The sequence below is a fragment of the Erythrolamprus reginae genome, chromosome Z (assembly GCF_031021105.1).
Source record: "Erythrolamprus reginae isolate rEryReg1 chromosome Z, rEryReg1.hap1, whole genome shotgun sequence".
NCBI classification, from domain to species: domain Eukaryota; kingdom Metazoa; phylum Chordata; class Lepidosauria; order Squamata; family Dipsadidae; genus Erythrolamprus; species Erythrolamprus reginae.
This window is the reverse complement of record NC_091963.1, coordinates 124,209,322-124,270,269: the sequence shown is the minus strand read 5'-3', so window position 1 is coordinate 124,270,269 and position 60,948 is coordinate 124,209,322. Positions and strand designations below refer to the sequence as shown.

Below are 60,948 nucleotides of genomic sequence, written 5' to 3'. Positions count from 1 at the left end.
AACTATTACTGCCAACAACCTCGCCCCTTAGGAATCAGGATAGGTCAATGATAGATAATCTAAGGGTAAAGTATTGGGGGTCTGGGGATGACACTATGGAGTCCGGTAATGAGTTCCATGCTTCAACAACTCGGTTACTGAAGTCATATTTTTTACAGTCAAGTTTGGAGTGGTTAATATTAAGTTTAAATCTGTTGTGTGCTCTTGTGTTGTTGTGGTTGAAGCTGAAGTAGTCGCCGACGGGCAGGACGTTGCAGCATATGATCTTGTGGGCAACACTTAGATCTTGTTTAAGGCATCTTAGTTCTAGGCTTTCTAGGCCCAGGATTGAAAGTCTAGTCTTGTAGGGTATTCTATTTTGAGTGGAGGAATGAAGGGCCCTTCTGGTGAAGTATGTTTGGACATTTTCAAGGGTGTTAATGTCTGAGATGTGATATGGGTTCCAAACAGATGAGCTGTATTCAAGGATAGGTCTGGCAAAAGTTTTGTAAGCTCTTGTAAGCAGTGTGAGATTGCCAGAGCAGAAGCTACGTAGGCTTAGGTTTACAACTTTTGAAGCTTTCTTGGCTATGTTGTTGCAGTGGGCTTTGGCACTTAAATCTTTTGTTATTAGTATACCGAGGTCTTTAACCAAGTGGGGATTATCTGTGATAATTTGATTATTCAGTTCATATTTGAAGTTCAAATTCTTCTTCCCAATGTGTAGGACAGAGCATTTGCTAGTTGAGATTTGGAGTTGCCATGTGTTAGACCACTCAGAAACAGAATTCAGGTCTTTTTGGAGAGTAGTTGTGTTATCGGTGGTGTTGAAGAATTTTACATCATCGGCGAAGAGGACATAGTTGCTTGTGATGTAATTGCAAAGGTCTTGATGTAGAGAATGAAGAGCATTGGTTCCAGTACACTACCTTCGGGAACACCGCTTTTCACTGGGATGGGGGTGGATATTGTGCTTCCTAATTTGACCACTTGTTGTCTCTTTGACAGGAATGCTATAATCCAGCTATGGAGGGATCCTGAGATGCCATAAGATTTGAGTTTTAGGAGTAGTTTGTCATGGACCACTGAATCAAAGGCTTTGCAGAAGTCGATATAAATTGCATCTATAGATTTCCCTTGATCTAGATGAGTTGTCCATATATTTTTTGCAGTGGAGGAGCTGCAGGATGCAGGATAGTTTTTTTCTGAAACCAAATTGTTTGTTAGAGAACAAATTATTAGTTTCTAGATGGAGAGTAATTGATTTATTTATAATTGATTCCATGACTTTCCATGGGACGCAGCATAGTGAAATTGGTCTGTAGTTATTGACAAGAGAGGGGTCTCCTTTTTTGAAGATGGGGATGACCATTGCTTTTGACAATAGCTTAGGAAGTGTGCCGGTTCTGAAGGATTTTCGAAAATTATGCTTAGTGGTTCAGTTATGGCAGAAGAGAGCTTTTTTAGGAAGTAAGCACATAGACCATCTGGTCCGACTGGTAGAGAAGGTTTAAGGTCACATAATGCTTTTTCAACTCAGTCTTCAGTGAAGTCTACTTGGGTTAGGTCATTGAGGGAGTTCGAGGTGCGATTGATGAAATTGGGGGGATGAGCCATTGCTGTTAACAAAGACTGAGCCAAAGAAAGAGTTGAGGAGGTTGGCTTTGGATGAATCATCGTGGTATTCTTTGTTGTTGGGTCCTTTGAGAGGTGGGATGGGTTTATTGAGTTTATTGTTGACAAAGTTGTAGAAAGCTCTATTAGATTTGGTGCGTAGGAGATTTTCCTCTTGTTTGCTGTAGTAGTTAAGGCATTCTGCTTTTATTTGATTGCAAATGCTTTTATATCGGCTTTTGAAGTTGGACACGTGTTCTTTTTTGTTTTTCCTCCAGAGAGATTTTTTTTCTTGTTTCTAATTTTCTTATTGAGATGGGGAGGTTATTTTTTTTTGTTTATGGTACATGTTAGAGGTACATGAAGTGTGATGATAATTTTCATTTCGAGTAGGAATGTGTTGCAGAGGTCATCAGTAGTGTAGCATTCAGAGAATAGAGTTTTCCAATTTAATGCTGAGAGCTGGGCTTCAATGAGTTCGTAGTTCGGTTTTTTGAAATTGAATTTTGGTGTTGTATTATTTTGGTGGATCATAGTGTGGCTTAGGTTGAGACTGAAGTTTATCATGCTGTGGTCGCTGTTGGAAAATGGTTCTGTTATTTGTAAGCCATATATTGCACTTTTGCTGTTGCAGAACATGAGATCCAGACAGTTATCAAGTCTGGTATTGTTAGTTACTAGTTGGTCGAGTCCCAGATAGGTGACAGTATTATATATAGTAGAATGGATAGTTTCCATGCTGCATTCATTTAAGGACGAGTTAATGTTGGTAGTTTGAGGTCTCCGAGGAAAAAAATGGGATATGGGCAGTTGGTTGCCCATGTTAGTAATGTGGATAATTTGTTAGCATGTTTGATGTCATAGTCCGGGGCTCTATAGCAGAGTAAGAAGCGAACTGTGGTATTTAGGGATAAATCACAGACAATAGTTTCAGGTACCGATAAATCCTGTGTAACTTTGAGGATTTTTGGGTTCAGCGATTTTTTGTAGAATATAGCTACTCTGCCTCCTCTGCGGGATTCAAGGTCTGAGCAGAAAACATGGTAGTTTTTTGATGTGATAATGGAGTCTGGGTAGGAAGCATTTAGCCATGTTTCGCATATAAAAATTACATCAAAGTTGGAGGTGTCAAGTAGAAGGAGGAATTCAGATATCTTGTTGACTAAACTTCTAGCATTTAATAGTTTACATTTGAGATTTGTCTTGTGTTGGGGATTGGTTTTGGGGTGGTTAGAGGAAGTAAGGGGCACGCTTTCCTATTCTTGGTTTGAGGTGGTAGGGTTGTCCATTTGTTGTTGTGGGATGGTGGTATGGCAGCTGTCAGTTTGATGTTGTGAGATGGTAGGTTGAAAGTTAGACCAGAAGATGTAGGGAGGATTATTGGTTTTGGGTTTGATGCTTTCCGTGTGGTAATCTATGTAAAGGTTTGTTTCACCAAGTTCATAGCGTCTCTTGAGTTCTGACCGTAGTTCGTGAGAGCAAATACATTGGAGGAGAGAAAGATCTGGTCTGGATCTGAGTTTGTTGAAGGACTTGTTATTTCTGGCAATGTGGTTAATGGTCTTGATGAATTGCTGTTTTATTTGTTCATTTTTGCATACTACTTTCAGAAGCGGGGGGGGGGGGGCTATCAAGCCATCGTTATACTTGTGCTCAGGTCCAACTAATTTAACAAACCTCTTTGTTCCCCTGTTTGCTCTTTGTTCGCTCTTGCTCTGTCCCTCTCCTCCAATCTTAATTCCACTTACAGGACTTTGAAACAACTTTAACAATCAACCACTGTGGCTCCTTTTCCAAATCAAGGTGTGTGTGTGTGTTGCAAATTGTAATTTCTTTTGATGGGGACACAAAAACTACCTTTCCAACAAACCAGATCTAGTGACTATAGAACAAGTCTTTTAGGGTTCACTCCCTCCCCCCTCTCTCTCACATACACCACACACACACACACACACACACAAACACAGTTACTTTGGATAGGAAAGCTTCTGCAAGGGAAAGAATCAGGCAGGGATTGATGCCCATAAACCCTGCTCCGAGCCCCATGGCCTCCCTTATCAATGTTCTGGCTTCCTGCTTTGCAAAACTACCGAGCAACTCAGAGGGAGGAAGCCTAAGCAGTCTCTGAAAATACATATCATAAGCATGCAGAGAGTTGGATTTGCTTTTAGTTCATATCTCCTGAATTGCTTTATCCCAGGACCTCTGGAGACCTATTTATTTTTCTCCTGCCTTGATTTCCAGTCAGGTCAAGACCATATACAGTAGAGTCTGGATTATCTAACATTTTGGGCTATCTGACTATCAGCCCACCCATTTATGTTGGATAATCAAGACTCTACTGTACTTGCTAAACAAATAATTTCTTCACTGTCAAACTATTCACTAAGGCTGCATTACTATATTAGTTTTTCTCATCATTCCTATCATCCATCTCCTTCTACTTGTGACTGTATGACTATAACTTGTTGTTTATATTCTTACCAATTGTATTAATACTGTTTCCTGATTGCTTATTTGAACCCTATGACAATCTTTAAGTGTTGTACCTCATGATTCTTGACAAATGTATATTTTCTTTTATGTACACAGACAGCATATGCACCAAAGACAAATTCCTTGTGTTTCCAATCACACTCAGCCAATAAAGAATTCTATCTATCTATCATCTGTCTATCTATCTATCTATCTATCTATCTATCTATCTATCTATCTATCTATCTATCGCTCTGTTTGGCTCCAAATTGAACAAAATTGAGGTCCTCTAATGCATACCGAGTCTGCCACTAAAAACTTCCTCAAATTCCCTCAGAACATTTTTTGCAGTACTGTCAGTTACTGTAAATTCCAGTCATCCCCATGCCAAGGGCCTTGAACCAAGATGAACAGGCTTGAAAGGGAGCTGCTGATCACTGTCAGCATGAGGTGGCCATTGAAATTCTTGAATTGCACCCAGAAGGTGCTGCAGCTGATGACTGGAATGCAGTTTCCCTGGTAGTCAGTCAGCCTCAGCTCTTGATGCTGCAGTTGTTTCTTCTGGGATTGGTTGTTGTAGTATGGCCCAGCATATGATAGTGAGAGGTGACAGGTATCGATCTTCATGCTGCAGGATTATTATTATTATTATTAGTAGTAGTATTATTAGTATTATTATTATTATTTAGATTTGTATGCCGCCCCTCTCCGAAGGATGACTCTTGAGCAGGATGGTGACTCACAGCTTTTTTCAGTGTGGCATGGTTGCTTGCCAGCTTGTTTAGGTTGATTGATGTAGCCAGGCTTGCTCAGTCCTGAAGGCAGCTTGGCATGATAGATTTTTGCTAGGTGAGTACAATAGTTAAATAATTGACAGATAGCCTCATGGTATCAGCAGTGGGTGTGGAAATGGTGCCCCCTGCAGCTGGCACATGGTGGAAGTCTATCATTGGGTATGTTTGTCACTTAATGCTTTTTCAATCGAAGGTGGAAAACTTCCTCATCACTGTCAGGTGAAAAGTCTCATGGTAAACTTTTGCGATGCATGCCAACTGTCTTTTACACACTGTTTGCTGTAGCGCCTCACTCAGCCTAGTGGATGCCCTGGCTCCCCTGGTCTCATCCAGTGCAATCTGGAGAGTGAGGTGTTCTTTGAAAGTAACCTCTATTGGAGATTAATGTCCCAAATTCTGCAGATCATTCAATTGAGTAGTAGCTCATCTAGATTGTGGAACTCACAATGGGCAGCAGCCTTGCACAGCATGGCAACATATTCATTAATGGACTACCCCTTCTTCTGGTTCTGCAGATTGAAGGCACACATATTTAGAGGATTTGGGGGCATAATGGGTCTTGAGCATTGTCTGTATGGCAGACTAAGTGACCATCTGGACCATCATTGGTTTGGCGAGTGCCTGGGCCATCTTGATCACATCTGCAGTGGCTCAAGAAAAGTGCTTGTTTGCAGTTGTCTGATAGCCCAAGGAGGTAGTTTGCCTCCACGAAGCATTCAGAGCAAGTCATATAGTTGTCAAAGTGCTTCGATGCTAGGTTGAAGTGACTCAGTGGGGCATGCGTCAGCTGGTTTGGTCCTTTATAAAGGCTGTTTGTCAAAGACTTATTGCCCCAGGCTGGATTGTGAGGTTGTGAGCGCTTTTCAGGCCTATTTGCCTTTCAATCCCATCTTCATCAACACTATTAGGGTGAATGGAAGAGGCAGGCAGAAATGGCTTCAAAACAACAGCTCTTATTTGGTAGATATTTACAACCCAGCAAAGGCTCTGTCTGACATCCAGCCCTTTTATAGGGGGCTTTCAGCCAATCAGCTGTCAGTATTTTCTCTCCAGACTGACTGAATACTATGTGCTTAAAAAAACAACATTTCCAGTGCTGGAGCATTCACAACTGCTAGAGACAAGCTGTTCCATTGATTAATTGTTCTAATTGTTAGGAAATTTTTCCTTAGTTCTAGATTGTTTCTTTCTTTGGTTAATTTCCTTCCACTGCTTCTTGTCCTGCCTTAAGGAGCTTTGGAGAATAGATTGACTTTCTCTTCTTTGTGGAGGGTCCTGAGATATTGGAACACTGCTATCACGTCATCCATAATCCCTCTTTTCATTAAACTAGATGTCCAATTCCAGCAACCATTTACTGTATATGTGTTTTAGCTTCCAGTCCTCTAATAATCTTTGTTGCTCTTTTCTGCACTCTGTAATTTTCAGAGTCTTAACGTCTTTTTAAATTGTGGTGATATCATGGCAACATTTTTTTAAAGTTATTAGGACACCTTCATTTCTCTCTCTTCATAAAAACAAAAGTATAATAGCATAAATAAGGAAAACGGAGAAAAAGAATACAAACCCATTTTTTCTTGATGTATTTTCCCTTTTTAGTTAACTAACAAGTACAATTTGAAATAATAGAAAATATTCCTTCTCAATTCAGTGGAATACATTTATATGTGTGTATATTGGCTAATTTAGATTTGCAGTTGAAATTGGAGGGCTGAAACTACTAGTAGTTATTGGATGGGAGATATTTATATACCAAAAGCAATGGGTTTTTTCCCCCAGATTAGAGCCTCATCCATATTAAGACAATTACATTCTTAGCTTATGGTCTAAAAAAACCATATGTTTATACATAATAAACAGAAACGGTAATAATATATCTTCCTCTATTTTTTCTCTTCCTCCAAACTGACAAAATAATGCCTTGCTGAACATCTGCCTGTTATAGCAAAGAAACCATAAGGGAGGAAATAATGAAGAAGTAAAAAACATAATTTTGCCGCAACCCCCTTCCCCACTGTTATATTCTCAGATTTAAGTGAGTGGACAGCCCTTTGTCTGAAACGGTAAGGTTTCCTGCCTGAACAGGGGTTGGACTTGAAGATCTCCCTTCCAACTCTATTATTCTGTTAAATTATATTATTCTGTTAGCAATGAAAGCTATATTTAGCTCTTAAGTTTCAGAGCAAAGTAAGTCAATAAAAAGAATTACCACTGTCTCTCCTTCCCAGAAAGCCAGTCTCATCTTTTGGTCCCTCACCTTGTTGACAAAATGACTAATTTTGTGAGAAAATGTTGGAAATATATTCTGCTTTTTCTCCCCCAATATATGTAATATATTAGAAATGTCCACTATGTCTCTTTATTGTCATGCTCCATAGGGGTCATTGTAAGTTACATGATTGGGTGGAGCCTTTTCTTCTTATGTACATTTTTGAATTATACAAAGAACAAGCAGGCATAGTATTCTATATGTCACATTTTACAAGATTATATACAGATCTGTACAGTAAGAATCTGGTGCCTTTTTCAGGACATCAGTTTTGCTTTAAAGCACAAATGGTGGCACAAGATTGTGTAAATTACGGCCCTAAATATCTGCAGATTACCTATTAACTACTGTTGTAATTGAACAATTCAAGACTAGTATATATATTATGTTGAACTATCATTTACTTACCTATGGGTTAAATAAGCTGCATTGTCTAGCTTCATACAACATACTGAGCCAGAATCAAATAAACTACATTACAGCATCAATAAGACGTAAATTGGGCCAGCATTTTTGGTACCTTGAATATAGCAAACTGAAAATGGAGTACAATTACAAGAAATTTTACTTGTTTGTAGATCTGCAATCTGCATACTCTTATTTAGGAGTGTATTACTACAAAATCAATGCAATTGACTGTAGAATAAGGATTCTGATTCATCCTCATGGCAGTACCAGGGACTAGCTGAAGTGACTAAATAAGACTTCACTTGAACCACAGAGCTGGTAACCAGGAGAGTCCTCTGAAAGAGACTATAGAGAGTTAAATAAATGGAACTTTCTGGGTCCTAAAGCAGGCAACTGCTTTCTTTTAGAGAAAGAGAGAAAACTGGAGGAGGGCGAGGGGGACAGTTGGACAGAATTCAGTAGTGAGCTTCCTCTCTTTCAGGGGCAGTTCTGGTTGCACTCATTTGTGCCCCCAGCAACACCAAAAATCAGAGATCTGGTAATAGAATTCTTCAAGATGAGTTAATAGGTGAGTCAGCAATTGGTTTGCAGGTGCATCAGTGCAATTTGAGGGGAGTTCTGGAGGTGTGTTTTGTTAACAAAAGGGAAAATGAATCCAAGAATAAGACAAGTCTATTATGATGACATAATTATGCACATGCTTGTGGTAATCCTCTTTGAGAATATGAAAGTATTAGCAAGTAAGCAAACACTATCCCCAACCTGCTGAATTTGCTTAGAATAATATCATGACCAGGCACTTTCATCAGGGGAACATTAGATTATTCATGGCCACATGTCCTGTTGTCACATTGCTTGTGGGAAGATACCAGACTACGTGCAGATCAGCACTGCAACAGTTTGTCTTTAAAGTTGTGAAGAAACCCTAAAAGCACATGAGCAGCATTAGAGAACAGAAGGAACATCAAGTCATGTTTTCATATCTGAGAGAATACCAAAGCCAACCCTCTCACCCTACAACAAATAGAAACATAGATGGCTTATGGACTTACATAGTAGTTCTCAACTTACAACTATAACTGGGACCAGAATTTCCATTCTAAGCAAGGTGGTTGTTAAGACAAATGTACCTGATTTTACGATTTACATTACTTATTAAGCAAATCATTGCTGTTGTTAAATAAATCATGTCATTAAATGTATCCAGATTCCTCTTTTGATTTTGCTTGTTGGAAGCTAGCTGGCAAGGTTGTAAATGATGATCTTATGACCCAGGTATGCTCTCATGATTTTTGAAAATACATGCCAGGTGCCAAGCATTCAAGTTTTAATCATGTGACAATGGGAATGATGGTCATGAGTTTGAGGACCAGTTCTAAATCACTTTTTTCAGTAACATAATGATGACAACAATGGTGATACTGCACTAGTGGGATGTTTGGGCTTCCCCCCCCCCAAAAAAAAAAGTTTATCAAATAATTACTGTAGATAGTAAAAGAGTAAAAAGAGGCTGGGTTCCCTGAACTGTTTTTAATGCTTTTTAAAGTTACATTGAATCTTGCTGTTTCTGAATTCCATTTTGACCCCTGATTTTTTTTCTTATTAATATTGTGCATGAAATGCTACTTAAATCAAAGTGGAAAGTAGTCACTGATGATATGAAAAAGCCTGAGAAGTTGGTAATTTATGGTGGGTCAATTATTATTTATATTTACTCAAAATAATGGCTGAAAAAAGATAATTGATACACCCCAGGTCAGAAATCTATGATACAACAGAAATCCAAAAGCAGGAATTCCCAAAATATTAATAATCTATGTAATAATTTATTTGCTCACAATAGTTTTATTTCCTCATTTCCTTAATTCCTATAACAGAAGTAAAAAGTAGAAAGATCTCGTGAATATCCAGAATTCACTACTTTGACTTCCAGCCAGGGGTGGGATGCTATCCAGAACGCTAAATTGGGCTCGCTGCAGCAGCTCATGAGTGCTAGCAGGGCCAGCGCGATTTTGCTTCTGCACCTGTGGAAGTAGCAAAATTGCACACAGAGTTGCAGGTCTGCCCAAGTTTTGGTGAGGTTTTTTTGCTTCCGTGCATGCCAAAACACGGTGCACCTGCAGCTCCATGCGCAATTTTGCTACCTCCACAGGTGCAGAAGCAACATCGCCCTGGTCCTGCTAGCACTCACAAGCCGCGGCAGCGAGTCCAACTTAGCATTCCATTGTTTCAGTCCATTCCAGTAAGACTCAGCAAGAAAGAATATAACTTCAGATTAGGCTTGTTTTCTCAGTTGCATCAATGAAGTCAGTTTGGTAGTTTTCCTGACATATTTATATGGACGAAAAAAGATCTGACAGTTGTAGTTCCTGCTTGTTGGGTTGTTGAATTTACGGAGACTTTCTCCTTAAAAAAAGAAATACCCAAGAATAGTTTATCCAAATTGATTTTGCCTTTAAGTCCTCTTCTTCTTGGGAAGATAGTTGTAACTCTATGTTACCACCTGGTGGTAGCATAGAACTGGTCTATAGTTCCCAACATGTGTAGCTTTAGTTTGTTTTTTAAATCTTCTCATCTACTTGAGAATTGCAGCAGCTGTGTAGTCAGTTACTTAGATTGTACAACAGTTGGGTATTGAAGCAGGACTGATATTCTTTCAAACCTCTTAAGACTGGTAACAGTTTAGAAACGTCAAAGCTGGGTTACATTGAGCAATCTGCACCCTGTCTTTCATTCAAAGAGTAAAATAGAATATAAGCCCAGTACGCTATTCTAAGTTCCTTGAAAGAAGTATGGATTTAGAACTGATACTTATTAAAAAGAACTTTACCAGTTACATTAAATATTTTACAATAAAATGTAGCTAAATTGGTCTAGTTTTCTATTAATTCATGTTTAGGCATCATGTGACTTTGTTGTGTTCTGACTGTAATACTATTTTTAAAATTAACACTAATAATACTCTATGTAACGAATTTTTGAAAAGCTAATATGCACAATTATCATTATCTCACAACAGCCTGGTAAAGAAGTATGCTATTTAGTCCAGATACTATAAATGGAAGGCAATGAAGATGAGACACAGTAGCTTGTCTAATGCTACTAAAATGCTGAGCTGATACTTACATTGAAAATTATTCTATTATCTAAATGGGCAACAGAAAGAAAGCACAGGAGAATCAATATTTCCAGCTGGTGTGAATAGAGTGGGAATATAGAATACAAAAATGCAGCTTTCAGTGAGTATTATTTGAAACCATAGGTTTATCTCTCTCTATGTAAAGTTTAAAACCTTCTGTTCAAAAAGCCAGAGTGTTGATCCCCTTATTATTGTGCCAAGGTAATGGCCAACATAAAGCATACTTGCCAAAGTAAATAGAGTCCACAACTGCAGCTGTTGCCTGACACTTCATTAACGAGGAATATGCTACCACCAACTTCAGGGAAGGAAGCTGAATAGCTATGGAGGCGAACTGTCACAGAATGGAATAATGGGCATCAGAAAGGGACAGAATCTTTGCCAACTCTAGATCAAGGATTGGAAACCCCACTGATGCTTCAATTACAAAACAATGTTAGCTCAGAGTAACAAATACAGGTTTGAAGACATTTGAGAGAGAATAGAATAACAGAGATGAAAGGGACCTTGGAGGTCTTCTAGTCCAACCCCCTGCTTAGGCAGGAAATCCTACACCACTTCAGACAAGTAGGTTATCCAATATCTTCTTAAAATTTTCCAGTGCTGGAACTACTTCTAGAGGCAAGTTGTTCCACTTAATTTCAGTTAATTGTTCTAATTGTCAGGAAATTTTGCCTTAATTCTAAGTTTTTCACCATTTAATTTTTTTTGTTAGATAGCACCCAATGTTCAAATCTATCAACATCCTCCTGTATCTTAAGCTTATCTTCTGGAGTATTCACTATTCCTGCCAGCTTGATATCATATGAAAATTTGATGAGTTCACCATCCATCTCTTCATCCAAGTCATTGATGAAGTACACTGGGCCTAATACAAAGCGTTGGGGTACTCCATACATATTTCCCTCCATGTAGATACAATTCAATTGAGGACTACATGTTGTGTGAAATTGGTCAGTTATGAATCCATCTGTTGGTGATGCTGTCTAACCCACATGCTTCAACTTTACTAGTAGTAGGTTATGGTCTACTTCATCAAATACCTTACTGAAATCCAAGTAAATTATATTGCGGTGGATGCGGAGTAAACACACTGAGTAAAATGGGTCACATTTATTGATTTAATTTAGGACCTGCAGAGGTAAATGAAAGAGGGCGGAAATACCAGTCCAAAACATTCCTGGGTAACTATAGGGCAAAAGCCCCCTGCTGAACCAGGGAGGGTCCCCTTAACCTTGAACTTGGACTTGAACTTGACCCTCCCTTGCTCTATGCCATGCCCATGCATGTGGGGAGGCTCACCCACCCAGGGTGTCATCTCTGGGCATGCAATGGGTGAGCACCAAGGGCATCTCACCTCCATCCCTGGGCCGGCCTACCCTTGTAATCAGGGCCATCACCTTCCAAAAGTTGCCCAAAGGAGATCACACAGTTGCTGCATTTCCCCATTTTTCTGCCCCTTACCGCCACAGCAAGGGGAGGTTGACTTACAAGTGAGCCTGTCCTGCTCCCCCCATGCACCATAGTGCAGGTACTTCTGCAGATCCAAAAGACAGAGTTCCACCCAAGCCCAACAAGAAGGTGCCAATGTTCAACCACAAACCATAGGGTGCTCCCTCTTCGCACTACCCACATTGGGCCAATCTACACCCCGTACATTGGGTGGGTGTTATTCCAAAATGCCTCTCCCCCCTGTATTGCCAGTTTGACTTCATACGTCTTTCTCAAGCTGCCTGCCCGCCTTGGGCCACATGGCATCCTCCCCTGAGGGACGCCAACCTAAGACTTTGCACCTCGGGCATCGTACTCCAAATACTCGGGGAGGGGGACTTAACAGCCAGGTTCTGGTATTATGCCAGAAGACATCCTCCCGCAAGGGCCACCCACGCATGCCCTGAGCCTTGAGGGTGCTAACCAAAACCAGAGGTCCCCCCTATTTCATGTCACCAGTTCCCTACCTCATTCTAGGACTGGGGCCCCCACTTAACAGCCAGGTTCTGGTATTATACAAAAGGATGTCCTACCACGAGGGCCGCCAATGTACCCCAAACTTTGGGGGTATGATCCCTAAACCAGGGGTCCCCCCTACTTCCTGTCACTAGCTTCCTAAATCTTCCACCTTCCCTCACTTAACCGTTGTTCTTGGACAACCCAGTGTACTCCATTGAGGTATGTCGACTTAAGCCCCACGCACCTGGGGGGAGGAATTATTGACCCCCTCAGAGAGGGTTCGCAACTTGGGCGTCCTCCTCAATCCACAGCTAACATTAGAAAACCATCTTTCAGCTGTGGCAAGGGGGGCGTTTGCCCAGGCTCGCCTGGTGCACCAGTTGCAGCCCTATTTGGACCGAGACTCACTGCTCACAGTCACTCATGCCCTCATCACCTTGAGGTTCGACTACTGTAACACTCTCTACATGGGGCTACCTTTGAAGAGTGTTTGGAAACTTCAGATCATGCAGAATGCAGCTGCGAGAGCAATAATGGGCTTTCCTAGGTATGCCCATGTCGCACCAATACTCCGCAGTCTGCATTGGTTGCCGATCAGTTTCCGGTCACAATTCAAAGTGTTGGTCATGACCTATAAAGCCCTTCATGGCATCGGGCCAGAATATCTCCGAGACCGCCTTCTGCCACACGAATCCCAGCGACCGGTTAGGTCCCACAGAGTCGGCCTTCTCCGGGTCATCTGGCGGAACCCAGGGGAAGAGCCTTCTCTGTGGCGGCCCCGACACTCTGGAACCAGCTCCCTCCGGAGATTAGAATTGCCCCCACCCTCCTTGTCTTTCATAAACTTCTTAAAACCCACCTCTGCTGCCAGGCATGGGGGAACTGAGACATCTCCCCCGGGCCTATACAGTTTATGTATGGTATGTTTGTGTGTATGTTTTCTTTTTAATAAGGGTTTTTTAGTGACTTTTTAATTATTAGATTTGTTATATATATTGTGTTATTGTTGTTGTGAGCGACCCCGAGTCTACTGAGAGGGGTGGCATACAAATCTAATAAATAGATAAATCAATAAATAAATCCATACAGCTGATCATCAAAGAAAAGTTATCACCTTTTCCTAACTTATTCCCAGATTTCATTGCACTGCTTGCAATCCTTTCAAAGCTGAAACTCCGTGTACCACTGAACCAATTCCTCTAAGGCTTCCCAAGAGCATTAGGCCATTTTTAGAGAGTGACTCTCCATGGAAACCCAAGTTCAGTGTACAACAAACAGTGTCCTGCCCACCTGCTTGCTTGTCCTCCCATTCTTCCCCTGGGGCAGTCTTCTGTGTCAGACATTCATTAGCAGTACTGGGTGTGAACTATCCACCTGCAATATGAAGGCTGCCAAGGAATATGGAAAGGTCAGAATGCATCTGTCTTCCATCTGAGTGTAAGATGGCATGCCAACAGGCAGGACACTTTGCCTGTGTGAATGATATCTAGTTGTAAAGACAGGTGACTTCATGGAAACAGATTTGCAGAAAAGAAACATCATCAAGTGATATAGTAAGCAGCTATTCTCCTGTTTCCCCCAATAGAATAGAATATAATTCTATATTGGCCAAGTGTGATTGGACACACAAGGAATTTGTCTTTGGTGCATATGCTTTGAGTGTACATAAAAGAAAATATATATGTGTCAAGAATCATGAGGTGCAAACTGTTAATTATTGTCATAGTGCTCAAATAAGCAATCAGGAGACAATCAATATTAATAAAAATCTTAAGAATACAAGCAACAAGTTATAGTCATACAGTCATAAGTAGAAGGAGATGGGTGATAGGAATGATGAGAAAAACTAGTAGTAATAGTAGTGTAGTTTAGTAAATAGTTTGAGAGTGTTGAGGGAAATATTTGTTTAGTAGAATGATGGCGTTTGAAGAAAAAACTGTTTGTGTCTAATTGTCTTGGTGTGCAGTGCTTTATAATGACATTTTGAGGATAGGAGTTGAAACAGTTTATGTTCAGGATGTGAGGGGTCATTAAATATTTTCACCGCCCTCTTTTTGACTTGTGCAGTATACAGGTCTTCAATGGAAGGCAGGTTGGCAGCACCTGTTTTTGTGCAGTTCTGATTATCCTCTGAAGTCTGTGTCGGTCTCGTTGGGTTGCAGAATCAAACCAGATAGTGATAGAGGTGCAGATGACAGACTCGATGACCCTCTAAATAAAAGAATAAATAAATAAAATAAATAAATAAGACATCCCCTGATAATAGGCCCAATCGAGCTTTTGAGTGCATGGCAATGGGGCCAAGAGCTTATTTCAGGGTTCAAATTAGGGGAACAGGGTCTTATTTTCAGGGAAACGTGTGTGTGTGTAATCTGTGTGTCTATATAAAATCCACCAATTATGACTACAGTTGGAATTGGAATATATGTCACTAAATAGTGTGATCCTTCTTTAATGGTCTGTGATCCATAGGCATCTTGTACTGCACCAAATTGTATAACCTTTTATTTCCATGGTTATCAAGCAAATATCATTTCTTATTTTGACTTTTTTTATTGTCAGCTGAGAAAGTTGCAAATGGCGATTACATGACCTCAGGATGCTGCCAGCATTATAAATACATATTGGTTATCAAGTTTCCAAATTGTGATCATGTGACTGCAGGGACACTGCAACAGTTGTAAGTGTGCAAGAAGCAGTTGTACACCACTTTTTTCAACCCAGACATAACTCCCAGTGCTCAATAAAATCAATGTATTAAAATCATTTAATAACAATTTGGATAACACATTACTTATTCTCCAAACAAAGAACAGGTTTCTCTACTTTGCTTTTTTGAAAGATTCTAGAATACACCATCTTAAAGGCCATGTCTTCTTCACCTTGTTCTATATGTTTGCATAGGAAAAAGGTGTGCTCAGCATTAACAGAAAATGTTGTGAAACCTTTATAATTGCAAAATCATCATCAACAACAACACTACCACCATCAGGCAACAGACTCCCTCTCAGACATTAGATATCTGTCTGTGTTTGGAGGTGGAGGGGTTTATGCACATATCAGATAAAAGAACAGAGTGGAAATAAAATAAGTGTTTCTAAATCTCTTTATAAGAAAATACAAGAAGCCAAAAAATATAATTAAGATGCTATTTATTTTGTTTCTAATACAATGCTTCTGATATATGAGATACAGATAATATGGTAAAACATGAAAAAATACCTTGGTGGGGTTTTGCAGATTAATGGGAAAATAGCCAAGAATGTCCAAATGTAGGACAGACCAACAAATCAAGAACCCCGTGAAAGACAGTGTCAAATCATTCGTACTATTGCCAAGAAAACTACATAGTTGTTTTCATGAGGAAATGTTTGACACAAAGGAATTTTTACTTTCTAAATCCTTGTTTTTCATGTCTAGATTGTAGCAGAAAGGAAGGAATTGCTTGCACCCAGAAAATAGTGAAGTAAACACAAAATAAAGATATTAGGGGTAAAAAACACCATTCACCATTCTCATTCTTGCCCAAATGGAAAGGCTAAACTTTGCTCTTGTTTTTCAAATACAGCAGTGTAAAAACCCCAAATTATCCACATTTTCACTCCTTAAAACAAACTGGTGTCATCTGGTTTGTACTGCTCAACAAATGCATATGAGAGACTGAGAGTAAAACCAAGGTACGAGACAAGTAGTTTGTGCTTAAGAAGCTTGTGTTGATCTATCAACATGGAAACAGTGAGTTTATATGGGCAGCCCAGTAAAGTTCCCTTTCATTTCGTCTCAAGACTTTCTCTCATCGAAGCTTAACCATTGGTTCTCCGGAGACAGGAGAAGAATTTCTTTCCAGGAACATCTGGTACACATAAGTAAGAAACCATCTGGGTAAGAGCAGTCAGTAAAAATAACCTTGATAAGTGGCTGTTAATCCTGTCTCATGGAACTGCCTGGACTTCCAAAGTCTTGACCTTTTGGAGCAGAGTGGAGAAGAGAGGAGAGGAGTGGTTTGGTACAGTTCCCTATTAATGTGACTGGACAGACTCAGATGGGAAATAGTTACTATAAAAGGTGCTACAGGGATCTGCATGGAACAGGTACTGAATAGGCTGACAAGGCAGGATTGACTGTTTAATCAACAAAATAAGAAGAAATACATGGAAAAAGAGCAGGTGTGCTCCAGAGTTGCTGGTAAGGATCTGCTATAAAGACACATAAATCGTTATTTCTAATTATTGTATCTGCAAAACCTACAAGCTAAATGGTACAACTGATTGAAAGTTCCTATGTTTCCTTTGCTTATTTTCTTGCATCAACTGCATTTGTTGCAAGCTAAACAAGAATGGAAGGGAAACCTTGGAGGGAAAATCGTATTGTCATGTTTTTGGGCTGAATGCAAAAGCCCTTAATTTTATCCTCTCCGTCTGCTGCCGGGGCTTTGAAATGTTCAAAGTGAAATCTCTCTGCCTATAAATCATACTATCTGCCTTAAAAGTATTTTTTCCACTTCTGATAAGATTGGTTGCAGTTGCTTTGTTAGAAAAAGGCACACTGTATCTCAGCAGAAGCATTCAGTACTTGATAATTTAAATGTAGGTGCTCCAGCATTTACCATCACTTTTCTATGCATCAGGGCCAGCATTCTGGGTCTTGTATTATTTTACAACTTATTAAAACTGAAAGGTATCAGGTTGTCCTTCAGTGTGTACACAGTCTAGAATTTGCTTTATCTGCTTATGTAAACACAGGGGTGTAGACATTTCTGAAGTTTTGCCAGAAGGAATCATGTTCTCATTTTGGAATACATATTGCGTCAAAACAAGTTAGGAACGTTGAGAGTAAATAGGAAGTAATGCTATATTTGAAGACAAAACACCCAGGTTCACTATAGGACATGTATGTACAATTACATAATTATTCTCATGCAGTTATTCTATCTGAATCTACATGGATTGGAGAATCAGGTTTAAATCCTCTGGCAGACTTTACATTCACTATAAAATTTTGGGCTAAATTCAGCACAATCTACTTCATAGGGATGGTATGAGAAAGAAATGAAAACAAGGGTTAAAGAATATATCTTTAAAGTGCTGGTGGAAGAAAGATAGAAGTATGCTAAATATAATATGTGGTTTTTCAGAGCTAAAAATCTGATTTATATTATATCTTGCTGAACAATGTAAAGTTCCAAGCACATTAGTTCCCAATATAACATTTAGGGGCATGGCAAAATTATTCCGTGTTTGATACTACAATATTTCCTGATAACTAATAATTTTCATTCATTCTCCATATTTCTGTGTGCGTTGGGGCAGGGGTGAGAATAGCAATGAGATACACATCAATTTAAGATGACAATTATGACTGCAGTTCTTAAGTAATTGTAAAGTGTTACAGTTACATTGGATTGTCATTACATTGTTTGTAATGATATTCCAAGCAGTCCCAGTAGCTGTCATTAACCAAATCCCATGCTTATTCAACAAGGCAACTTCCTGGTGGTTTCACACAACCACCTAAAAAAAAGGTAAGCCAGCAGAAAGTTGTAAGTAAGCCAGCAAGCAGGCAAGGCCTACTGCCAGATGAGAGAATGTTCAAAGCTATGTACAGATGGGTAGGTTTGAGAAAGGCACAGCAAGGGTTGATGAGGCATGCAAGAGTTTACTGGGGTACAAGGAGGTGCAGCAAAGTTGGAGCAAGGTATCTGGAAATGTGTGAATGGCCAGTATAGCACAAGTGCTGAGGGGTGGGAGGGTAATTGAAAGGAGTAGCAAAAATATTGAGACTTATATACCACTTCTGCTTTAGACTGCTTTTCAGCCCTCTCTAAGGAGTTTACAAAGTTAGCATATTGTCCGCCAACAACCTTGGCCCTCATTTTACTGACCTTGGAAGGATGGAAGGCTGAGTCAACCTTGAACTGGTGAGATCTGAATTGCTAAACTGCAGGCAGCCAGTAGTAGCCTTCGGTATTGACCACTGCACCACCAAGAGTAGGGGAAACTTATTCCAACAACTTGTGACTTTCCCTGCTGGCTTTCCCACTAACTTTCTAGAAATAGGAAAAGATTGCAAATGACAATCATGGGGCAAAATAACTGGGGATAAAGGTGAGCCGGCTGCCAAGCACTCACGATCACAGTCATGTAACTACAAAGTTGCTGGGATACTGGAATTCCAAGTATCAGTCAAAACCAGCATTTATTCAGTGCTGTCATACTTTCAAATGATTGAACATATGGTATAAACTGAGGACTGTTCAGCTTTTAAACTTAATCGAAGAGCAGAAGAAGAAGGGAATGATTAAATTATTTTCATTATTTTGCAAGTTCCACCATGGTTCTTTACTTTCCACTAATGCATTCATTCTATTTCTTTTAAAAGTGTATGTTTCCTTTCATTCCTATTTTATAGATTATGTACATGCAGCTTAAAATCTATGAAGGAGTATAGCAGAATTTGACAGCAAGCAATGATTCCTAGGCAGGCTCCCTCCCTCCCTCCCTCCCTCCCTCTTTCTTTTGCCACCCATCTTACCCAGAGATGACTTTAGGTGGTTTACAATAAAGTAAAAACAGTTTATTTAAATAAAAATGATTAACAATAAGACTAAAAGGAAATGAGCAATGGAGTGAAACTATAATCATCCCTCAATCTATTATCCACCTTCAGTACAATACATTTCCATAAGGGCCCAAGCCATTTGGCAAACTCGGGTGCAAAGGCCCCTATGAAAGGCCAAGAGGGCAGGTGAAGATCTATGACCTCATAACAATCCTCTAAAGGGGAAAAACTATCAAGCATCCTATGTAGTTGGCCAATATAATTCAATTTTTGTTTTGTATCCTGCAATTTGGATTGTCAAAATACTTAAATCTTTAAAAGGCAGGCGGTGGCTTCCAAAAGTAATCAGTTGTAAAAGGAAAGGTGTTTCTTTCTTTTGTAAAATTTATCCCATATCCTTTCTCCAAATGAAAACCAGAGAATCAAAGGAATAATAAAATCCTTTTTTGTGTTTAGCAGGACAAACTTCAAAAAAGCCTCATGGAGATTAGTTGCTATTTATTTAATGATGTCTTCTGTGTTCATCTCAAGCTTTTTGTATATGTATCTCTGCAGTCATGAAACTAATTCCCGGTGATATTGGAAAACGACTTGAGGAGATGGTGCAGCTGACAGCTCAGAATCTACCTCATGTGGAGGTGACCACTAGTTACACTATCCTTCAAGAGATGGGCAGTGGTGCCTTTGGCCATGTATTGATGGCAGTTCATCATCGCCAAGGTGGGTCTGGATTCAGAAAGCAAAAGGAGGAATAGGGAAGACTAGGAACCAAAATAATTTGCAAAGGTTCTGTGCATCTGGAGAATGATTTTAAAAGTGCTTTGGATCTTGCAGAAATTCAGCTATTGTTAGTCCTTTGAATCAGTCCAGACTCAGAAACAAGAATATGAATACTAATTTTATCTTTATTGTAAGGCTATATTAACAGAATCCTGCAAGATTGCAACTGTTCTATTAACATCTTGCAAAAATTTGTTGAGACTCTAGAAAGAGTGCAGAAAAGAGCAACAGGGATTATTAGGGAACTGAAGGCTAAAACATATGAAGAATGGTTGCTGGAATTGGTTATGTCCAAGGATATGAAAGCAGAGTTCTGATATCTATGTACTATATTAACTTTATGAATACTTTTTCAACCTATTATCCAAAGCCTCTGAAGGCAAGACAAGAAGCAGTGGATGGAAATTAATCAAGAAAAAAACAACAACCTAGAACTAAGGAGAAATTTTCTGACAATTAGTGCAATTAATTCAGAAGTTGTGGGTGATTCAACACTGCAGATTTTAAAGAAGACATTGGTACTGATTTGTTCAAAATAGTATAGGGCTGAGCAGGGTGTTGCACTAAAAGACCCCCAATATCCCTTCCAATTTAGCTATTATATTAAGACTGAAATAATTTCTCACTTCCTCTTCTTTTACTCTTTAGAAAATTAAGAAGAGTCCCTTCTGAAATGCTTCCCAGTTCTTCTGTGGACTGAGATACCTTTAATATGTCATTTGTCCAGTCTGCAACTGTTCTTCCTGTCTCCCAAGATCATTTCTACTCACTGTACGATTATCATTTTTTCTTAGCCTAGCTAGCCTCTGTTACAGAATTATGAGAATAAAATGAAAGAAGAACATCAAATGCAGACCTACCTGCATGTCAAACTAGTTCAAACTAGAATGAGGAGAAGTTAGAGCACTGGATTTCTTCTTTTCATGAGCCAATCTCTCTTCTTTCAGGAACCCCCATGGCACTGAAATTTGTACATAAAAAAGATACAAAGTTACAGGATTTCCTTAGTGAATATTGCATTGCACTGACTTTGGGGGCACACCCCTGCATTGCCACTGCTCTTGGGATTGCCTTCCAAACCCCCCAACACTATGTATTTGCACAAGAATTGGCAATGTCTCGTGACCTCTTCACTCTCATGGTGCCAAAGGTAAGTAACTACAACAATTGATTTCCACTAGTACAAATAGTAAACATGCAGAAATCATCCTTTATAATCCATTATTTAAAAAAAAATTAAAGGGAAAAGGTTGTTGCCATTTTGCCAACGGTTATAGGGAAAAGCCCACACTCAGCCATTGGAACTCCAGCTGGTATCTGTTCCCAATTTTCTCAGGTGAGGATTTTTTGGGCGGATGAATTATAGTAGTGCCAAGCTCTCCCAGGACTGTGGTTTTGAATCCAAAAGAGAGTGGGATAGGGAAAGAGAGAGAGAGAGAGAGAGCTGTGGTGGAGAGATAGCAGAAGAGAGAGACAGAGAGGGGAGGCAAGAAAGAGAAAGACTGGCAAAGGAGAGGGGGGAGGGAGAGAGAGAGAGAATGAGATGGATTTCCTACTAAAGATGTGGACAATACTTTCATTGTTCTCCTTAACACTGGAATTATTCCTCTTAATTTAGATATTTTATATACTGCTCAAAAAAATAAAGGGAACACTCAAAAACACAATAAAACTCCAAGTAAATCAAACTTCTGTGAAATCAAACTGTCCACTTAAGAAGCAACACTGATTGACAATAAATTTCACATGTTGTCAGCACATTCGACTTTGTACACAACAAAATATTCAATGAGAATATTTCATTCATATCTAGGATGTGTTCTTTGAGTGTTCCCTTTATTTTTTTGTGCAATGTATATTATCTCCCTTTTACTATCTAAGGCTATGTAAACTATATCATGAACTTTCAGCCTATATAAACCATGCTTTTAATGATGAGATTAAACTCAAATTTGCTTTTTGGATTGCAAAATTTAAGATGGTTGATTTATTCCTTATGTGCACATTTATTATATGTAATTGTAGAATAAATATTTTGAGGCAAAAAGCATGTTTTTATCTGTTCCACATATGCCCTTTGTAGCAGACAATTGCTCAGTAAAATATAGTTCTCCCTACTGTGATAGAAAAGAAAGTGCTTCTTTGAAGGTGGTATGTACTCTTTATAATAATAGTTCTAATTATTATATTTTGAAAATATATAACTAGAAAGAGACAGAAACTGTCTGCTATACTAGCTTTTGGATGCCAGACACTCTTTTTGCATTAGGTGATAGACATTGAACATAACTCAAGTTTATGCCGCTTTCCTCTTCTTGGTTATGTTTCAAGTTATTTCTTGGAAAGCTGCCTGAAATATGAGTGCTTTAAAAGACTTTGTGTCCCCTTTGCTGGCCTTACAGATTAGATTGGTAAATCAGCTGTAGCCTGTAAACTGTTAAAAAAACACTACATAGTACTAAGTACTAAGATCATGAAGAATCCAATTTTAATTATTTTAATTAATTATTATTTTAATTATTATTAAGAGTCCAAAAGGACCAGATAGTAGATTCAGATATTTCTCATCATTGTTAGGATAACTGTTAGGCTGGGGCTTACAAATGTCACCTTTTATTTTCAGGTTGGCGTACCTGAGCAACAGGTAAAGCGCTGTGCCCTGCAGCTTGCAAGTGCCCTGGAGTACATGGAATCCAAAGGACTAATCCATCGAGATATCAAACCAGAAAACGTGTTGCTCTGTGACCCTGAATGCCGGCGCATCAAACTGACTGATTTTGGACTGAGCTGCCCAAGGGGCCAAGCCATTAAGGCCTTGCCTGAAAGTCTGCCTTATACGGCACCTGAAATGTGTATCCTAGGCCCGAAAGCTAATCTGGAAGCCCAGCCAAGCCTTGACACCTGGTCTCTCGGAGTGTTGCTATTCTGTGTGCTAACTGGCTACTTCCCCTGGCTTATAGCTGGGCCCTCTGATCGGTATTATCGCAGCTTTGTCTCCTGGCATCGTAGCCCCCGTTTTGTATCACTTCCAGCCCATTGGGAACGTTTCACTCCCCAAGCATTAGAAATGTTGCAAGGGCTCCTGACACCCAACCCAGCACTCCGTAGCCATGCCAAAGTGATTATGAATTACATCAAAAAACCTTGGTTGATACCAGAAGTAAAGAGTTGCATCCGACCCAGCAGAGAACTTCTTGGAACTACCCGGAGATGCTAAAGACCAAGTGTGTTGCAAGGAGAAATAAGAGGCTCCAAAACCTCACCTTAGCTTTTAAAGGACCAAAGATGTCCATCACCTGATGAGGATATTTTGTTTGGAAAAAATCAATGAAACCAGAGAAACAGAGAAAAGATGGCTCAAGTCATCATCAATGACTTGGACAAGGGGATAGATGGGGAACTTATCAAATTTGCAGATGACACTAAACTAGCAGGAAGAGCCAACACTCCAGAAGATAGAAACAAAATACAGAAGGATTTTGACAAACTTGAACAATGGGCACTATATAACAAAATGAAATTCAATGGTGAAAGAAGCCTACATTTAGGCAAGAAAAACAAATTGCACAGGTATAATATATGTGGTACATTGCTCAACAGTAGTAACTGTGAAAGGGATCTTGGAATCCTAGAGGACAACCATTTAAATATGAGCAGGCAGTATGCAGCAGCTGCCAAATAAGCCAACACAGTTCTAGGCTGCATTAACATAGGGATAGAATCAAGATCACGTGAAGTGTTAATACCACTTTATAAGGCCTTAGTAAGACCACACTTGGAATACTACATTCAGTTTTGGTCGCCATGATGCAAAAAGGATGTTGAGACTCTAGAAAAAGTGCAGAGAAGAGCAACAAAGATGAATAAAGGATTAGAGGCTAAAACATATGAAGAACATTTGCAAGAACTGGGCATGTCTAGTTTAATTAAAAAGAAGGACCAGGGGAGACATGATAGCAGTATTCCAATATCTCAGGGGTTGCCACAAAGAAGGAGTCAACCTATTCTCCAAAGCACCAGAGGGTAGAACAAGAAACAATGGGTGCAAACTAAATAAGGAGAGAAGTAATTTAGAACTAAGGATAGTTCTAAATTAGAACAATTAACCAGTGGAATAGCTTGCCTCCAGAAGTTGTGAATGCTCCAACACTGGAAGTTTTTAAGAAGATGTTGGACAACCATTTGTCTGAAGTGGTGTAGGGTTTCCTGCCTAAGCAGAGGGTTGGATTAGAAGACCTCCAAGGTCCCTTCCAATTCGGTTGTTGTTGTTGTTGTTGTTGTTATTATTATGAAACAAAACAAGCTAGTGAGCTAAGAAGGACCTGTAATGATCTGCCTCAGCTAGTCCTTCAGGAAAATCTCTTGAAGCCATTACGTTTAATCAAAATAATTTTTTATTAAGAGAAAATGATTATAGGAAAACAAGATTCAATTCAATTCAATTTATTAGATTTGTATACCGCCCCTCTCCGAAGACTCGGGGCGGCTCACAACAATAATAAAAACAATATTCCAGCGAAAACAAATCTAATATTAAAAAGCACATAAAACCCTATCGTAATTTTAAAAAGCAAACAACATATCCATATCCAAACATAAATATTAAAAAAAGCCTGGGGAAAGGTGTCTCAACTCCCCCATGCCTGGTGGTATAGGTGGATCTTGAGTAATTTACGAAAGACAAGGAGTGTGGAGGCAGTTCTAATCTCCGGGGGGAGTTGATTCCAGAGGGCCGGGGCTGCCACAGAGAAGGCTCTTTCCCTGGGGCCCGCCAAACGACATTGTTTGGTCAACGGGACCCGGAGAAGGCCAACTCTGTGGGACCTTACCGGTTGCTGGGATTCATGAAATCTAAAAAGGCCCATGTGAAGCAAATTGCATTTTTTTTGCTTCCCCAAATCTAACCACCCTGACCAATCTACTGGCAGCCAATGTGATGCTGCAAGGTTGTTATGGAAACTCTGAAGTGCTCAGCAGATAACAGGTCACCCTCAGGGCAGAATAGCCTTGAAGTCAGGCTTGGAGAGAAGCCGGCTCCATTTTAAAAGACAATCTCCCTCCCTAATTCCCAAGCAGATGCAATCAAAGCAAACACCTGTGAAAATGCCAGCAAGTCTCCTCATCATTTCAAAAGAATGGCAGGACACAATGGTGGGCATGACACTTTTCTTAATCAAAAAATATCCCTCAAATTTTTAAAGCTTCTTAAAAAGAACCAAGCGAAAAGGTCATAATTTCCTTCCTTCATTTTGGATCAACTAAATGGAGATCATAGTTTCCTTCATTCAATTTGGATCAGATAAAATGAAGTCAGTTTAAAATTTCTTAGGAATGAGTTAGGTAAAAACTAGTGACCCCTTTTCCTACAACATCAGTCAAATGCAAGAAACTTGTTTGATGTTGTTGTGAAGCACAAAGTCCTGTTTTTGTTTTAAAACAGCCCAGGAAACTTGGGTTATAAAGAAAGATGATCAATGAACAATTATATACCTCTTTATCGAAAGTCATCTTGACATATCTAATTCAGATATCTAACTAATGGATGGCAAAATGAGATTTTATTGCAAGGAGTCCTGTAATTTTTTATGTGGTAAAATTGTCCAGAGTTTCTGATAGGATAAAACTGGGAATCTGAAATTGATGCTGTTGTGATTGTGGCACTGTATGCATTTAGCTGAATTAATGCTGTAATAATATTCACTTAAGTGTATGGTTGTAAATAAAGTGTATATATTTATATTGTTAACAATATATTGGTGCTTATATTTGTTTATACAGTATTTCTTTTCTATTGCCTGACGTGTTATTTTAAAGAAATATTATCTCTGTTTAAAGCTGAGGGACAATATTAAAGTAAATCTGAGTCAAAATATAAAGCTCAGCCTTTCCCTCTGACTTCCAAGTTACAAAATGCTTTCATTCCTGTCCTTTCACATATTTAACTCTCTTTTGTTTGGCTCCAAACTTTTCTTATGGCTTTAAAATCTCTGGTTCTTAGCTTTCTGGCAACCATCTAAATGGAAGAAGGCAGTAATATTCACTTCACTTAAGTTCTTCACTTAAGAACTATTTGTTTAGCGACAATCCAAGGTTACAACTGATAAAAGTGACTGCTTCTCCCATTTAACACCAACACAGCATCTCCACGGATACATAATCACAATTTGGTCAACTGGCAGCCATTACACATTTATAATGGCTGCACTATTCTGCAGTCACGTTTGCTATTTGGGATCTTTCCAAGCAACTTCTGACAAGACAGTCAATGGGAAAGTCATAAGCCACAGACATAAGGATGGTTATTAAAGATGAATTTTTTGGTCTTATCATAATCTTAAATTGAGGACTACCTGTAAATATTATAATAGATTAGGCTCTGTCATTTCAGACTGCAAATCACATTTCTTAATGTCTTCATTCATTATCAATTCATTATCAACATTCAATCAGTAATCAAACATAGTCCTCTTTTTTTGATGTATGATATACTCATTAATAATGTGGTGTAAAATACTCATACTCTGAATATTCCACATTATTTCTGGGGGATGTGAGAGAAATGTACTCAGGCATGCATCTCTATCTTCTTCTAGTCCAGTGCTTCTCAAATAGTGGGGCACGCTGCCCTGGGGGTGTGCAGCAATGCCCTGGGCAACATGCTTTTTGTACCACAGGGAGTAGGACATGCATGCTATGTGACACTTGTACCAGTAGGACCATCGCGTTCCTCATTGTTGTGTCCAGGGCAGCCCCTTCTAAAAGGAAATATCTTGCAAGTTCAATCTCACATCTCACAGTAGGGTGCAATTTGGGAGTGGCAGATCAGGCAGGGTGGGACAAATGATACTATTTACAGTCCCAAAGGAGAGTTAGAGGTGTGTGAAATGTTTACTTCTTCCTGGGGATGGAGCATAATATAAAATAATTGAGAAGCACTGTTCTAGATCTGACCGAATACTGTTAAGATCTTATATTAAGACTTATCTAGTGGCGATCAAAGCGACAAGATCTTCCCATTTTTCCACTGTGATTGCGTCTGGGCATCTCACCCAGATGCCCTGTTTAGGGTGACCCGCTCCCTCCTTGACACAAGGGAAATGGTGGAGCCCTTGCAGGGTAGAACTGAGGAATTTAATCAGTTTCTTGCAGACAAAATCGATCAGATCTGGATCGACCTGGACTCTGATTGTGCAAGATCGACTGAGGTGACTGGGGCAAGTATTAATCCAGTTGTATGGGGCGAGTTTGAACTTGTGACATCTGATGAAGTGGACAAGGACATATGAGTTGTGAGCTCCTCCACCTGTTTGTTGGACCCGTGTCCTTCCTGGCTGGTTTCGGCCAGGGAGGTGACGCGAGGCTGGATCCAGGCCGTTGTCAACGCTTCCTTGAGGGAGGGATTCTTTCTGCCTCCATTGAAAGAGGTAGTTGTGTGGCCTCTCCTCAAGAAGCCTTCACTGGATCTGGCTATTGTCTGGTCTCCAACTTCCCTTTTTAGGGAAGATTGTTGAGAAAATAATGGCACTCCAACTCACGCGGTCCTTGAATGAAGCAGATTATCTAGAGACTCTTATCAGTCTGGTTTCAGGCCTGGCTACAACATGGAAACTGCTTTGATGCACTGATGGATGATCTCTGGCAGGATAGGGGATTTTCATCTATACTGGTGCTATTTGAACTCTCAGTAGTTTTCAATAACATTGACCATGGTATTCTTCTGTACCGACTGGAGGGGTTAGGAGTGAGTGGCACTGTTCTATGATGATTCTCCTCTACCTCTCTGATCAGTCGCAGTCAGTGTTGGTTGAGGGACAACGATTGTCTCCTAGGTCCCACCTCTTTGGGGTGCCTCAGGGGTCGGTTCTCTCCCCCCTACTCTTGCATATCTACATGAAACCATTGGGTGAGATCATTCGTAGGTATGGGGTAAGTTTCCATCAGTACGCCGATGACACTCAGCTGTTTGCCTCCACTCCATGGCAATTCAGTGAAGCAGTGGAAGTGATGTGCCGGTGTCTGGAGGCTCTGAGTGTCTGGATGGGCATCAACAGGCTCAAGCTCAACCCTAGCAAGACTGAGTGGCTATAGGTTCTGCCTCCCAAGGACAATCCAACTGGTCCGTCCATCACTCGGGGAGGGAGAAATTTTGTCCCACTCAGAGAGGCTCTGCAATTTAGGAGTCCTCCTAATCCACAGCTGAGGTTAGAACAACATCTTTTGGCTGTGGCTAGGGGGACTTTTGCACAAGTTCGCCTGGTGCGCCAGTTGCGAGCCTATTTGGACAGGTAGTCTCTTCTCACAGTCATTCACGCCCTCATTATTTCTAGGCTCAATTACCGCAATGCACTTTACTTGGGGATACCCTTGAAAAACATTTGGAGACTGCAACTCATCCAGCATGCAGCTGCGAGAGCTGTTTCGGGCGTACCTAGATAATCCCACATTATTCCAGCACTTGTGAGCTACACTGGCTGTTGATTGGTCTCTGAACGCAATTCAAGGTGTTGATTATTATCTATACAGCTCTACATGGCATTGGACCAGATTCTTTATGGGACCATCTTCTGTCTCACATATCTCAGCGACCAGTTAGGTCGCACAGAGTTGGCCTCCTCCTGGTCCCATTGGCCAAACAATGCCCATTGGCGGGTTCATAGGGGAGAGCATTCTCTGTTGCGGCCCCGATCCTGTGGAACCAACTTCCCCCAGAGATCCGCCCCCCCCCCTCTCCTTGCCTTTCGAAAGACATTAAAAAAACATATGTGCTGGCAAGTCTGGGGACTGTGAGTGACAGCTTTGCTCTGGTCATTAATATGAAAGAGGAATGATTTTTTTCTTTTATTGTGGGTTTTATGCATTTTTAATGTTTAAATTATATTTACTGTTTATTGTATATATTTTTTACCCTTGTGAGTCACCTTGAGTCAGCCAAAAGAATGGCAGCCTATAAATCTAATTAATAAATAAAATAAATAGTCTCTCTTTTTTATATAACTTCACAAATATTTGCTTTCCTAAAAGAAGATCAAAGTACTGTACTATTACTAGTTATATTGATAACATTTTTTAGAATATCACTATAGATTAGTGATGCAGGTCGGGTGCAAAAAGAGCTTGTATGAGATAGCATATGTGTGCATTCCCACACCCATAATGCAATGTCCTCCCCACCATGCATGTGCGCACAACGCCCATTCCATACTGCCGCCTCTGCATATACACACAGGTCTCACTGAAGCCTCTGGATTTTCGGTAGGCTCCAAACTTCCATTTTTTGTCTTCCCCAGGCTTAGGAAAGCTTCCAGAGCATGTGGATAATGAAAAATGGGCCAAAGGGGCCTACCAGAAATTTGGAAATAAACTTCCAGTAGGTCCATTGGGCCATTTTTCGCTCACTCCAGGCTTCAGGAAAGTCTCCAGAGTCTGTGGATGATGAAAAATGGGTCCAAAGGGCCTACCAGAAGTCCAGAGACTTCAGTGAGGTCTTTGTGCATGCAGAGCCACCCCAAGTCTTTGGAGAGGGGCGGCATACAAATCTAATAAATAATGGGGGAGATTGTGCACATATGCATGGGAGAAGGCATCACATTATGGGTGTGGACATGCATGCATATGCTATCTTGCATATGCACAAACCTTTAGAACCTGAACAACAAAAAAAAGGTTTGCCATCACTGGCCTAGATAACAGGGGAATATAATGTAAGGGTAAGAGCATCTCAGAAGATTCTAATGCTTGGAAAAAATAGTCAAAAAAGAAGAGAAGTGAACTAAAAATTGAATAATTGCAATAATTAATAATACAAATATGAGTTTCAAGAACCTAGAAAGCAATTCTGTCAGGAAAATCCTAGCCTTGTATCAAAAGTCAATGGTGACTGAACAACTGAAAAACAGCATGCTCACTTCAAAATGAAGATTGAAGTAGATGAAGGACAAACAGGAATTAGCCCCGATATCTTTAATTATCTGTTTATTAAGATGTGCAAATAAATTCTGACTATTTTGCAGGCATTTTTCTTAATGGCTGATATATGTCAAAATGGCAAAGTTAAAACATTTTTTCTGTCATCTTTTTCTACATACCCAGGTATTTCATCTGCATCTCAGATGTTCAAAATGATATTCTTGGGTAATATTGGCTGACAGCCTCCTAAGGAAAAAGTAATATAAAGAATTATTCATCTGCCAGACCCATAATTATCAGTAACAGTAAAGCTTCGAGATTTGTACTCAAAACAAAATAAATCCCAGAAAATCCACTACTAATACATCTATATGGATAGGTTAGGGGGTTTTGTTGTTACCAAGACAGTGGTAGTTTTCCCTTTTGGCTTTTACACAAAAATGTCATTTTGGTAATTTTGAATTTAAGATAACCAGATGTCTAGGGCAAAAAGGAATCTACCCATTGTTGGTATTAAAAGGGTGGCTTAACATTTGTTTTGAAGTTGGGTAGGGCAGCCAGAAAAAGAAAGTGAGAAGTACGGTTCCATACGATTGAACAAGTTTTGAAGTCAAGTGATAATAATTTTGTTGATGAGGACTGAATGTGCTATGCTGTGTGCCAATCTTGCTGAAATTTAGGCAGATGGTGGGGAAGTCTAATCCTCTGTCTGTAAACACCTTTGAAAATTGATAGTTCAGATGTGAAAAGCAAATGAGTGGTGAAGACCCAGCCTCAGTGCTGTCAGAAAAGTTCTGGATGGGCATGTTTCAAGATTCCTACACTTTTGGCATAGACCAACTCTTCTTATACACAACGCATAGCGCTCAATATTATGCAACCTCAGATACAGATAAACCTCAGATACAGATTTCTTGTTTCAACAAATTTCAGCAAAGACAGAAATCTCTCCTGACATGGGTATCTTATTCCAGACAAAAAAAGCTTTATGTGTTCTTAGTAATAATGCAATTGTCTTTGATTAAAGAGTCAGCTACTGTTATATAACCAAAGTCAAATACCCTCAACATATCCTATGAAATCATGATAAATAAAGTTTATAACTAATGGGAGCCTGTCATAATTATTGCATCATAAAGATATCTGATAGCTGGGGCAGATTTCAGGGAATGTTGCTCTCCTGGAGTCAGGTCATGACCACACATACCCTCATGTACTTAGAACAACATATCTTTCCCTGCAACTCTTTCCAGAACTTTTTGATCTCTTCTCAACTTTGTTTTGTGGCCATAAAATAGGTATAATCTAAATGGATGCAGCGATGCTTAGTTCTTCAGAAGAAATCTGATATCAAATCCCATGTTCATCTAATATCTGTTATTAGAATATATCCTTCTTGACTGAATGTTTGAAGTCTCAATACATTTCATAATAGTCAATATTAATAGCAGAGCACAGAAAAAGTATCCATAATGTTAATATAATACATAATATATTGTATCTACGGTATACTGTTTTGTTAACTGAATTTACTCTTGGACTGATTCCAATGGACTAACCTTTCTAATTTGATAAAAGACTTGTTCTGAACCATAAAACATTGCTAATAACAGCATGTTAGAAGGAAATAAAATAAACCTTAATTTGTTTTAATCTGAGTATATAAACAATAATTCAACTGCAGGGATCATTGGATGCTTAATGTGAAATAAGCAAAGAGGTCAACTATCACTATAAAGCTTATTTTTAAAAAGTTGTACAAAGAAAATCAGTCACTCCAGACACTAAAGAGATACCATATATTTCAAATACCTAAAACTCTTCTTGGATGTTATGATAAGAAACTCTATTGCTGACATCATAATGCAAGAGTTAAGGAAGGATTGTTGAGAATGGGAACACAATAGGGAACTATGGTATCTCAAAACTGCAAATGATTGTTTTATTTTTCCTACAATCATTTTTAGTCAACCCTGTAAGCCAAAGATAACGTTATGTCTCTGAATATGTGATATTCTGTAACCTTAGCAGTAATTATTTTATTATTAGCAAAGTTTGTAACTGACGCACATTGCTTTTAAGAAGACATGCTAGACCTCTTTTTCATGTTCTCATTGGTTTTCCAGGCCAGGGTAGTTTGGAATCAGCATTAGTTTGGAATTGCATCAGCACATCTTTAAATGTTGGAAGTGCAATTAGATACCAGGTTCATACTATCATATGTTGTGGACATGCTCACAAGCAAAAAAAAATGGACTAAAATATATACTTGGCTAGAAAAAATGATAAAACAACATATGTATTTGAAAATAGAGATATTCTTGTTGGATATATCACCAGAACAGTATGACAAAGGGAAAATATGTTTAATTTTAAATGTATTAAGGGCAGCAAGAATTGTGTTTGCACAACAATGGAAAAATGAAGGATCCCTACAGATAAAAATGTTATAAAAATTAGAATGTGCTTAGATTAATACTTAAAGAAAAGAAAAGAAAAGGAAGAAACATATTTTTAACATGAGACTTGTTTTATCAAGGGTTAATTAACAGAATCAGATATTAGAATAAAAAGATCCAAAAGATAAGAACTTTTATGTAAGGTAGATAAATTAATTGTATTACTATTTTGTGATTATTACTAATATGTTTATTATGCTTATTATGATTAATATTCATTAATATTGCATTTCTACTTAAAATTGTATACAGACAACATGCTATTCAGATAGATATAGAATTTATACATACATCTATACATACTGAAAATACTGAATAATATAAACAAAATTCCATTAAAAATTAAGAATCATAACATATTTGCCTTGGAGCTGATCATCAAATTGATGAGCTATCAGTGAATTATAACAGACATTCATAACATCTATATACCAAAGCTCTTGTGTTTGAGTTTAACTAGGGGAAAACAGTGAATTTTAAAGCAAAACTTTTTCAGCCAACTTCAAATGGGTTAACTTATAGAATGTGTCCAAAATCCAGGACCCATGAGTCATTAAGAATTGAAATTTGATAAATTTTATAAAATATTTTCTGACATAAAAATGATTATCAAACAAGTTACAAAATCACACAAAGTGTCATAAAACATTTCCTACGGTTGTCTCCTAATATGTGACTGTGCAATGCAACATAGGCTACTCTGAAGACATATACAATATATACCGGATTTTTCAGAATATAAGACACACCTTTCCCCTCCCCCCCCCCCCACCCTGTGACATCTTATATAATGATTACAGCCATTTTTGGCCTCCCAAAGCCCCGCTCCTGCATCCCATTTTTGTGAAAAATGGGCCCGTTTTTCACAAAAATGGAGTGTGCCAACGATTTGAGAAGTCTGCGGAGTGCTCCTGGAGGCTGGGGAAAGGCAAGAGCACTGTTTTTGCAGAGTGGGGTGAAAAACGGGTGAAGGCAAAAAACGGCTGAAGGCATTGAAGAATATCTGAAACAATGACCAAAGGGGTATGGTTTGTTTAGTTTGAAGTTAACTATTGTTAAGAACACAAACAAGAATAGGTGGAAAGACATGATGATCTTCCACAGAGCCATATAATGAACTGAATTTAGGGGTCAGATAAATAAATTAGATTTCTTTTATATATTGTTGTATTTATGATGTTGTACGCCCCCTTGGGTCACTGTGAGGAGGGCGGCATAGAAATCTAATGGATGGATGGATGGATGGATGGATGGATGGATGGATGGATGGATGGATGGATGGATGGACGGACAGACAGACACGTAGATAGGTAGAAAGACAGACAGACCGACAGACAGATAGTATTTAAAAATTCATTGAGCTTCCTTCTACAAGACTAATTACAGGATTAAAAAGTCACCAGACATATAATACAGCAATATCCAACAAAAAGTTTCAGGATTTCCACCTCACACTTGAGGAGATCTGCAAAATGTTACTTTTCTATTTTCATCAAATTCTCTTCTGAAAGTTTTCCACTAGGCACTGAAAAGTAAGCATTCAAAATAGTCATTTGGGTGTTTATATTTTTCTCCTTTCCTTGATTAATGCATTTTAAGTACATAAACAGTCTGAAGTTATTTACTGTGCATACAATGTAAAGTAAAGCAAGGAAACTGCTGCTAATTGCCAACAAAACTCAGGCACGCAGGTGGCAATCCAGTTTGTGTTCCTTTCCAACTTTGTAGTAGCTTGGCTCACTGTACCTATGGCGACACAACACTTTTAATTCTGATCCTGGCATAGATCCAGGAATGTCATTCTCCATCTGATTTAGATTTCCAGTCCTGTTCAGAGTAGTGCAGCTGTCGTCAACAATCATGGAACAAGCACATAGTAAATAGCATGAATCTGCCAGGTCTCTTTCAATATCTTTCAGTCTTTTGTCACAACTTCTCCTCTAACCCAAATCAAGATCAATGCGCAAACGTTGTGCTCCTATACTTTTTGATAGGAAGGCATTTAGTGTTAAGGCTCTTTCTCTGTCTTTTTCCCCACTCCACAGTCCTGCAAAACATTTTAAATTTTCTGGAATTTGATGAATACTGAGACATGCTAAGCTGTTCAGAGACTAAGCATCCTTGACATCTTTTTAAAAAACACCCTCTGAAAGATCACTAAGGAGCATCTGCAAGTTAATTCAACTGAGCTGTGCAAATCCTTAGCATCACATAAGCTTTCTAGTCACTAAAAAAGTAATTAAGAATGACAAATTGTCCTAAAGTTGGATCATCATGTTTACACTTATGCAGGTGCTTATTGGATCATATATAAACAAAGAATCACTAAATCACAGAGCTGGAAGGCAACATTCAAATATTTCAAATTTTCCATTTAATTAAACCAAATATGATTTTTACTATTTATTTATTTATTCAATTTTTATGCTGCCCTTCTCCTTAGACTCAGGGCGGCTTACAACATGTTAGCAATAGCACTTTTTAACAGAGCCAGCATATTTCCCCCACAATCTGGGTCCTCATTTTACCCACCTCGGAAGGATGGAAGGCTGAATCAACCTTGAGCCGGTGATGAGATTTGAACTACTGACCTACAGATCTACAGTCAGCTTCAGTGGCCTGCAGTACAGCACTCTACCTGCTGCACCACCCTGGCTCATATACACTATCCCATTTGTGCAAAATCTAAATAAAATCAGTTTTATACATATCAATGCTGATTATGATCAAGCTAGAAAATCTAACTTTAACATATAACTCTCTGATTCTTCTACACAATTACTATACGTAGCAAGATGAACAGGGGGAAAAATCCTACAAGAATTCTCTGTTTTCCAGGGAAAGGTGTTACTGTATCTTTTTATTTTGTATAATTTACTCAGAAATAATCTGGATAATTGGTTCCTCAATTCATTCTAGATGACCAGAATTCCTACTCTAGATAAACATGCCTAGAAAGAGTTTAAGGCAGCAAAAAAGTTGATTTTGGCATGCATTATAGCAATGTTCAGAACCTTTAAAATGCAGTAGGGATTATCTAACCTTCGACATGTTCTGTAATGAAATATAAACTATGATGGTCTATTCACAATTGACATTCTGACTTTGTGATCACTAGTTAGGAAAACAGCCAAAGGAGTCTGTTGTGTAACAGTAAAAATGTTTGTGTAATCTCTTGTCAATGATGTTTTCACACCTCAGTCCTAGAACATGCTGGATTTCTTCCAGTAGGCTAATAGCTTAGGCTGGCTCCCAGGAGCTAGGACAACTCAGCAACTTACCCAGGTCATGTTCCCTCTGTCCTGGAGAGGAACTGAAAGAGACAGAGAAGAAAAATGTTGAAGTTGTTGTTTGTGAGCTTGTTGATGGGATTAAAAGCAATCTCAGAATATCACAAAACAGAGCAGCAAAGGAAGATGGTATTGCCGTTTAATTCAGTTTTTGTACCCAAAATAAGCACTCTCCATCCAACCATACTGCTCTACAGGTAAAATTGAAAAAAGTAGAATATGTGCAAAAGTTCATTTAAGTAATGCAACTTAAAAGGTGAAGTAATATATGAGAGAGATTCATTACATACAAGGCAAGATAGTTCAAGCTGTGATTTGTCAGAATTGTGATGATTATGGGGTACGCCTCATGACAACTCCAAATCCACAATCTTAGAAAATTAGATTACACACAATAAAACAAGAATTGTACATAGAATAATGTCGGACCTCTGAAAATTATAAGCATGCCTATGTACTCAGTACAGTGCTATCTCTACCTAAGAACGCCTCTACTTACGAACTTTTCTAGATAAGAACCAGGTGTTCAAGATTTTTTTGCCTCTTCTCAAGAACCATTTTCCACTTACAAACCTGAGCCTCCGAAACTGTAACCGGAAAAGGCAGGGAGAAACCTCAGTGGGGCCTCTCTAGGAATCTCCTGGGAGGAAACAGGGCCTCCACCCTCTCAATTATTTTTACATTGATTCCTATGGGAAAAATTGCTTCTTCTTACAAACTTTTCTACTTAAGAACCTGGTCACAGAATGAATTAAGTTCGTAAGTAGAGGTACTACTGTACTTGATTTGGGCCCTTTTTGCAGCAATTACTCAATGTACTCAATGCAGCATGACTTGGAAGCTAGCAGCTTGTGGCACTGTTGAGGTATTATGGAAGACCAGGATGCTTCAATAGCAGCCTTCAGTTCTTCTGCATTGTTCAGTCTCCTGTCTTTCATCTTTCTCCTGGCAATGCCCCATAGATTCTCTATAAAGTTCAGGTCACGTGAATTTGTTGGCCAATCAAGCACAGTAATCCACAATCATTGAATCAGTTTTTGGTCCTTTTGGCAGTGTGGGCAGGTGCCAGGTCCTGCTGGAAAACGAAGTCAGCATCCCCATAAAGCTTGTCTGCGGAAGGAAGCACAAAGTGCTCCAAAATCTTCTGGTAGACAGATGCATTTACCCTGGATTTAATGAAGAACAGTAGACGAACATCAGAAGGTGACATGGCTCCCCAAATCAACAGACTGTGGAAACTTTTGTATCTCATTTGGAAACCAAAGACCCAGAGTATGGAGGAAGAATGGAGAGGCACACCTTGCAAGATGCTTGAAGTCCATTGTAAAGTTTCTAAAAGTCACAAAATATTTCACTTTTCAGCATTTCTACAATATATTAAATAATATTTTTGTTTAATAGGCTTCAGTCCAGATTTACTGTGAACAAGTCAGAAAGTCTGCATACATATGTGCACACTAAAAATATATTCTGAATTGTAATTCCACTCCTTACAACTAAATTAATATATTTATTCTATCTAATTTTTTGCTATTTAACTATCATAGTATTCTAAGCATTTTTGAATTATTGCTATCAATCCATTAATGGCAAAAGCCCTTCCCTCCAGTCCATCAGCCAGCCCTTACTTACATTTACAGTAAAATACAGGTAGCAAACTCAATGGGAATTCAGATTCACTTAACAACCGTGTTACTAATTTAATAACTGCAGTGATTCACTAAAGAACTGTAGAATATTGTAAAATGGGGCAAAATTCACTTAACCGTCTCACTTAGCAACAGGTCTTGGGCTCAATTGTAGTTGTAAGCCAAGGACTATCTGTACGTAATATGGGAGTCCCCAAACCCCAGTCCGTGGACTAGAATCGGTCCACGGCATATCCGCCACTGGACTGTGCATAAAAAAGTGGAGCCCCATCGGTGGGATGCAGGCAGTACACAAAACCACGCCCTCTTCTGTCCACAGAAAACCTCTCTCAAAGGAACGGGTCCCTACAAAAAAGTTAAAACAGTTTCGAGCAAACAAAGGTATGGGTTGTGAGTTACCATTGTTGTAATGGTGTAGTTTGTATTTGCATGATACAGCCTGGATAAAGTGCATTGTGTGAACATTAAACTTCATTCAGCAGATAGAAATACTTTGTCCTGGGAATAGGCTAACAACTGAAAAAAATGCACGTGTAGAATCCCTGCACATTGATGTGCTTTTAATATCCGAATTGTTATCACACCACACCGCTTCCTCTCCCGCCCAAATCTGCAGCTTGACCATACAGTTGCCTTGACATCCAACTAGCACAGAAAGCGCTTCCTGTTGAGCCTGCAGCATATGTAGTTCGCGGTCACGTGCCCCATGGCCAAGATGGCGAAAGGCTTGTATTTAAACTACAATTCCCAAGATGTTCTGAGTAGCCAATGGCAGAAGAGGAAAGGGGTGGGGTTGGCCGGCGTCGCGGGCTGTTAGTGTGAGCAAGGTAAAGGTTGGGTGTCTCGCGCCCCTGGCTATTAGGAGGGAGGAGGGGGTGCCCCTCCCCCCACAGCCCCGCGGCGGCTCTCCCATCAACCCCTCATTGCAACGAGGTTCCCGGGAAGGAAAAAAAAAGTCCAGGTGAGGAAAAAACTCAGCATTAGTGGGACAGCAAGGGGGAAGGGAAAAAGACGTCGCGAGACCGAACGGCAGCGAAGGGGGAGGGGCGGCGGAGCTAGGTTCCTTAAAGGAAACGCTCTTTTTTTAAAGGGGCATGTCACAAAAGGGGATTTTTTTTCCTCCGACAGAATATTTTCTTGTTCCCAAGTCGACCGGGTAGAGAAATAGGGAAGGCAATATTTATTGCAGGATACTTCTTCATCTTACAATATTGAAGGCAATAGAAAGGGCTTGAGGGACACGTGAATGTGGAACTCTTTCTCATATAGCGGTTCACAAGAGATTCACGGTTAAGTCACCATTCTCCAATTTGGCGCCCTTATGATGCACTACAACTCCATTCAGTGCCCAACCTGCATTTTGGTGCCTGCTGGAGTATGCTGGTTGCAGTTCAATACGTGTAGAAGGCTCCAAATTGGAGTTGGCTACACTAAACTGCTAAAGCTGGATTTCAGTACATTTGACAACAGTATCTCATTTGCGGCACTCTCAGAGCCTTTATGTGGATGAAGAAAACTGGGGGAGAAAAGAATAGCTTGTCCTTTTCATAGCATCATGAGACTGACATTGCTTAAAGTAAAATGGGGCCTATGCAAAATTTCAAAAACGGAGGGAGAGAGAAATTAGAGTGAAAATAAACCTCTATTCACCTTGTAATCCTTTTTATGAGCTTCAGTAACATTTGGTTTCTAAAGTATGTGATTGCTGAAAAATGAGGCATTGGTTAAAGATTGTACATCTTCAAGAATCCTATTCTCTCTCACACAGAGAGAGAATGAGAATGATGGTTTATTGTATAATTGGGAAATTGTGGCTCCAGATCTACATTTCAGTCCTCAGTTGCCTTTCCAAGTTTGGCCAAAAGTGAGACATGATAGGAATTGTGACTTTTCATTTTCACAGGAACCATTTGATAGTATGAAAAAATTCTCAGCCATAATCTGAGAATCTCTAGCCACAAAGTGACTGGATTTGCCTCATCCCAACTCTTCCAATTTATCAGACTGTTCAACACTAATACTGGCTGCTTTTTAGTAGCCTACCAATTGCTACAGATGAACAAGATTTCATGTCTGAGTAGTGATTTCCTTTCTTGTCTATTTTCTTTCCCTTCCCCTAGATCCCTCTTTAAGTTCCAGTAATGATCAATTAAAATATTGTACCCATTATATTTGAATATACCATTTTCTTTTTTCTTTTTGTTATAATAAACATAGTTGCTCTTATTTCAGCCTGTTATTCAAGTTTCAGAGATTATTATTTATGCAATTTATATGTGAATTGCCATTATTTTAATCCATAAATAGGCTACTAGAATATTATTATTCTAGTATATTATTAGTAGTAGTATATTATAAGGATGAAGTTATAAAATATCTGCTCCTCAGACTGTTGTTGCTGTAGCAATATACATTGGTGGAACTCGGGTTACAAGGTAATTGTTTGGTAAAATAACCTCAATGTTAATATGTGTCTCTGTTCCTTAACAGTCAGGGCTAGGGATATATTTTATTTCCTCTTCTGGGCTCTTGGGTCTTTACAGTAGTAACCTTAGAAGATGATAATAGAAAACATCAGTTCTCTAAACCAGTGTTTCCCAACCTTTTTTGAGCCGCGGCACATTATTCCTATTTTCAAAATTCTGGGGAACACTGGGGGGGGGGGGGGGGCGGGCTAAAGAAAAGTTTGGACAAAAAAAATTCTCTTCCTCCATTTCACTCTATTTCTCCCTCCCTCTTTCTCTCCCTTCCCTTCTTTCTCTCCATCCCTCTTTCTTTCTTTCTTCCTCTCTTTTTTGCTCTCTTTCTCTCTCCCTCCTTCCCTCCCTCTATGTCTTTCCCTCTCCCTCCTTCCCCCCTCTCTTTCTCTCTCTCTCTTGCTTTCTTTCTCTCTCATTCTCTCTCCCCTCCTTTTTCTCTCTCTCTTTCTCTCTCGTTCACCACGCCGGCAACAGAGAGAAAAAGAAAATGAGAGAGCCGGAGAGAGTGGAGGGAGAGAGCCGGCGGCTGTTGTCTTCGCCTCCGCCAGCCGGCTCTGCAGCTAAGAGGCAGCAGCGATCAGCCCCCTCGCCCTCCCAGACGTCCCCAGCGCCCAGCCACGCGCCGCCTCCCGTTAGCCCGGCTGACTTTTCCCTGCTGCCGTTTTCTCTTCCTGGCGCAAAACCACAGTCCCGGACTCCCGGACCGCTCGCTTCTCCAGCCAGCAAGCCGGCTGCCGGAAAAGCATCGCACTTTTTCAATGCGTGGCGCTTTCCTGGGCAGATGGCTTTGCTGACCGGAGAAGCGAGCGATCCGGGAGTCCGGGACTGTGTGGCTGTGCGCCATGAAGAGAAAACGGCTCGGGCAGCAGGGAAAAGTTGGAGGAGAGGGGGCAGCTTACGGGGAACGGTGCTCGCAGCTGTCCCCGGCTACTGCCAGATGCCGCTGTTTCCATCACTTTCCTGCTGGGCCCCAAAGAAGGAAGGTGGGAAAAAGGAGGCGCGAATAATGAAGCTCTCCTTTTTCCCGCCTTCCTTCTTTGGGGCCCAGCAGGAGAGCGCCGGAAACAGCTGCATCGGGTAGTAGCCAGGGGACAGCTGCGAGTGGGAGCTCCAGGTCCGAGGCACCGGCAGTCCGGCAGCGCCCCGCCCAGCTGGAACTTCCCTAGGCTTCGCGGCACACCTGGCTGTGTCTCGCGGCACACTAGTGTGCCGCGGCACACCGGTTGGGAAACGCTGCTCTAAACTTTCAGATAGTACTGTTTATTTATCTTATTTAAATTCTGGGCAAAATATATAGAGTGAGGGAAGATCACTGTAGGAAAGACTTTGTTTATATCTCAGGTATATGATCTATTTTTGATAGATGCATGCAACATATTGAATTACAAGTCAATTAGTGACATTTTATTGTATAAGTCTTGCTAACATGTTAGTGACAGTTGTGACAAACAGGTAATACTGATTCTCTCCAGCAGGTGAAATCTGTGACAATGGTGGGAGCTCAGCAGATAGAGATGCAGGCAGCAGCAGTGCCCGCAGTGGCCCCAACAGGTGGAGGTCCTGGTAGTGGCAGTGGCGATCATCAATATGAATGCTTAGAATGTGGCAAAGTGTTCAAATGGTCATCACGGCTCATCCATCACCAGCGGACTCACACAGGCGAGCGACCTTATAAGTGCTCAGAATGCCCCAAGGCTTTCAAAGGTTCATCAGCCTTGCTGTATCACCAGCGTGGACACACGGGTGAGCGACCATATAAATGTGGTGAATGTGGCAAGGCTTTTAAACGATCATCCTTGCTTCAGATCCATCAGAATGTACATACTGGTCTGCGAGCTTTTAAGTGTGCTCATTGTGGCCAAGCTTTTAAGTGGTCTTCCCATTACCAGTATCACCTGCGCCAACATACTGGAGAACGCCCCTATCCCTGCCCAGCATGTGATAAGGCTTTTAAGAACTCTTCTAGCTTGCGACGGCACCGCCACACGCATACAGGTGAGCGCCCTTATGTCTGCCCTATCTGTGGCAAAGCTTTCACTCAGTCCACAAACCTAAGACAGCATCAGCGAGTACACACTGGTGAGAGACCCTATCGATGCCAGGACTGTGGTAAAGCTTTCACGCACTCATCGAATCTTGCACTGCATTGCCGATCAGCACACACTGCTCACTCTGTTCATACCTGTGTTATTTGTGGTAAAGCTTTTGCATCTGACACCTATTTGCAGCAGCACTTAGAGACTCATGCTGACATTGCACCTCCAGCACAACTCTTCTTGGAGGAGCCAACCACCACAGTAGAGATGGTGTTTCGATGTAGTATCTGCCATCTTACGTTTTCCTTGCAAGAGCAACTGCTAAGTCACCAAGAAACGCATCTGGCCCCAACAGAGCCGTTACCTCTACCAGAAATGCCATCACCAACAGTGCAGGAGGAGATGGCACCTGTAGTATCTCCCACGCCCTCAGTATCTTGTTCAGTGTGTGGTAAGACTTTCAAGAGTGCGGTAGGTTTAGCAAGGCATCAGCAGAGTCAACATTCATCAGATCGTACTTACACTTGTGGGGTGTGTGAGCGCTCCTTCCCTGCACTAGCCAGCTTATTGGGACATCAGCGTTCACACCCTCCAGCTGAACAGAGGCTTGAGGAAGCTGAAGTGACCTGTCCAGCACAGGCTGAGCCAGTGCCTACAGCCACCGCAACACCACCTCCACCACCTGAACGACCATATGTATGTGGAGAATGTGGGAAGTCATTCAAAGGCTCCTCGGGGCTACGTTACCATCTCCGTGATCATACAGGTGAGCGTCCTTATGCTTGCAGTGAATGTGGAAAGGCCTTCAAGCGCTCATCGTTGCTGCGCATTCACCAGCGGGTGCATACAGGGCTGCGTGCCTTCACCTGCCCCACCTGTGGCATGGCATTCAAGTGGGCCTCTCATTACCAGTACCACTTACGCCAGCATACTGGAGAGCGTCCATATGCCTGCCAGGATTGTGGGAAAGCCTTTAAGAATACCTCATGCCTTCGTCGGCACCAGCAGCTGCATACAGGGGAGCGTCCATTCGCCTGCCAGACATGTGGCAAGGCTTTCACTCAGACTTCCAACCTCCGACAACATCAGCGGGTGCACACTGGTGAGAGGCCCTATTGCTGCCGGGATTGTGGCAAGTCATTCACTCACTCATCCAACTTGACTCTGCACCGACGTACCCACTCCCGGGAACGCCCCTTCCAGTGCCCAGTTTGTTGCAAGGCTTTTGTCATGGCATCTTACCTACAGCGTCATTTGCGTACTCATAACAGCAGTGAGACAGCCAATCACACAACCTCTGCCTTGTCTACTGCCACCCAAGAGGTACAAATTGTACCCAATATGCAGGCCACTCTGAATGTGGACGTAAGTGGCAACCCATCCCCAGCTGCTTCTGAAAGTCAAGCTTTTTTGCTAGTGCAGACAGCTCAGGGTTTGCAACTTATTCCCAGTGTGCAGTTGCAGCAGCTGCAGCAGCCACCTCTCCAAAGTTCACCTCCCAAATTCATCCTTTTACCCAGTCCACAGATGGTAACGACTACACCTGCTGCTTCAGCAACTTTTACCCTGGTGCCAAGTGCTTCCACTACTCCAAACAGACCTGTCCTAGTCCGTCAAAGTAAGGGAAAGAAGTCTGTATCTGTACCTCCCCCACCATCACCAGTATCTAGCAACCAGAATATTATTTTGATACCCAGTACCACTGGAGCCAATATGCAGTCTGTCCCTAGTCTACAAATCCAAAGGTCACCAGGACTGCAGACCAATGGACAGAATGTTACAGTGCTCCAAAGTTTGCCTGAACAGCAGATGGGCACAGTGCAGATACAATATATACCACCTAATCCATCAACAAATACTATCCAAATTCAAACTCTGCCTCAGCAAGTCCAAAACATTTCCACTGCCCAGCAGAGTGGCACATTACAAATCCAGACGTTGCCTACTGCCCAACAAACTGGAACAATTCAGATCCATGCTGTTCCTAACTCTCCACAGACTGGTCTTCTACAGATTCAAAGTTTGCCTCTACCCCAGAACACTGTGCAGATCCAGGGTCTGTCCAGTTATCCACCTGCTAGCACAGTGCACTTCCAAACACTTCAGCCTTCACAAAAGATGAACACTGTGCAATTACAGGCTGTAACATCCTCCCAGCAAGTGGGGACCTTGCAACTCCAAAACCTCCAATCTTCCCAACAAGTAAACTCTCTTCAGATCCAGACCTTGACATCTTGTGAGCAGGCCAACACTCTTCAGGTTCAGAATTTGCCTCAGTCAAATCAGTCTATGAACAGTGTTGAAATCCAAGGCCTTGCTCCATCCCAGCAGTTAGATAGTACAAATCAGATCCAGGGGCTTATGACTTCCCAGGAAGGGCAGCAGCTTCTGCCTTCAGAAGAGATGGCTAGTGTCCAACTTCAGACTCTGAGCTCAGCTCAGGAAATGAATGAGATTGGAAATGCTCTGTCTAGCTCACATGACCTCTCTGAAGTAGCTCTCCATCCGGGATCCAACATGGAAGAAGAAAGCCAGAACCTGATTGTTGTACAGAATTCTCCAGGAGAGGAACTGCTAGGGCCTGGAAGTGAGGTTGAGAACCTTGAGGGTGTGCAAGACATGCATTTTGAGACTTTGCAGACTGAAGAAGGGGTTCAAAATGTATTAGTGTTGAGGAGGGCAGGTGGAGAACAAACCCGTTTGTGTGTTCAGGAAGTAGAGAACATCCAGACTCTGCAGGAACTGTCTGGCCTCCAGTTACATAGTACTGATGGTAGCTCAGGGACTGGGCAGAATCTGTTGATTATCCGCAGTGCACAGGGTGAACAGACTCTCCAAGTACTGGAGAGTGTACCGACCCTGCAGGTAGGTAGCCCAGATAACAGTCAAGCTGCCGTTGAAAGCAACAGCTCTCCTCAAATGGTACAGCTGTTACAAAACCCAGTTACATCCCAAGGACTGTCTTCCATTCAGATTGTGCAAACAGTACCAAATATGCAACTTGTTCACACCTTCTAAAAAAACCCAGCTGCCTGATATACCTGGTCAGGAAGAGTTTGATTTCTACAAAGAATAAGAATGGGGATAGACTGGGTTATTTGGAACTGGACAACTTCAAACGTATACTGTATTTGAGGTGGTCAGCTCACCAAGTGAGTTCTGTTTGAGTTCCTCAGGACACATTTTCTCAACAAATATCTGGATTCAACCCTTGTCTGCTGGTCCAAAGCATGTCCTTTGTTATTCTTCTGATCCTATGTGGTCTGCCGCTGCTGCTTCTATCCCTGCAGCCACAATAATCCCTCTCAGCATCAATATATACTGCACACAAGGAAGCGCCAATCTAGTCTTGTTTTTACCCATATCCATCCCTATATTTAAAACATTTTGTTTTAGCAAAAAAAAAAGCCTAATTGTAGCCAGGACTTCTAACCATTCTATTAGGCAGGAATGTGATTAATGGGCAGCTGATCTGTGAACCATACTGCTGTGAAATAGCATAATCCTTTTGTAAAAATAGGAAATTGGGGACATTCAGATTTGAGATGGCTTGATACTATAAGAAACAATTTTATGAGCTACTATAGACTGCATCATACAACTACAATGGCTTCTTTGGTGAATTCCTTCTGTTTCCATTATAGCCCTTTTATCATGTGCAGAAGTACATTACTTCCTGAGTGGACCTTAGTTACTGGTGCTAACAAACACAACAGAATCAAAGATCCATGTGAGCTGGAATAAAAATAAAAGACTGCTTTGATGCACTTTTGGTCTCTTTCAGTTGTATTTTTTAGTGTATCATCATATGTAGGCTCGATCACATTTATTATGCAATAATGTTAAATATTTCTCATAACTTGGTCAAGGTTCTGCAATACTTTTTAGTCATTTTTAAAAATATTTTATCTGTTACTGAACTGGGATAAGAAAATATAAAATATGTATAATAGAAGATACAGATATTAAAATTAATACCAAAATTAACTAAAAATAAAATACTTAGAAAAAAGTCACTTTTAGGATTTTTTTAAAAATCCAGAGAGAAAGCCCAACCGAGTTTTGAAGGAAGTGCATTGCAGCAAGACAACATGTTCAACTCTTTCAACAGAAAAGCAAGGTTTAACAATCAACAAGGCACCTTCAAAAATACCTCTTTTGTAGAACCTAATACAGTAATACCTCATGATACGAACTTAATTGGTGCAACGAGGAGGTTCGTATGATGAAAGGTTCGTAAGACGAAACATTATTTCCCATAGGAGACAATGTAAAGTCAATCCGTGCAACCAAAAAACCCCCCGCAAAAAAACGGCTTTCGGCGACGGCTGGGAAGCCGCGCGGCTGTTTTAAAAGGTGACAGCCGGTCTGGGGGGCTTCCCAGCACCCCCCCGAACCCGGGTTCGGGGGGGTGCTGGGAAGCCCCCCAGGCCGGCTGCGACCTTTTAAAACAGCCGCGCCGCTTCCCAGCTGTCTCCCGAAGCCGAACGCGGAAGTTCGGCTTTGGCGTTCGGCTTCAGGAGACAGCTGGGAAGCGGTGCGGCTGTTGTAAAAGGTCACAGCCGGCCTGGGGGGCTTCCCAGCAACCTCCCAAACTCAACCCGGGGTTCAGAAAAATTTTGCCTCTTCTTACGAACTTTGTTCGAGTTACGAACCAGCGTTCGGGAAGCTTCTGGGAAGCCCCGCCGCCCGGCTGTCACCTTTTAAAACAGCCGCGCAGCTTCCCAGCAGTCTCCGAACGCCTGTTCGTAACTCGAAAAAAGTTCGTAAGAAGAGGCAAAATTTTTCTGAACCCCGGGTTCGTATCACGAGTAGTTCGTAAGACGAGGGGTTCGTATCTTGAGGTACCACTGTACCTTCATGAAGGAAAGAAGCAAATTCAGAAGTAAACGTACCTTAGACATTATGGATTTTTAAGGTTTATGTTCACACTTTAAATGAGGGATTTCATCAAAGGTGTCATATGAGGACTAGCTTATCCACAGGAGGGCTGCAATACTGAAGCTTTTTCATGAATTGGTACCAAATATATTAAGAACATTATGGCTTCCTAAATTTTAGTATTCTTGATATGATCCTGGAAAAATGCATCATGTTAAGGACAATAATCCAGAAAACCCATCTCACAAAACCTGCTCTAATTCTATTTTTTTTTTCTTTCTTAGCAGAATGATGTTCAATTTCATTTAGTCTCTCACTCATTTTTCTTCTTGCCAGGCAAGATCAACACTTATTACCAAATTAATTAGCAAAAGGGTTTTGGTACTGATTGATATTTTCTTACTTTCAGAATTGCCAGTCCTTGGAATTTTATTTTTTATTTTTGTTTTCAAGTAGGGCCTACATAGGCAATTGTGGGGATCTAGCAGGTCAGAAGTTTAAATAAAGATTATTTACAGGCCTAAGCAGAACTCTAACCCACTGTAAAAAGAGTATACAAAGCAATTTGGAAGACATAACAAATCTTTTCAATTAATGGCCTAGGACAGTGATGGTGAACCTTTTTTCCCCTTTGGTACCGAAGGAGCATGTGCGCGCACTATCGCACATGCATGAGTGCCCACACCCATAATTCAATGCCTGGGGTGGGTGAAAACCCCACCCCCTGGAGACCCTATGGAGGCTGGAAATGGCCTGTTTCCCAATTTCTGGTGGGCCCAGTAGGCTTGTGTTTTGCCCTACCCAGGCTCCAAAGGCTTCCCTATTGCTAGGGGTGGGTAAAAACGCCATTCCCCATCCCCCGGGAGGAACTCTGGAAGCCAAAAACGCCCTCACAGAGCTTCTGTACAAGCCAAAAATAGGCTGGCAGGCATACATATGCACATTGGAGCTGAGCTAGGGCAACAGCTCACATGCCAACAGATATGGCTCTACGTGCTACCCATGGCACCCGTGCCATAGGTTTGCCATCACTGGCCTAGGACATAGGTATCAAACTCATGCTGTTACCTTGCCATCTCGTGACATTTTCCAACATTTTTTCCCTTTGGTGGAGCTAGGGTGGCTATGGCCTGTGTGTGATGCATCCAGCCCATGGGCCACCAGTTTTCCTAGGAGTTGGCATTGCAAAAGAGAAGGCATATTTCCTGGTTCCCATAAAATGACATTGTTTAATGCAGTGTTTCTTTAAAAAAAATTGTCTTCAGGATCCCTTCCCACTTTTAAAAATTTCAGAAGATCCAAAAGAGATTTTTGTTTGTATTGATTTTATTTTTGAAGCTGGCCATATTAAAAATAAAAATTGTCACATTGTTATTACCGCTTCATACAATTGATGGGATTTTAATATTGCTTTATTTTTCAGCATAGGCTTCCAAACAATTTTAGTTTTGCAGACCCTCTGAAAGGACTACACCTTTAAGAAACATTGGTTTAATGGACAGGACTCAAACCACATCCTCTCTGCTTTATTATACTAGGCTAAAGTATCTTAAATTGCTCCTGCAAGCTGACGGATAATTATTGCAGCTTGTAAAGCAATGAGGTCATATGAGTATAATGCAACATTACCAGCACTATCTGTGCTACCAGATTCTATGCCAGCTGTAGCTGCAAGATGGTCTTCAACAACAGGCCTACCTAGAGTGCATTGCAGTAAGCTCTAATGGGGGTTGACCAGGACATGAAGGGTGTCCCAGTCCAGAAAAGGTCACAACTCGCATAATATTCTATATCTGTACAAAAGTCCCTCTTGACCACAGGCATTACCTGCTCTTTGAGCAGAAAGTTTCAGAGAGGTCCCACAAACACAAATAGGGAAATGCAAACCCATTAAAAGTTGATGGAACATCTCCAGAACCACGGGACCCAAATAAGCACAGTCACTTGATTTTGTCAGGATTGAAGTTGTTCCTCTGCCTCAGGCACTCAGTAAGACTTTGGACATGTGACTCAGCTAGCCAAGGGTCAAGATTTATGAAGGGGATATGAGGGTGACCTGGCTCTTGACATCTGTGTACCCCATTGATCATTAAGATTAATTTGGTTGATGTGGGTGGTTATATAACTGTACCCTTCTTTCACTGCTTTGCATGTATCTCTTGAAATTGCATACTTGATAAGAGAGACCTATCCCAGATAAAAGTGCACTGATCTTCAGTCAAGAATTTACAGGTGAAACTTGAAAAATTAGAATATTGTGTAAAAGTTCGTTTATTTCAATAATGCAACTTAAAAAGTGAAATGTAATATATGAGAGACTCATTACATGCAAGGCAAGATAGTTCAAGCCGTGATTGGTCATAATTGTGATGATTATGGGGTACAGGTCATGAAAAACCCCAATACCCCATCTCAGAAAATTAGAATATTACATACAATCAATAAAACAAGGATTGTACATAGAACAATAACAGACCTCTGAAAACTATAAGCATGCATATGTACTCAGTATTTTGTTTGGGCCCCTTTTGCAGCCATTACTGCCTCAATGCGGCATGGCATGGCAGCTATCAGCTTGTGGTACTGCTAAGGTGTTAGGAAAGACAAAGATGCTTCAATAGCAGCATTCAGCTCTTCTGCATTGTTCAGTCTCATGTCTCTCATCTTTTTCTTGGCAATGCCCCATAGATTTTGTATGGAGATCAGTTCAGGCAAGTTTCCTGACAATCTCCCCCTGGGCATGTTTAATTTATATATGGTATGCTTGTGTGTATGTCTGTTAGTATATGGGGTCTTTTTTAAATCTTTAAATATTTTAAATTTGTCAGATTATTTATGATTTGTTTCCACGTGTTGTGAGCCGCCCCGAGTCTTTGGAGAGGGGCGGCATACAAATCTAAGTAAGTAAGTAAGTAAGTAAGTAAGTAAGTAAGTAAGTAAGTAAGTAAGTAAGTAAGTAAGTAAGTAAGAAATAAGTAAGTAAGTAAGTAAGTAAGTAAGTAAGTAAGTAAGTAAATAAATAAATAAATAAATAAATAAATAATCAAGCACAGTAATCCCATGGTCATTGAACCAGGTTTTGGTTCTTTTGGCAGTGAGGGCAGATGCCAAGTCCTGCTGTAAAATTGAAAATTAAAACTTGTCTGTGGTAGGAAGCATGAAGTGCTCCAAAATCTCCTGGTAGACCACTGCGTTGACCCCGGACCAGCAGATAATATAGCTCCCCAAATCAAATAGACTGTGGAAACTTCACACTGGACACTTCAAGCATCTTGCAACATGTGCCTCTCCATTCTTCACCTCCATACTCTGGGTCCTTGGTTTTCAAGTGAGATGCAAGTTTCCACAGACTGTGTGTAACGCAGCCATCTACCAGGGGATTTTGGAGCACTTCATGTTTCCATCTGTCAGCATCTCCATAAAGCTCGTCTGTGGATAGCTTCCACACCATGCCACATTGAGGCAGTAATTGCTGCACAAGGGGCCCAAAGTACTAAGTACATATGCATGCTTATACTTTTCAAAGGCCTGATATTGTTCTATGTACAATCTTTGTTTTATTGATTGCATATAATATTCTAATTTTCTGAGATGGAGGATTTGGGGTTTTCATGAGCTGTACCCCATAATCATCACAATTATGACAACTCATGGCTTGAACTTTCTTGCCTTGCACATAATGAGTCTCTCTCATATATTATTTTTCACCTTTTAAGTTGCATTACTGAAATAAATGAACTTTTACATGATATTCTAATTTTTTCAGTTTTACCGTACCTGTATAATAGTTGCATTCCCATTAGATTTATGAAGATATCTATTGATTTCATGTAGATATTAAACAGAAGACAACTAGAAAATATACTGTTCTAAGAACAAAAGCACAGATCTTTGATGATCTATAGAATCAGCCATCTGTCCCCCTGTACTTAATCTCAAAATCAGTGTAAGACAAAAAAAATTGCCTGGTGAAGTTTGGGGCATTAAGCATGTATTTAAATGTCCCTGCAATATAGATTAATATGACACAAGGGTTTCATAGGTGTATATATAAGGTTTAGTAACCTGTTAATTAGAGGATTTCTTTATCACAGCTTTGCTGTGATAGTTGCTACTCATGTAATTATTTTGACACAATGAATAGGTGCACATAAAAATAACACATCAAACTTATGATAATATACCAGTTTGCCTTCAGTATTTCCTCTCACCACAGGAGGGTGCATTCAGATCACCTATGTACTAAATATAATGAAAACTGAAAATAAATTACTCTAACATTTTTAGCAATATGCATATTGCATAATGAAGTGCAAACTAACTATACACTGGTTTGGTACTGGAAACTTTTTTATTTTTAGCGACAACTTTTAAATCACACAATATTTTCAGAACAGCACTGATTTTGTTTTCAGGATCTCTTTTAACATTAACATTAGCCAGCTGAATGCAAAAAGCTTACAGATCAAATACTGCCTCCCATCAGTAAGCAAACCTTATTAATATAAAGATTTAGGCAATCATCATCATCATCCCTTTATCTTGTCAATCCCAAAGCCTTTTCTCCCACCATGTGCAAACAACATAGAATCCTCAGGATTAATAATATACTGCCATAACATAGGCAAAAGTTTAATGTATCTTTAAGGGGTGTACATAAGTGCACCTTTGTGCCTACCGTTCCTGTCCTAATGTGTTTTTATCTTTTCTATCTCTACTTTATTCTTATATTATGTTAAACATACTACAATACAATACTATATTTGTATGACAAATAAAAATAATAAATAAAAATAAAAATAAAAAATATTTTTCTATGTATAGATTTATCTCTTAGAAACATAGAAACATAGAAACATAGAAGTCTGACGGCAGAAAAAGACCTCATGGTCCATCTAGTCTGCCCTTATACTATTTTCTGTATTTTATCTTAGGATGGATATATGTTTATCCCAGGCATGTTTAAATTCAGTTACTGTGGATTTATCTACCACAACTGCTGGAAGTTTGTTCCAAGGATCTACTACTCTTGAATTTGTCTGCCATGATTTGTGCATAGGTTTATCTGTTGAATTCCTGTCTGTCAGGATTTAAGCATTCGATATTTTTTGTTATACAATGCAGTCATTTATCCCCCACCCCTATTTCCTTGGCTCGAACATTTCTACAACTCGACGGTCTACCCGAGAGGCCACATTGATCCCGCTTAGCAACAGTAACTAAGGGCTGCGTAGGAGGGTTGGGGTCGAAGAAGAACGAACGTAGCGCATGCGTATATTCAGTGAAGACTTGAATCTGAAACAGATAGAATTATCGGGCCTTTAGGTCAGGACTATTTCCTACCTACCCCTCCCGTGCTTCTGGAATAAAGAGCGGAGAATGTAGCAGTTATTGGAATATCCCATGCGCCTCTCTGCAGGGGAGAAGTCAGCCGTAGCCTGCAAACTGGGTGAGTCCATTGGGAACATGGGGGGGGGGGCATGAAAGGTTTAACTGTACAATACTAAGAATGCTAAATAAGGTGCTTCTATTTTTTTTTTTTGCGGAGAGGCGTGGCTGCGGTGACCCCTTATGAAAGGGAGGGGTTAGGCAAAATACAGGTGTTGCAGTTTTCCTGTTGTAAAATTTACGAGGAAAACTTCATTGCTCGTTTGCATCTGATAAGCTACTTGTGAATTCACTCGAAGCAAAAATAATATTTACAGTAGATATAAAGTACTAAAACCAATCGTTTTCTCAATAATCCCTTTCAGAATAATCTTTTGAAGTAAAGGACCCTGTATAAAAAAGAAAAAACGGAAGCCAGAGAAGAGCAGGTGTCAAGTGTAACAGTGATTCTTTAGGAACTCCGAGCATTGAGTTGGGCATTCATCTATTGTGCTGTAATCAACAGTCTGTGGTTTTAGCCCTGTGTGATGTCAGTCTATGATTTTATAATAAACTGTTTGCAGTAATTGTTCTTTTTTCCTGTTACCTATCACAATTTTGTTCCTAATTTAAAGAAAGTTTTGCATTGTAGTTTAAACATACAGTATATGGAAAATATGGCAAGGGGAATGTAAAGTAGGAATGATTATGAAGATGTGAAGAAACGTTTCTTAACTGCTTATGTATATTTACCAGATTATATTTATTTTATATAGTGGAGTGGTTGAGCACTCTTATGGAATAGTTGGAATTCATCTTCTCTTGGATATTGAAGAGCGTTTATTTTCCCATTTAAGCAAAAGGTTCTATCCCACTGTAATCTGACATTTTTTAGTCAACAGTTGTGATAAAAAAAATATTTTTAGTCAACATTTTTTGTGTGTGTGCTTATACACAAACATTCACAATTTTTTCAATGTTTGTGTGTATGTATGTATACACACACGCACACACATCAAACACACAGTATACGAAAAGTCAGGCCCCATAGACACTATTTACATAAATTACATCAATTGTTCAACTTGGTTGCCTTTTTTTTTCTTTTTAGTTGTCAGTTGCTAACAATATGCCTATCTTGGACCCGGAACAGCTGTTAATCAGGGAAATGAGAGAGGATGAAGCCCCCATTGTTTTGGAACTTCTGAAGGTGAGAGGGAGGTGAATTGTGGATCCAGCTCAGTGAAGGGCTACCAAAATTTTTACTACCACACTGTGGGCATGGCTTATGCATTTTCTTTCAACATCTTTCAATGCAAATTGGATGCTCTGGGTTGGAGCTCCATTTTCGCTGCCCCAATGCGTTCCCCCCACCCCCATCAGGGCAGTAGCCCACCCCGATCCAGCTACATTAGCACTCCTTCTTTTCTTTTGAGAAGTTTCCCTGTGTTAATCCACATTAAACATTTTTTCAGGCAATGTCTTCAATAAGTTTATAACACTTGCGTTTGTGATCTGAAAGTTTCATGGATTCAACTGTTATACAAGACATAGGAGAAGTTTAATTGTATTTTCGGGTCTAGTCTTAGAGAGTCCTTAATCTGTCCAGAATATTTTCTGGAATTTTACAGTTACAAAGTGTAACAACATAAAGATATCATGCCTGTTGTTTTTGACTTTTTGTTGTAACGTGAAAGCCATAGGTGGGATTTTAATTGTGGGAAATGATTTGTGACATTATGATCATATGGTTTTGAATGCTAGGCTAGAATCAAGAATATCTCAGTTCATATCATCACTATATCGGAAAACTTACTGATTGATATTGAACAGAGCCAGGTAAGAGTACGATGGCTGTCTGAGACAAGGTTAGAAATATATAGTTATGTATGCCTGATAACTTCTCTGGCATTTGGGTTCCTCTAAACTGAGTTTTTATATTCTTTTATTTATCTCCCATCAGGATGGATTCAAAGATACGGAAAATCGCTTGATACTTTATGTGCTGACACGGCCACTAGCCTTATTATTGATGGCAGTTGTGAGCAGTGGACTACGCTTCTTCCTGAACTCCTTTGTGGTGGCCCTTGTGCTGCCAGTACTCCTCACTGTAGTGGCTCTGAAACTTCTACTGTGGCGCTCACCAGACCTTAAACACTTGCATGCCTATTACAGTGCAAGCCATCGTAGGCTGTGGGTGGCTGTTTATGATGATGATGATGTGTGTGGCTGTGTGGCTTTGGAGCCTCTTGATAGAGAGCCTCACACTGCTGAACTCAAGCGCTTGGCTGTCAGCCGGTGGTACAGGCGCTCTGGTGTGGGTCGGTGCCTCCTTCATTTTCTAGAGGCACAGGCTCATGCACAGGGCTTCAAATTCCTGGTGGCCCAAGTCTCTGTGGTGGCTAAGGCTGCTATTGATCTCTTTGAGAACACTGGCTATAGTGTGAATGGTGGGCGCCCATGGTTGGGTTACACTGTTCAACAAGAATTCATCAAAGAACTTTAGAACTGTATCTACTAATTTGGTAAGAAGCTGTTAGGCAAAATAGCATGTTTTTGAAAGTTGTTATTGAACAAAGAAAACACAGAGTTTCAGAAACAAACTGCAGTTAAAACAAGAGATGCCAGGTCCTAAGTAGTAGTTACTATTAACATGGTTTCTGTTTAGAAAGCAAAGTGTGGCTGCAAAAGCAGATCAAGATAGTTTGTGCCTTCTTCCCAATCTGGTATAGCAATCAAATTCTGTCATTTGGGATTTTTGTTTCACATTATTCACTGATGTTGGAAAAAAGGAACTGAGGCTCATTTCCTGTATTCTCTTTTGGGGTCAGAAAAACTTTACATTTTATACAAGAGGAAACAGCAAATTCTAACAATTCAGAAAATTTGTGCATGTGTGCTTGTATTTGTGTACATACATATACCCAGAGGATTGGGTATGTATCCATATACACAAACATTGACAATTTTTTCAGTGTGTGTGCATGTGTGAATACGTGCACACATGCACGCACATACTGTACAATACACACACACGCAGTATACCAAAAGTCAGGCCCTGTAGACAATTGTTCAACTTGGTTGCCTTTTTTCTAAACCCTTTCTTACTTGTTTGATGCATGACTTTAAATATAGTAACATTTTCCCTGGAAGGAAAAAAACTCTGAAACATACAGAGAGATTGGCTTACAGGGCCTGATGTTTGCAATACACTTTGTATATATGTACTTCTCTATTAATACACTTCATATAACAGAAGGACACCTGAAAATTTTTATAGTTCAAATAGTCTTTCACAATGAGCAGATGAGGGATTTACATGCCAAACTCATATTTCACCTGCCAATCAGTTTGAATGCATAGGGCACATCTAACTTTTATCAGGTTGTTGTGTATGTCTTTGCAAATAAACAATCAGAATAGAGAACTCCCAGCAGCCGACTAGTTTCTTAAATGAGTTAAAAGAAATATGTTAAACATTTTGTTGTACCTCGATGCCACATAGACTGGACAGAGCTAGTCATTTTCATTTGTTACTTAATGTATTTTACATTAATTCTCTCATTTATGTCAACTTGTAGTAAATTTATGAATAAGTTTTCTAAATCTGTATTTTCATGTCTGGGTTGGAGTATATTCTCTGACTCCAGTTCTTCGGGTCAGAGAAATTTAGTTGTCCATTCTCTAGCTAATTAAAGTTGAACTTTTATAAATTCAGTAAAATTGATTTAAGAAAGGGGAAAACGTGTTTTTAAGATGAGATTTCAGAAGTTCTTTTATACATTCTGACAAAATATATTTCAGCATTACTGAGGAAATTGAACATGTGGTTCAGATTAGTTTAAACTGTGCACATAAAACAGCTGAAGTATAGAATGAGGATGTGGGTAGCATAGTTGGAAATACTAAATCCAAGAGCGTAGAGGTATGCTCTTGTCATGGAAACTAGTTTAAATCATATTTGTTCATATAATTGAATTTTCACAGAATTTGGAGATAAAAACTGGCTTGAGGTTATTTTTTAAAAAATATGTATGTGTATTTAACTCATGTTGCATATCACTACTTCATCTAGTGTCTTTTGAAGATAAAATGGGAAATTGAATTTTATGGTTCCTGAACAAGGAACACAGTATCAGACACAAAAAGGATTAAGAGAACACATATTTGAGCAGTCTTTAAAAGCTTATTTTTTCTTTGAATGAGCTAATAAATGTTCTGGCGTTCATGTGCATATAACATAGTTCAATATACAAATTAGCAAACAACCCAGACTCACCTTTTTCTAACAACCAAACTGGGTTGACTAGCAATCTACTTAAGGCTCTTATTAGTCCAGACAGGGAATTGATTTAGAAATTTTTGTCTATATTCTAGCTCATAAATGTTATCTTCCTCCAGATGTTTTAGCAAAAGAATTCAAAAAATGAATGAATCGTTGTCTTTACCCAACTTCCATCATGCTGAACTAGATTTCCAAAGTCCTTAGATATACATTTGAAAAAAAAATCAGTGGAATGGAAATTTTGTATGATCAACAAAATGCTTTGTATATACATTTTCTTCCTTTTTTTACTGGATTTTTTTCCTGCAAATGCAGAGTCTGGATTTTTCTGATCAATATTGATTTGTTAGTTCCAATAAGAATTGATCAAGTGACTTGCCGCCTGAGCATGATATCATGGGCTAAAGAAAACTGTCTGGTTCAAAATCACTAGACCAGCTTTCATGCCTAAAACAGAACTAGAATTCAGTGTCCTGATTTCTATTTTGGAGGTTTAACCATCAACTCAAATTGATTCCCTGATGTATATACTGTATGTGTGTTTGTGTTTGTACATTCACACTCAGTGAAATATTGTGACTGGGAATGGAGGTGATGTCTTTTAATTTTAAAAACCCAGTCATTAGGAACACCGTGTACAGAGATGTGTTACATCAATGACAGCCAAGTTATTGGAAGCTGAGTTATAATTGTTGGGACCAACATGTTCTGCCTTTATCACAGTAGTGACTTCAAGGGTGGCAATTAATTTTTTTGCAATAGAAGAAAAACATCAAATATATTCACAGTGTTAGGAAACACTGCAGAGTCCAAGAGAAAAGGTCAGGAATAAGACTACTAGACATGAGTCTTTTGACTCAGTATTTCTATATATGCAGCTCTGTGGTTTTCCCTTTATGCTCTGACCAGATGCTCTGTTCTCATTGGAATCTATTTTGTCCAGATGGAAGTTTTGCCTTTTAAAATATTGATAAACTCTTAAATCTCACGTCCCCAAATCTCACTCCATAAATCCATATGGGAGTTAGCAACAATTGTGAAATCTATTTTCATTATTTCTCATTCTATCTAGTTTGCTTTAATCGGATACAGTATCTTTGCAGTGCTGGCCCTCACTATATTTTTCAAAAGGCTTGTCTGTATTTTTGATGAATATGAATAAAATTCTGGTTTAATGTTGCAGAACTGTGATTTATGAATTACTGAGAGTTATTTGCTTACAAATTGCAACACATTACTTGCTTAATACTGATTCAGGGTCAAGCACAAACAAAAGGGTTTATTTTAAAGGATAAATAGAAGTTGATTTCAGAGGTAAAGCTGATATGAGAGTCCAAAGACATATTTCTCTTTAAGCCCTCATAGTAAAGCCCTCGCTCTGTTTAGCCCTCGCTCTGTTTAGGGTGACCCACTCCCTTCTTAACCAGGGGGGAGTTGGGGAGCTCTTGCAGAGTAGTGCCGAGGATTATAAAACGTTTTTCGTTGATAAAATCGCTCGGATCGAGGCGGACCTCGACTCCAATTGGATAACAGAGTCGACTGACAACGAGTCAGTCGAGGTGACTGGGGCCCGTACTTGTCCATCTGTCTGGGAAGAGTTTGATCTGGTGACACCTGATGAAGTGGACAAGGCCATTGGAGCTGTGAGTTGCGCCACCTGCTTACTGGATCCGTGTCCCCCCTGGCTGGTCCCGGCCAGCAGGGAGGTGATACGGAGCTGGGTCCAGGAGATTATCAACGCTTCTTTGGGGAGGGGGTCTGTTCTGTCGGGCTCTCTGGTAGAATCCTCCCAAAAATTCACAGGTACAAATTTCAGACACACACATGTTTGAAAATTCAAAACAATGTTCTTTATAATGAAATTTCACTTAAACCAAGCCCTCTTTTGGTATAGCCAAGAGCACTCATCTCCAAACAAACTGGTAATTTGTACAAGTCCCTTATCAGTTCTGTGATACTTAGCTTGCAGCTGTGAGGCAATTAACAGTCCTTCTTTCACAAAGTGAAAAACTTTGCTCTGGTTTAGTTTCAAAGTGGGGAAAAATCAGCACACAAAAAGTCAAAGTCAGTAAAGCAGTCACGAAACACAACGATCAGATAATCCTCCACAATGGCCAAACCCACAGGCTGCTATTTATAGCAGCCTCACTAATTACCACAGCCCCACCCAACCACAGGTGGCCTCATTTTCTTTGATAATAATCTCTCAGTTGTTGCCTATGCATCGCTCTCCGCATGCGTGGCTGTATCATTAACTCTTGTTCTGAATCCAAGGAGGAGCTAGATAGTTGATCTCCTGAACTGTCTGCCCCACTCTCCTTGTCACTCATGTCTTCTTGGTCAGAGGAGCCTTCATCAGCAGATTCCACTGGGGGCAAAACAGACCTGCAGCATGTGGATGTCTCCCCCACATCCACAGTCCTTGGGGCAGGAGCAGGGCCAGAGCTAATCACAACAGGGTCCTTTCCGGATGCCTACAAGGAGGCACTTGTGCGCCCCCTCCTTAAGAAGCCTTCCCTGGACCCAGCCATTCTTAACAACTACCGGCCAGTCTCCAACCTTCCCTTTATGGGGAAGGTTGTTGAGAAGGTGGTGGTGCTCCAGCTCCAGCAGTCCTTGGAAGAAGCCGATTATCTAGGCCCTCAGCAGTCAGGATTAAGGCCCGGCTACAGCACGGAAACTGTCCTGTTTATCCTCTGTCCTGGTGCTTCTCGACCTCTCAGCAGCTTTCGATACCATCGACCATGGTATCCTTCTGCGCCGGCTGGAGGGGTTGGGAGTGGGAGGCACTGTCCTACCTCTCCGGTCGGTCGCAGTCGGTGTTAGTGGGGGATCAGAGGTTGACCTCTAGGCTTCTCCCTTGTGGAGTACCTCAGGGGTCGGTTCTCTCCCCCCTGCTATGTAATATCTACATGAAACCGCTGGGCAAGATCATCCAAAGGCATGGGGTGAGGTATCATCAGTATGTGGATGATACCCAGTTGAACATCTCCACCCCATGTCCAGTCAACGAAGCAGTGGAAGTGATGTGCCGGTGCCTGGAGGCTGTTAGGGTCTGGATGGGTGTCAACAGACTTAAACTCAACCCTGATAAGACAGAGTGGCTGTGGGTTTTGCCTCCCAGAGACAATTCCATCTGTCCATCCATCACCCTGGGGGGGGATCATTGACCCCCTCAGAGGGGGTCCACAACTTGGGCGTCCTCCTCGATCCACAGCTCACATTACACAAACATCTTTCAGCTGTGGTGAGGGGGGTGTTTGCCCAGGTTCGCCTGGTGTACCAGTTGCGGCCCTATCTGGACCGGGAGTCATTGTTCACAATCACTGATGCCCTCATCACCTTGAGGCTCGACTACTGTAACGCTCTCTACATGGGGCTACCTTTGAAAAATGTTCAGAAACTTCATATCGGGCAGAATGCAGCTGTGAGAGCAATCATGGGCTTCCCTAAATGCCCATGTTACACCAATACTCCGCAATCTGCATTGGCTGCTGATCAGTTTCCGGTCATAATTCAAAGTGTTGGTTATGACCTATAAAGCCCTTCATGGCATCGGACCAGAATATCTCCGGGACCGCCTTCTGCTGCACGAATCCCAGCGACCAGTTAGGTCCCACAGAGTCGGCCTTCTCTGAGTCCCGTCAACTAAACAATGTCATTTGGCGGGACCCAGGGGAAGAGCCTTCCCTTTGGCGGCCCCAGCCCTCTGGAACCAACTCCCCCCAGAGATCAGAATTGCCCCCACCCTCCTCGCCTTTCTTAAGCTCCTTAAAACCCACCTCTGTCATCAGGCATGGGGGAATTGAGATATTCCTTCCCCCTAGGCCTATACAATTTATGCATGGTATGTTTGTGTATATGTTTGGTTTTTAATAAGGATTTTTTAGTTGTTTTAAATATTAGATTTGTTATATGCTGTTTTTATTATTGTTGTTAGCTGCCCCGAGTCTACGAAGAGGGGCGGTATACAAATCTAATAAATGCATGCATGCATGCATGCATCCATGCATGCATACATACATACATACATACATACATACATACATACATACATACATACAGTACCTATGCCAAATTTTGCCTTTACATAATGCATAATCATTAAGCTTTCTGAAATTGTCATGGAACCCCTTCCCCCAGTGTTTTGCTGTTTTCTAATACAAGGCAGTTCTTGATTTATGACTATTCATTTAGTGACCATTCAAGTTTATGTAAATACAGAAAAAAACTGACAACCAGACTTATAATGACTGCAACATCCCTGAGATTGTGGGATCATGATTTGGGCACTTGACAATCATCACATTGTTTATGATGGTTATCTATTCCATGTTCACATGATAATCATTGGTGACCTTCTCAGTTGATTTTCAAACGAATCAGGAGAAGCCAGCAGAAAAGGTAACGTATCATAATTATATAATGTCCTGCTTAACAACCACTGTGATTTGCTTAATGACTGCAGCAAAAAAGGTAATCGATTTTAGTCACATGATGCTTTGCTTAATGATTGCATCATTTAACAATTCTACCGTTTCCATTGTTGCTGTAAATTGAGAACCACCAGTAGTTAATAAGGCTGCTGGCTGAAAAGGATGGTTCACTATTTGACAGAACAGAAATGAA

General features: G+C 40.3%; 3 protein-coding genes across 8 annotated transcripts; all 3 read left to right on the top strand.

The window, feature by feature from the left end:
• Window positions 1–14,096: 14,096 nt before the first annotated feature.
• LOC139154645 (serine/threonine-protein kinase SBK2-like) lies at window positions 14,097–25,712 on the top strand. 3 transcript variants are annotated; one of them, XM_070729503.1, is made up of 4 exons: window positions 14,097–14,181; window positions 19,742–19,906; window positions 20,914–21,116; window positions 22,590–25,712. In XM_070729503.1, exons 2-4 carry the CDS (start codon window positions 19,744–19,746, stop codon window positions 23,181–23,183), a joined length of 960 nt encoding a protein of 319 aa, XP_070585604.1. In that variant the 5' UTR covers window positions 14,097–14,181; window positions 19,742–19,743; the 3' UTR covers window positions 23,184–25,712. The 3 variants fall into 3 exon arrangements, with proteins under 3 accessions (XP_070585604.1, XP_070585602.1, XP_070585603.1); XM_070729501.1 differs by lacking the exon at window positions 14,097–14,181 and adding an exon at window positions 16,324–16,813; XM_070729502.1 differs by lacking the exon at window positions 14,097–14,181 and adding an exon at window positions 16,402–16,510.
• Window positions 25,713–38,031: 12,319 nt separating this feature from the next.
• On the top strand, window positions 38,032–45,553 carry ZNF628 (zinc finger protein 628). Of its 4 annotated transcripts, none has more exons than XM_070729497.1 (2): window positions 38,032–38,231; window positions 41,226–45,553. In XM_070729497.1, the coding sequence occupies exon 2, from the start codon at window positions 41,241–41,243 to the stop codon at window positions 44,802–44,804; it is 3,564 nt and encodes a 1,187-aa protein (XP_070585598.1). In that variant the 5' UTR covers window positions 38,032–38,231; window positions 41,226–41,240; the 3' UTR covers window positions 44,805–45,553. The 4 variants fall into 4 exon arrangements, with proteins under 4 accessions (XP_070585598.1, XP_070585597.1, XP_070585599.1 ...); XM_070729496.1 differs by having other exon boundaries at window positions 41,223–45,553; XM_070729498.1 differs by having other exon boundaries at window positions 38,038–38,097; window positions 41,223–45,553.
• A 6,342-nt stretch (window positions 45,554–51,895) lies between these two features.
• On the top strand, window positions 51,896–57,498 carry NAT14 (N-acetyltransferase 14 (putative)). The gene is made up of 3 exons (XM_070729504.1): window positions 51,896–52,116; window positions 53,146–53,244; window positions 53,998–57,498. Exons 2-3 carry the CDS (start codon window positions 53,164–53,166, stop codon window positions 54,538–54,540), a joined length of 624 nt encoding a protein of 207 aa, XP_070585605.1. The 5' UTR covers window positions 51,896–52,116; window positions 53,146–53,163; the 3' UTR covers window positions 54,541–57,498.
• Window positions 57,499–60,948: the final 3,450 nt, after the last annotated feature.

Bases quoted from the DNA above. Each gene is read 5' to 3' on its own strand.
- LOC139154645 (XM_070729501.1), top strand. From the start codon at position 16,780: ATGGAAAAAGAGCAGGTGTGCTCCAGAGTTGCTG. The intron at 16,814-19,741 runs GTAAGGATCTGC...GTATCTCTGCAG, and splicing joins GGTGTGCTCCAGAGTTGCTG to TCATGAAACTAATTCCCGGT. The intron at 19,907-20,913 runs GTGGGTCTGGAT...CTCTTCTTTCAG, and splicing joins GGCAGTTCATCATCGCCAAG to GAACCCCCATGGCACTGAAA.
- ZNF628 (XM_070729497.1), top strand. From the start codon at position 41,241: ATGGTGGGAGCTCAGCAGATAGAGATGCAGGCAGCAGCAGTGCCCGCA.
- NAT14 (XM_070729504.1), top strand. From the start codon at position 53,164: ATGCCTATCTTGGACCCGGAACAGCTGTTAATCAGGGAAATGAGAGAG. The intron at 53,245-53,997 runs GTGAGAGGGAGG...ATCTCCCATCAG, and splicing joins TTGTTTTGGAACTTCTGAAG to GATGGATTCAAAGATACGGA.